The sequence below is a fragment of the Xiphophorus couchianus genome, chromosome 11 (genome assembly GCF_001444195.1).
Source record: "Xiphophorus couchianus chromosome 11, X_couchianus-1.0, whole genome shotgun sequence".
NCBI lineage: Eukaryota > Metazoa > Chordata > Actinopteri > Cyprinodontiformes > Poeciliidae > Xiphophorus > Xiphophorus couchianus.
In genome coordinates, this window is record NC_040238.1 from 3,765,625 (window position 1) to 3,834,320 (window position 68,696).

The 68,696-nt window shown below is 36.2% G+C and overlaps 1 protein-coding gene across 4 annotated transcripts; it reads right to left on the reverse strand.

The window, feature by feature from the left end:
• Positions 1-1,260: 1,260 nt before the first annotated feature.
• Positions 1,261-45,767, reverse strand: gabrg2 (gamma-aminobutyric acid type A receptor subunit gamma2). Of its 4 annotated transcripts, none has more exons than XM_028031738.1 (10): positions 45,254-45,767; positions 36,523-36,662; positions 31,845-31,912; positions 30,508-30,728; positions 27,539-27,621; positions 25,908-26,045; positions 11,969-12,121; positions 9,577-9,782; positions 8,373-8,396; positions 1,261-4,838 (listed from the first exon to the last, which is right to left on the reverse strand). In XM_028031738.1, the coding sequence occupies exons 1-10, from the start codon at positions 45,373-45,375 to the stop codon at positions 4,560-4,562; spliced, it is 1,434 nt and encodes a 477-aa protein (XP_027887539.1). In that variant the 5' UTR covers positions 45,376-45,767; the 3' UTR covers positions 1,261-4,559. The 4 variants fall into 4 exon arrangements, with proteins under 4 accessions (XP_027887539.1, XP_027887538.1, XP_027887541.1 ...); XM_028031737.1 differs by having other exon boundaries at positions 1,261-4,841; XM_028031740.1 differs by lacking the exon at positions 8,373-8,396.
• Positions 45,768-68,696: the final 22,929 nt, after the last annotated feature.

Below are 68,696 nucleotides of genomic sequence, written 5' to 3' on the forward strand. Positions count from 1 at the left end.
GACATCTTTGATTTACAGAGTAAAATGAAACAAATAGCCTGACTGGATTCCCTAGTGTTGTTTACAATGGAGAACACATGAAGTTTGGTCAATATGACCCTGACCCACAGCAAAGCTACCTTCACATGCCTCAGTTTGATATACCGTTAATGATCGCTTAGGGGTGAATTGTTCATCTATCTCTCCAAATCTTACTGAAGAGAGAAACTTCAGTAAAAAGTAAGAAATGTAAGCATGCTGTACAGAGACATAAATGGATTATATAGTGAAGACCTTTGATCTCGTTGTAAGGAAAATATTGTGTCTATTAAATGTTCAATACTGTGTGCTAAAGGAAAAAAGCAGCAGGATTTAATACACAGGAGAAATTTTAAACAAAATTGAATCAAAGTCCTCAAAACGTCCACTGTTTTTCTCAGAAGCAGTCAATACTGCTTCTGAGGGAAATACCACTTTTTAGGACAATCTGCTGGCTTTGCTGTTTGCAATAACACTAAATCTTATGTGTATTTTCTTTAATAAAACATTTAACTGTTAGTCCTGTGCATATTTTCTACTTCAGACCTGCACACATGCACTACATTATTCTCTTTTATTGCAAATTTCATGATCAATTGGTCAGACTTCTTCGTTAACATTTGAGAAATTTTTCATTTAAAAAATGTAGTTATTAATTTTTCTTTTAACATTTTATACAAAGTATAGCTGTATGTCACAGCTGTGTTTGTGGTTAAACTGGAAGTTGTACTAAAATATGATACAGTCAAGTCAGCCCATCTTTCCTTATGCAACACACATTTGTGAAAATAAAGTTATGCATTTTATCAACCCAACTTACTCATCCACAACTATCCTCATAGGAAACTTTGTTGTTCTTATCTAATTGCTTACCAGAAAGAAATACCTGCCTAAGATTGTGTTATTTAAATTCATTCTGCTGTAGGACAATGTGGCCAAATACACAATGATGGCCAGTAAGAACGATCTTCAGTGCAAGGAAGAGCAAAAAGTCCTGGAAGTGGAAGTTTCATATAGAGCCCGGAAGTGAACATAATCAAGTCTGTCTCAGATAACATGGAAAGGAAGAAGGATTTGAGTAAGTTGACACTCACTGAAGATCTGTAATTAAGTTTTCAACTACTTTAAGACAACCAATGAGCTGAATTTTCTCAAAACCTCTTTCCTAGAAAATTAATTATAGATAGATAGATAGATAGATAGATAGATAGATACATACATAAAAAAATGAGTAAGACCAACTGCACGCAGACAAATGCATTTTATTATAAAATTTTACAACTATGTGCTGTTTTCTCATGAAAATTTATATTTCTAGAACATTTGTAATATATTATCTAGACCCTGTCAGATTTGATCAGTGCCCCTTCAACACAATAATCAGATATAAACACAAAGCAACTAATATTGTATGGATGAGAATCGCATTGGATGCATTTTTCTGTTGGGTATCTTTTACAAAGCCCTGCATGTCCAGTGCTTTTTGTTTTTTTTTTCTGAAGTTTGAGAACATTGATAACACAAAATATCTACATGTGCTGCTCACATACTTTATGTTTTTCCCATTGGTCCCAAAATAAATAACACATGTTAAAACGCTTAGAGTGAATGATGATGTCTGTGGTGACAAAGTATTTATAAAAAGATGAAAGTAGTCCAGTCTTCCCAAACCCTTTTGACTGATCATTTATTCAACGAGCATGCTGGGGAATGTAAACTTGCCTCAGTACTTTGTGCACACCTTTGAACCTCTTCATTCACAGGATACCAAACAGAAGTATAATAAACATACTAGTAACAGGCTTCAACCTTTACCCTAATACTGAAAACCCAAAACATTTATCATCAGGCAGAAGCATTCCAATCTGACCTCTCACACTAATTAGATTTTAGAAATGTTGGTTTCATTTTACCTGTTGCTTTATCTTCTTAGCATTTGGATTTTGCATTATACCACAAATGACTTGAGGAACTATACTAGAATTGTTAGGGAACTTCAAAAACCACCTCGGTTTATAAAGAAGTCAGAGATATTTCAAAATAACTGAAGTTATGTATTCGGTAGACTTGTGTGTCAGTTTTGGCACTGCAATTACTGATTATTATTATCTATGATGCTAATGACAATCTCATGTCCTTAATGATGCATATGTCGACACTGGAAAATGGTTCAGACTGCTAAGAGAAACACAGTGGAATAATCATTTTAGACATATGGGGGAATATAATATAATCTGGATACTGGTATACACGCAATTGCATTGACTTCTTACGGAAAGAAGTCAACACCACAGCAAACAACTGAATGAATGTTGTTTAAAAATGTGAAAAAATAATTATAGGTGAAAAGCAAATGTTCTTCTTCTTTTAGCTTTGGAACGCTTGCATTTTTTGTCATCTAAATAAAATCTACAATGCAGAAGCAGCACGAAATATAATTTTGCAAGTCACTCAACAAATAGAACATTTTGACAGGCCTTTCTGAGAGTAGTGTACATAGATCACAACATAGAAAACACAAGATAAATAGGCTCAAGTTCTATTGACACATTGAACAATAATGTATCTTTGATATAGATGACAGCATTCTCTTTCTTTTAAGGGGACATATGAGCATAAAATGCAATTTAATAAATTCAAAATAATACCATCAGCAATTATATAAATAAATAGCCCCATTGCACAACCCTAGCCACCCTTCCCCCATCATGTATGTTGCATGGTCAGTCCAGCATAAACAATAAATATAGTATAGTGTTGATTGATAGTGTAGCAATGTTACAATTACAAAATATATACCCTTTTAGAAAATGCCAAAGGCTTGACAAGTGTTTTTTCCATTTATAATTTATGTACATAGACCATGTTATTTACACCCATTCTGTGTGATTTTACAAATCATTCTGCAACACTGTCAATTGCATACTGGGGTCTAACAAAACTGAACAGTATCGGGTTCTTGTTCAAGTGCGTTACATGTCGTCATCCACAACATTTGCTGTTGTCATGCATTTAATCCAACCTTAATAGAAATAAAGACCTAGAAATAAAGGCCTTTACTAACACCCCAAAAATATTTTTTATGACTATATGAAGGGACTTACTGTACATTCTCAACGTAATTATTAGCAGAGACAGGAGACGCCAGATAACAGTTTTTACACATCTGTTTTCAGATAAAGCAGCCTTGGGATAATTATGAGTTTCTTTTTAGAGATAATAAATGGAACTGCAGATATTTCTAAATACCTTAAAGCTGCCTGGACTCACAGTTGCACTGACGGGTAGATAAGCTTTGAATCCTTAATTTCAAAGCAAAAACGAACCTCTGATTGTGCAGCTATCATTCTGATAACGCAAAAGGCAAAATAATTATTAGCTTTTTCAGCCCAGTTTCTTTTGAATAGCCTAAGTATAGAAGCAGATTATCATTATGTTAATGAGTGCTTTTGAGGGCAAATAAATGTGGACATGAAGGGTCAAAGTTATTGATCCTGCAGGCTAATTCCTGAAGGGGAAAACAATTAATTGAGATATTTTTGCTTAAATACTGTGCTCATCTTCCCACTTATTTGCAAAGATAATACCTTAACATAAAAACATCTTAAGTACCTTTTATAAGATTTAATTTTCTAGATTTTATAAGAAAAGAAATGCTTATTAAATGAGTCGAAATTGTTTTTTTTGATTCTTTTGTTGTCACCATAGCCAACAGTAGAAGACCATAAAGATATGGTGGGTTTTTTTGGCCTGAAAGGTGCATGCAATAGAGGCAAACCACTATGTAATAATAAAATATATACAGCATCTGTACAGCTGAACATTGTCCATATAAAGCGTTATTGTACTCTGACCGCACATGAAACATTTACTGAAGTTGCTCATTGTTAAACATAGCTCTTTTAAAGTGCCTCAGATTTTATACTTCTGTTAATAAAAAAATAAAACGTAAAAACAAAATGTAAAGGATGTGAATGTGATCATTTCAGCATAAAAGAACCAAAAGTTGTAGTCAATACATAATTAGCTCCAGAAATTGTTTTTACATTTACTTGAAAGTTGAATTTTTTTCTGCACTGTTGTTTTTTTTTACATCCAGTATCTTATAACTTATTTGAGATTGTTTCACTTGATTAAAATTCATCAGTGATATATTTTCATTAGTATTTCATTCATTCAGTAAAACGCTGAACAGACTTAATGTCAAATTAATTCTAAATAACTCTGTATTTTAAGACTATATTTCAGAAGAATTGTTTCCAGCTGAAGTAAAAAAAAAAAAAGATGGTAATCCTTTACAGAATCGATAATTTTGCAACACAACTACAGTAAAACCATTTAACACCAATAAAATGCAGTGCTACAATATGTGCAATGTTTATTAGGGTTATCTGAAAAAACTAGCACAAATTTAAAGGGACTTAAATAACAAAAATGTGAAATTTCAGGGTATTTCAGTGGGTCTCTTTCTTGTAAAATGTCACTTGCTGGCGCTGAGCATACAGAAAATGGTAATGGACTGGCTGGGATTGCTCCCATGCCTAAAGATATAGATAGGAAACCCAATAGACCAGATTGAAGAGAGCAAACGCAGTGGGAAAGAAGATGCGTGCGTATGAGTCTATCTTGGCAATGCGAATGTGCAGCCTTCCATGCCGCCAGGCTCCAGAGCGGCAGTCTTCGAAACAGCAGAAGAAACTGGTGCAGTCTTTTCCATCGAGACACTCATAGCCATATTCCTCGTCTCGCTCCTGCATGTGTGTGGCGTTGTTCATCTGGATGGCTGTTGCCGAGCGTGGACGGATGTCCACCGTTGGTGTCTGCTTTAAATAAGACAAACCAACGGTTAGCCACAAAAGTCATGTCATAAAATCTCTTCTGAAGGCTAATATTTATAACTAGAGCTTTATTTTCGGGTCAAAAATGGGCAAATGTAATTTGCAGCGTCAGCTTGCCAGGGGACCTTCCTCAATGCAAAAAAATGCAAGGACTCTTAACTTACAAGTGGATTAGTCCACACCTGAGTGAACACCTGTGGAATCAGGTGTTTATAGATACATTATCTTGGACTACAGTTGCCACTAAAAATAGCTTATATTAATTAGCACTGTGTGCTTTTCAGTGACGTTGTTGTAAGATATGGATATGTTCTTTGCCTCTGGGGTTTCTTGGTTCTGTACTTTTTTCTCTCTTGCTGCAGGTGTAGAAGCAGACTCAGTGTTTTCTGTTATTCTCTCTATCCTCTCCTCTCTTAAATTTTTACTTCACCTCCATTCCTTTTCACGAGGACAAGAAAAAGCAAGAAGTTGTGTGTTTTCTCTTTCCCTTCCATCTTTCTATCCAATGCATTAGAAACAAACCCAAATCCATTTCTAATGATAGTTATTAGGGGTGCACCCATTTATTGGCATCAATTTCTTTAATTTTGGCAAATGCTCCACTGGTGAAAGTAAATTTGCTGGGCTTCTTCTTGATACTCAACCAATTCTGCTTGCTACAATGTCAGACAATACAAGTAAAGAAAAAAAAACCCATCTAGAACTATAAACACCTGGAGTAGTTTTAGTTTGTGAAGATTTCAGATGAAGTTATTTTACACCTGTGATGCAAATCCACCTTTGGGTAGAATGAAGCTGAGAGGCCGTGGTGACTGTTGTTGTTCTGATAGTTAGGATACATTTTTTATAGAATTTCTGACTGATCATTATATCCAATAAACCACCTTTGTTCTGTTGTAATCACAATGACAAATGTAACTGACGTCATGAACCAATAACTGTTTGTTGTCTCATGAGCTGACCTTTTTAAGTTAACATTAGTTGTAAGAATTGCTGTCCAGGACCCTTTACCACAAACTAGCAGGGGATTTGCTTGGGAGATCCAGTTTAACCAACCTGAATATATATATATATGATGTGTGGTGTTACGGAAGTTGGCTTTCAACTATCTAAGTAAATCCAGAGCTACTGACTCTTAATATGTTCAGTTTCATGTAAAACAGGAGAAGATTATATAGGAGCACCAATCACAATGAATAGGCAGGAAAAAGCTGATGGATGGGCAAGATAATGACAATATCGCAGCCAGTTTCATAAAACACGAATGCATTTGACATCTTTTCTGAAAATCTACCAGTTTTAGACATTGCAACTGTCATCTGTTAGACATGAGAAAAAGTCCAAAAATATCTGTTTATAAGCAACAATTCACACTGTTTAAAAATATGCTTTGCTAAATGATCTACAAAGAAACAAAACTATTTATTCCAGCAGGTGAGATACTGACATGTCAATCTCGATGTTAATTTTTAGTTTTAGTTCTTTCCCTGGTTCAATACACCTGGATCAAATGATGGTTTATAAGCAGAACCTTTCCCGAACTTTGATATACTAAAGAGATAGTTGGACCATTTGAATGAACTGTTGGAGCAGACTCAAAAAAAAACTGGTCTCCGCTTCATACTTTGCACATATACAGTACATAGCTAAGTAACTTCCATTTTACTGTCAGTCCTGCACTTTATATTTTATATTCATATTTATATTCATATTTTATACTGTATTTTATTTTATTCTGGAGTAACCTCACAACATTGGAACCTCAAAACACTGTCCTGAGCCGTATGCAACGAAATTTCGTTCTGTATACACCCTGTGCATGCAAAATGACAATAAAGTCAGTCTAAGTCTATCTAAAACTGTCAGGACGCCAGCCTCTGAGGGCTGGACCTGGACATCTACACCTAAGTTCTCACCACCTGAAGTCTGAGCTTGCAAAAAGCAGTTGGATAAGTTTCACAATCCAACATGCATAACTGTTAATGCATCCTACAAGACTGCTCCAACAGTTTGCAGAAACTACAGATATTCTGTTTGATTTCTAATGTTGTACTGCAGTTTTAGTTCAGTGCAATGTTTGAATTCTCTTTATAAAATAGAAGTCGATAAGCCTTGAGAAGACTTTGTGCTTTTTTAATGTAGATAATACAAAGTATGTCTTATTAATTTGAATTTAAAAACAGAAAGACTTGAAACTCATTCTTCATTTACTTTGTAAATAATTACCCAGTCAATTATGATCTTTACACAAACATGGCTGCAAGGCTAGAAATGAAACAAAATTAAAACCGGGCAATGCAGGTTTATATGAAACTATTAGCTGTAGGCATGCATCCTCCAAATCTTAATGTTGATACCTTGACACTTCTCATTATGCCCAACATTAGATCACAAACTGGCTCTCCCTTTGAAAACTATACATAACCACAAACATAAGCAAAAAAAGTAAGAAACAAACAGAACATGGGTTAGTTGAGGCATATTTTTCCATATTAAAAAACCATAAAGTGTTAAGTTAATAAAAGGAGTAGCAGTGGCAGGTTATGACTGAGTTTTCAAAGGGGGTTGCATAAGGAAACAGTTGTGGAAGCTCAAGCAGGAGGAACAGTAACACTGTCCTGCTGCATGATCCGGTTAAGCTGGGGTAGGCTGATTTGGTGTTTGCAAAATGAAAAAAGTAAACAGAACCAGCATAGTGGCACCGGCAGCTTTAACTGGCTGAAAGTCAACAACCCGTTTGAGATAAAAAAATTATGAACAACCTCAGAAGAAGAATTTTGAATTCCTACCTTTAAGATAATAAGACTAATATTTGTTTTGATCCTGCAGCAAATTCAGACAAGCTTTTGCATTTTAAATTATCCCCCTGTATTGTCGCTGATGTAGAGACAAACGCAAAACAGTAGAATTAGCATATTTTCACTTATTTTATGTCATTTCTTTTGTAGCTTGCAAACACTTCTCTAAAATTACTTCCAAATCAAAGTAAAATTTGCACAGGGCATGGGTTGTCTGTTTCAGTCTGTTAAGGCTCTGCTGACTCTTTAGGAAGCGTCAGGTTAAGAAGCTCAATGAGCACACTGAAAGATTAACTGACAGAAAAAGGAAAAGAGAAAATAGGAAGCTCTTGGTTCGGCTGCTTGTTCGCTGTGGTAACAACAACAAAGAGTGTAACAGGACAGAGGGAGCCAGAATGAGTCCTTACTGGGCTCTTGACTAAAAACATTTTTGACCACAGGATATGTGAGATGCTTATTAGGGTTTCATGAAAAAAATAACTGCATAAGTATGTCTACCTGGCTGCCTCCGCACTGTGCACTGCTTAGCGCCCCTTTCATTGTAATCTTCAGTACCCATTTAGTAATTGAAGAGGTGAACAGTTAGTTAAAATGCAGGTTTATAAGTGGTAATAGGAAGAGGCGGATCTGCTGTTGCGCAGAGAGAAAAGCAGTGAGGTGCTGGGGGCCAAAGAGGCGAAATGCAGCAGACACATGCAGTCAGACACAGGCAATATACCTTGGAGGAAAAGAGCCGGAGGAGCTTTTGTCCAGACGGGAGAAACAAAGCAAAATAAAACAAAGGAATGTATATACACACAATTTTTTGTAAACAGAGAGATATAAAACAGTAACCAGAAAAATAAGGGGGCACACAAAGATATCGTATTAAGAAACAGAAGTAAGGTCCATTTTTGGTCTTATGGAATGGCACATACGTACACTGTATAGAGACACAAGCAATAGTGGGAGGATTATTCCTGTGCATTTCACATTTTTCTTACATCGTCATCACGTCAGGAGAAAAAGAACCAAAGGTAAGTCTGAATAGATTTAGTGCATTTCATAAAAAACAACATTCATACTGTAGATGTACCGAAATGGGCAGCGGTTTATAAAGCTTGACCTTCTAATACTGAATCTAGTTTTATTTCAATTTTTCTATGTTTGAAACTAGGATTAATAGTATCTAATATATTTCTCCAGCCTTCTGTATCTGAGTTGTCATTAAATATTTATATTAGGAACAGAACAGTCTATGTTTCAAAATAACCGCAGAACCCTGACTTACAGAGAAAATTATAAGTGAGTCAGTAAGACCTACACATTATGCATCATCCTTCCCTTTTCTTTTCCTGTCTCTAAAGATGTGGGACAATTTACACAGCTTTAAAATGCATTAAAAATGCATAAAATCGCTCTATCGCTCTTACCAATCTCTCTCTTTCTCGTCAGAAAATATCAGTACACTTACACAAGCACACTGCGTTTATTTTTCCAACTCTCAAAATCACTGCTTTGAATGAATCATTATCCCTACTTTTTGAACAGTAACGCTGCAGAGGAGAGCAAGACTTACATGTGAAATATTTGGAAAGAGCTCACAACCGTTATTTGGACTTCCCATTATCTCTTGAAGGATTTAGAGCTCAGATGAGGCCAAATCTTATGTCATGTGACCCTGGTCTAAAAACAACTGTAACAGATGTGTGATGGATTATGAAAAGGTTAGAGCTTCATCTCTAACCTACTGAATGCAGCCCTGGGTAAAACACATTCATTGGAAACTATGCAACATAAAGCCTCACAGTTTATTCAACTCTACTATGTAAGGAATTGATAAACCAATAAAAAGAGCAATGACCAACTCTAATGCAATATTACGAAGCTCAAATGATAATTTACAAACTTGCAGATTCTGTTAGCTTTTAGAAGGGGCTCACCGGGTTTTTCTTCTTCTTATCCTTTTTGGCGCTCGGCTTTCTGTTGCTGACAAAGTAGTGTAGTGTGCCATACTCTATGAGTGCAGCAAAGACGAAAATGAAGCAGACAGACACAAACAGGTCCATTGCAGTCACGTAAGACACTTTTGGAAGAGATTTCCTGGCAATGGTACTCAGTGTGGTCATAGTCAGCACAGTGGTGATGCCTGGTGAAGAAAGCAAGGAAAAATTATATTTTTGTAAACATGCACCAAACAAAATCTCCAAAATGCCATGACTCCAATGCCTTTTATTATTTTTACAATCACTTTTATTACATTAGTAAAAACTCTCATGACAAGATCACTTGTTATAGATTGGAAAACTTCAGTCTTCCAAGAAAATTATCTGAAAACAGCTTTTTGTATTTACTTGGTTCATTTATGTTGGGCTTTAAATTTTGCTTGATGCTATAAAACTCAAGCATGTCAAAAAGCAACAGAAGACTTCTGTTAAGGTGTAAATATTTTCCCTCCAACACTATCCATTTTAAGGGTCACATTTATATGTATTTCAACTTTTACGAACATGCAACCCTTTGCATTTAATCTTACATGAGGGTAGGAAAATATACATGTGACAGAAACTGTATGCGACAGTGGCAGAATAAATTAAACAGCCCCTTCAAACATCAATTACTTCATTCAATTGTCTTCTTTTTAACCAAAATGTTTGTGAGGCCAATTTTCTTTAAAAACAGGAAAACCTACTGCGTCAGCTGATAAAAAGAGTAAATATAGATGTTGTGTTAATATGAATGTTGTATTACATGTCCATTTTTTCACTACTTTTTAGTTGTGGTTAGGTATATGCTGATTGTTATGAAAAAAACAAAAGCTGCACAATGCAAACAAGAAATCACAATGTTATACAGTTCATGCCATTTGTTCTTAGTTGTCCTGTAAAGCATACATTTGAAAATAATTTAATATTTTAAACAATTTCATGGGCAAAGCAAGAACTTAATAACATATTGACTATTTTGTGCTGGAAAGGGTTTTATTGTACACATTTGAATTTACTATTTCTTCCTTTTAATCACTACATCTCATCTGCCACTCATCACTATTTTGACATAATGCATTCCTACATCAGCCATCTTGTAAAACTATTTTGAAACCTTTTTCATTTTCCTGTAAATACTGATGACATTCATAGAGGTTCTCCCATGACAAGCAAAATGTAAGTACACAGATACAACTGACTGCCTGACAGCAGTATTACAACTCACAACCACCAACAGGCAAGCAGAAGACTTCTTCTCTCCTTTAATTATTCCCTGTGTACAAGGGGACATGCTTGATATTTGCTGAAATTGATTTAAGTATAAATTTAATGGGAGCTTAGTGACGTTCGTCTGCAGTGATATTTTGTGTGAACTGATATATTTTTAGGCATTGAAGGATTAGGAATTATGTCATCAATGATAATCCACTTCCTAAATACACTGGCAGCATGAACCTCCTACATCATCTTTTAATAGACAGAATTACATTTGAATTGTGTTATTATTAGTTTATTAATATAACAACAATTCATTCATGTTGGAAAGGTGAAAGAAAAACTAGTTTAGAAAGATGTAAAGTAATCATGGGAACAAAGTAGATAAAAGTTTCTGCTTTAAATTCTAGAATTTTCTTTATAAAAACTCTTTACTTAAATCTTAAAAATCCCTAAGGAGCTAAAGGAATAGCTGACTAAGGGATGTGTTTGCAAGTGAATCACAAAGTAGCATCTGAAGATGTCAAGGGCAAGCTCAAAGCTGACAAATTTCCTTCAATTTCTCACTTTTGCCCTCTTTTTTCATCCTGTGTCCCCTTTTTGCATTCTGTGAAGAAGACGCCTGTATTATTGTGCTGAAGTAGCATCTCCACATCTTCCTGCCTGTATTGCATAATTAATGCCTCATTAAGGCATGGATGCAAACATATGTCTGAGGATGGGCTCATCTTCTCAGGATACACAAGATTTTTAAGCAGCTGCCCCGTCTCACAGGGGAAAAGAAGGAGGGGAAGGATGTTGAAATAAAAAAGAAGGCAACAAGGAAAAGAGAGCTGCAGTAACAAGGAGGCTTAAGCTTACTGCTATAATATAAGGGGGGGTTTAAGCACTGCATGTGGCTCTTGATGTGTTTCACAGCAGGGAGTAATTAAAACCAAGGTGGTATTGCAACTTACATCTGCATTGTGTCTGTGATGGAGTTAGGTGAACTGATCAGAAAAGAAAGTATGAAATTAAAATTATAGTGGAGTTTAAGGTTTCATAGAATGACAGGCGCAGAGAAAATTACATGTTATGTAAGCATAAATTTAGCAGGTATTGTAGTCACTAGGCATTAGTCTTTCTTAAATACCCAATGAAGTCCTTGCAGGAACTGCATCTTTGTTGATCCAGAAAGAGACCCAGGAGAGGACAACAATTAGTGTGCATGGAATGTAGGTCTGGATGGTGAAGTAGCCCATCCTCCTGCTCAGGTCAAAAAAGACAGTCAGCACTACGTAGTCTCCTGAAAAAGAGACAGAAAAGAAAATACAAGACGCTCGGTGTCATTTGAGGGATGGATCATTATAATTTGTAACATAATTTATGTATGTAGTTCCAGTGAGAAGTATGGACTCATCACTGATATGAGTAGAACCATCATAGTAAGGATCTATTAAACTACAAGAGACACTAGTGTATTACACAAAGTGGATGACAACATAGACAGCTTCACCTCCATATTCTTTCTGCACCTCAAAATAACAGCAAATAGGACAATTATACCAATTACACATGTAAGTATTGAAATAGACAAGTCAGATGAACATAGAGATTTTTATAATGGTCTCAATCTCAAAATTATTGAGAATGTGCGAATTATGCATGAAAGCAAGTCAGTGCCAGGGAACCAACCAAATGACTTTAGGTTTCTATGTACATGTTTGAGCCTGTATGTATGACATTGCTCCTGTATGGTTCGGAGAAAATACACAATAAATATACATTTTTGCACCCCATTCTAGTTTTAAAACATATCAAGGTTGATTGTCCTATAGCAAATCAAAAAAGGATAATGGTTCAAATAAATGATTAAAGCCTCAAATTAATGACAGTCATGCTGATAATGATTAGAGGAAGTCATTCTGAACAAATGTTTGCCATTCTGAACAAATAGTAACTTCATTTTTCAAAACGTTACTGTTTGAAAGAAATGAAACTGACAAAAATGATATATATTAAAAATGTGCCTGAAAACAACCTAATATAAGAGGAAGAAAAAGAAACAGTTCAAGAAAAAAATTATTACTGTATGCTATCAATTTACAGAAATGGGCAAGGTAATCATTTCTAGTACTTAGTTAAACAAGAGCCTCTTAAAGAAACATTTGGGGTGATATGTTATGGGCATTAAAAGGCTGTCAAAACATAAACAGATTTCACAAACTGTTAAGTGTTCAGTTAATTATGTTGTGCAACCAAAATTCCTTACTGCTTGTTAGCTTGAGGCAACTTCAGACCTAAAATGAAAGCGAGTGATTCAGTGAACTGGAGCTGAACTTGCACAGATGCACACTCAAACCTTAGTTTCCTGCCAGGAGTTAGCCAGAACATGACCACCAGCAGCCAGCAGAGGATGAGCTGTCCAGGCGTTGGCTGGCCAACCCAAGCAGATGTCGGGTGTGCAGAGATTGAGGTTAACTGGGCCGAGAAAGACCTGACCCTGACAATAAGGATCAACTGCCTTGTGTGTTGAAAATGCATGCTAAGCATGAATGTTACGTGCACAGTAAACAAGTACCTGTATGAGTTTCTCACAATATGACAGTCTGGTCCAGCAGCCCACTATTTTGTGTTATTTTAATGTGGGCCATTAAAATAACTTGAAAACATTGAAGCACTGTCAAAAAGTTGAGCCAATTTGGTATACACTGATACTAGTAACCATTCACTGATACCAGTAACCATCCACTGATACCAGTAACCATCCTATGTAAAGTCCACAGGTGAACTGCAACATTCACCACACATGAAATCAAATGCATTTTTTAGACCTTCCTATGAGAGACACACAAGTTTCCACTTCATTGTTTCCTAGCTTGACAGTACAACATCGCTTGCCAATAGTTACCGTCTCCTTTATCTGTTTACCAGAAAACCTGTCTGTTTCTGTGAACTTAATGACAGTTTGCTTCTGGCCTCGAGCTCATTCAAATGTCTACTAATTGATTAACATCAGACAATTAACAGTGTCAGAAACCTCCGTTGGCTTCCCTCCACGGTCTGTAACCTTCGGGCACAAGCACACTGTTTCTCTGGTAAGTATCTGTGTGCCCGTGTGAGAGTGTGCGTGCATTTAGGCACCCATAAGAACGTGAACAAAATGTTCGCAGCTGGGGAATGAGCAGCTGGCTTATAATTTTTCTCATGGGAAAGGACAAACTGCATGAAAAAATAGACAACATCTGTCTTTTTGTGTGGGTAAGAAGAGGCACCGAAGGAGATGAGACTGTCAGTACTTGTTTTCTCTTTAACCGTGTGAAAGTACATTCACATTTTCTGTACAAGGACCAGAGTGGGGTGATGCTTCCCTCATGCAACCCTTTCATTCAGCGTTGATAGTATCATTAAATAAACCACAAGCAATAACCTCAGCAACCGGAATTATTGCTATTCATATCACCATGTGTGCTTTCTGCTGATGGAGGCAGGTGAATGAGATATTACAGTGCACTGCCTTGGTGTGTAGGAGTAAAGACGACACATGAAGGCTTCTCTCAGGGGTCCAGCAGCCCACTATTTTGTGTTTATTAACATATCATTAACCAGCCTCCTAAACCAAGACCCCATGACAGCTGAGAAACTGCAGGTGAATACATTTTTTCGGCTTGGTCAGCAGCATAATGGCTGATTCACAAATCCTCAGACTCTTAATGATAATGGACTTTCCACCACAGGGATGAGGTCAGTTAGTGGAAGACTTTCCTGCTATACCTTTCACTTCCTCTGCCTCAGTTTCAGTGTGGTCTATGAAAACTTCCAAGATGACACCTTCAAGGGATTTCTTTTCAACAAACTGGCTCCATATTTTCAGGGTACTGAATCAGTTTGGGACCGTCTCTCACCAGAAGCACATAGTTTTTGTTGTGTTTGGAGGGAGAGAATTTACAATGTAGACATTTGGAGACCAGATTCTTTTGTGCTCCAAATAAACAGTCCCAACACAATTACTAACAAAGCAAAATCATTACATTATTTTTAGCTATTTTATATTGATATGACATTTGCACAGCAAAATGTAAAACAGAAACATGTATTGGGTAATATATGAATGTTAGTTGATCTCATCAAAGTTAGACATTTAATACAAAATATGGATTAAAATGTTTATGTTGTATATACTGCAGAATTTAGGAATCTACAAGCAATGGTTTTTATCCTTGTCTGCTTTATTGGAACATGTGAACAAAATGTTATTTGTGAACTGAGGAGGGGAAGATGCTCTTATGCAAAACAGAACATTTTAAAATTTAGATCATGTTTTCAGAGGCAACATATCCAGACTAGTTAGTTGGTGAATATAACACTTATTTTGTCACAAGGTAAAAAGGTAGAGGAAGAATATTCCACTAGATGTGATCAAAGAATCACAGAAGAAGAATCCTTTTCTACCCAACAACTTCAGGGTCACCCGGAGATGCTGCTTATTTCCTGGGATTGAAATGGCATGAGGTGTGAATGCACCTTCAACGTATGCATAGTCCATGCCAGTGCAACACAGACACACACCAGTGCAAACAACACACCTTCGGGCAGTGTAGTGGCCAATTACCCTCCATGTTTTAGTCTGGATCATTCACCTGAACTTTATTCATGTGAATGATGTTTAATGGTAATCCATGATCAGGGCAAATCTAGCAAGACTTTAATTGAAATTCTTTCATTGCATAAAACATATCAACAAATACACCTTTCAGAAAGACATAATCTAGCAGAATCACAAAAAAGTTGACCAAAGACATGAAGAAATTAGCAGTTTAAAAAATAAGAGGAATCTCGCAGTTTTCTGTATAATCGTTTACTTCATCTTCCACGTCATATACACCTTTTGTATCATCAGTGATGCATAAAAGCCATATCACTTACATGGAAACTGAAGCTACTTTAAATCTATATCTTAATAAGAACACTGTTAACGCTCATCTGTCAAAGGTTACATAGTACTCCAGTAGGCAGTAACAAAATAAAGGACGGCTGATGCCTCAGTACTGGATGTCATGTTTAATATACCACAGTTCGATGGCTCAGAGGTAAAGATGTCCCATTTTGTTAAGTTTCTGTTGTCTTGACTTGTGTATCCTTGAATCTCCTTCCCACCTCCTCTGGTTACATCACAGGTGGGAGAGGCGAGGAGAAGCATGAACATAAACAACTATAAGGCAGGATAAACAAGACAAAAAGGCAGAACCCCGAAATAAAATAATAGCTATAAACAAAGAAAATCATAAACTCCTTAAATTCAACTTCATTATTTTATATTTTGTCTTGAAGTTTGCTTTTCTTGTTTGTTTTTGTTTGAATGCTCGAGGCATAACTGTGCAGCCATTTGTTCCACCATAAAATAAAAATAGAAAAGTCATAAATAATGTTACCTTCTGACTGCCATTCCCATAAACGCAGAAGTGCAAATCATTCAATGTAAATTCTGATATATTTTGTTTAGTAACAAACCACAAATCTCCAGGAAGGGAAGCAATCTTCTTCTATGATTAAATTACGATGTAGTTTCCACAATTTTCCTTTGGAAGTTGTGAATTAAAATGCTGTGTTAAGAACAACCATTCAGACAAAAACTCCAATCATTCTTTGTAAAACAGCATGCTCTGAAGTAATTTTTTTTATTAAGATGACAAATTTTCTCTGTCAAAGTAATTTGCTGTGAGTTGATGTAATATACAGAAAGCAATAAAAGCTTGGCAGACATGATCATTAATCAGAAAAGAGTGTTGCTTCTCTGTTGAATTTGGGTAAAGACAATACACACACACAAAACAGAGACAAAAAGGAAGGACTAAAAAGAATAAAACTATTTTAACACCTGCCTTGTCGTCACCAATCAGCCAAAACTTTGTGACTACTTGCCTCATAGTGTGTTAGTCACCTTTTGCTGCCAAAACAGACCTGACCCATCATGAAATGGACTAAATTCAACCACTGAATGTGCTTTCATGCTATGTAGATAGCATGTTTAGGTAAAACTTCCAACTTCACATTGATACTAAGAAAAACACTCAATACTCGATACCGCAGCAATATATTTCACAAGAATTATAGTTTTTGAAAAGCTCTGAACCAAGGGGTCCTCAGTATTCCAGTCCAGTTCCTTTTCTCCTGTGCCCAGGTGAGACACATCTGATGTTCTCTTTGGTTCAGCAGTGGCTGTCTGGTCTAGTCCATGTCTAGTATTCATCTCTAGATTGGATTTGTTTGACAATCTCCTCAAGACAGCAGTCCTCCCAGTTGCTGGTGCAACTTTTCCTACCACACTCCTTCCTTCCACTCAATTTTCTGTTAATAAGCTTGGATTCAGAACTCTATGAACAACCAGCTCCTTCAGCAATGACCTTTTGTAGCTTACCCTCCTTGTGAAGGCTGTCATTGACTGTCTTCTGGACATCTGTCAAGTCAGCAGTCTTCTCAATGATTGTGTAACCTGCTGACCCAGAGTGAGAAGCCGTTTAAAAGCTCAGGAAACCTTTTCAGGTGTTTTGAGTTAATTAGCTGATTAGGCTTTCACAGTATTCAAATTTTCTGAGACAGTGCATTTGGAGCTTTCATAATTTTGATCATTTTGTAAGCCATAACGATCAAAATTACAAGAAAAGGCTTGATAAATATCTACCTTATATATGAGTTTCACTTCCTGCGACAACAGGCAAGAAATGTTTCACTTTTACAAAATGTTTCAATATTTTCAAAATACCTGCTTAAAGGTTATTACCATATTTTTCAGACTATAAGCCGCTACTTTTTTCCCTCGCTTTGAACATTGTGGCTTACAGCCCGGTGTGGCTTTTCTGTGGATTTTTCTTCAACCACCAGGGGGCTCTTTAGCAGGAAGTGAATCATTGGAAGTCAAAATTGGAAATCAAAGAAGAAAGCGCTAATTTTCATTTAGTACAAGCACACGCTAGCAGCAGGCATGACGGGGAAATTTCTTCAAACTCATACCCCTCATCATGGGAACCACACGAAGAAAAGCTGCCACTTTTAAATTGAAGACTATCAATCTGGTAGTACAGGAGGGAAATGGAGCCACTGCACGTAAACTCGGCGTGACCAAATCCATGGTTCGGCATTAGAGACGGAGGGCTGCGTCTTTAATAAATCCAGCAGATGTATTAAGGAACCAGCCCTCTACTGCGTCCTTGTGAAAACCAAGAGCGGCGGAGATACCAGCGGCTTATAGCCCGGCGCGGCTTATATGTGTACGTTTCCAGGTTGTTGTTTTTTTTAAATAATTTGTATGTACGGCTTATAGTGAGGTGCACTCTATAGTCCAGGAAATAAGGTATTTTCACAAGGTACTTTTAATCTGGCAAACGAGCCTTACTGAATTGCATATTTTAATTTATTGAATGTGACTATATGTAAATCTTTATTTGTTTGAATGTGAAAATGCAGAGAGCTACAGAGAAAATATAATTTTAATAGAGTTGACGGGGCAAAAATACCTCTCAGACTAAAGTATCATTGGGCTGGCAGCAAGTCTGGAAACTGCTGTGGATATGCATGGGCAGGCGAGACCTGAGGCACATGCTGGGCATCCATTGAAGGGAGACAAGTAAGACACATTGCAGAGCAGCTGACAGGCTGTCTCACTGAGCCCCTCTCCTGTCCGGGGTCGTGTATATGAGAGGTGACAGTGCCTGTTATTGCACGTATATGTGTGTGCATGCGTACATATTTGTGTTGGTTACAAATAAAGGGAGATTTGCTAATGACTGGTTGCCAGGATCAACAATGCATACACAGAATGCAAGTCACCACTTTTCGCGACATGGCCACGGGCTTCATGTGAGTGATTAACCAGTCACTGAAGCTTTGTATTGTCCCTCCACAGGGCTGCTGGCAGCTATTCCTACCGCACAGTGGTGAGCAAGATAAAGTCACAGAAAAAAAAGAAGAATAGCATTGTCACTGTGAGCAACTGCAGCAACACAGCCACATGATTGAATGGCAAAAAAGAGTATATAGACTTTGACTGCTTAGTAGTGAGTGCCATGTTTACCATGAAGGGGACAGATGATTATCCTGCTTTCATACCCGATGACGGTGCTGAAATTATGAAGAGCAAGGCTGTTAATAGGTTTTATGACAGTAAAAAGCTATCCAAGCTACTGCTTAGAGCAGATTTTCTGACCCAAATGTGAGTCTGCCAAGGTTTTTCTGTTAGTTACACAAGAAGGATTTGTTTAAATATAAAAAGAGAAATGACAGAGGCAATATTAAAGGTATTACGATTTTTAGCATGATGATCCTATTTTTTGTTTTTTGTCTTAGGGGATGCATGTTGCTAGTTATTATCACTCAATATTATTCAATTAACACATTTCTAAGACATCTGCCCCCATATACTTTGTCTAAAAAATGAGATAATTACATTTATGCCCACATTAAGCATTCAAATTAATTTCTGCCCCCCAGATTTCAAGGCAAAATAATGTTAAGGAAAACACCTCTCAGTCTTAGTTTATTTTTGTTCCAGTTCCCAATTTTTTTATTCACACACAAGAAGACATGTGATTCACACCTATTACATAAACGTTTGGTCTTAAAATTAAACTACATTGTTTTCTTCTAATGTTTGATACATTGTCTCATTTTTATTCTGTTCTAATCCTTTGGTCAGGTGACAGGATTATAATCCTCACTGTTCGGCAGGAGGGGGACACTGACAGCACTTACATCTGCCAATGTAGAAGTTTTGAAATGGATGCATGAATTTTAAATCATAAATAAACAAAAAGGATTTATGGGATGAAATTGGAAAAAAAAGTTACCGGTTATGAAATCAACCCCAACTAGTTTGAAAATGGGATAATTTATGAGCACATTGTTCTCTTTCTGTCTGATATGATCTCACCATTCACTTCATCTCTCAGTGGGCATCACTATTAGCACCTCTATTAAATATATGCACAGATAAATTATTGCTAATTTGAAGCCCCTCTGACTTCCATCCAAAAACATTTTACACAAGTTACACAATTAATTTGACTTTTCTACTTGATACTAGGACATGAATGTAAACATCTGAATTTGAAGAAAGACCTACAAAATATTGTATTACTTTAAGCAAATACAAATAATTTCAGTAGTCCTAACTGAACTAAAACAGTGCAAAAGCTGCATGCTCAAAATGACTTAACGTAATGTAAAGAGTGGATTTTACATTTAGAAAGTCACAGTGGCAGGAAAAGAATAAAAGGCCTATGAAGCTTAAAAACATGATATAAAATGTAAGACATTTCATCAGAAAAGAGTTTGTGCTGTATGTGTAACCACCTTATGTCTTGTACCTTCAGGGTGATGAAATCAGAGGCTAACTCTTGGCACCCAGAGCTGACCTTTCTGCAGTTTATGCAGAAAGATTTTTTTCCATGTGTTTTTAAATTCTTTAATTCATTAACCTCCTGTCCGTTTGCATGATTTCCTGTCTTACTTTACAGCATTTCAGTTAGAAAACAATAACTATGGCAGTGTTACTACTTCACACTTTGCTGATTTTTCCCAATGATGCAAATTGTATGACTTTTATGTTGTTTTCCATGCATTCAGTTGTCCTAGTTATCACTTCAATGTATATGTTGCAAAATCATTTGTGATGAACCAAGATTTATTGTCATCAAAGAAGAATTTTTGGTTACATCTGACAAACCATATTCTACTGATTTTGTTGCGTTTCCAACGTCTAACATGCAGCATTTTTCAAAATAAATTTCTTGTATTTTGCACCCAAAAGTCCTAATTTATATGCAGAGAGTAGCTGATGAGATGGAAAACAAGTGCTTTGTTTATCCAAAGCACTCTCTTCATCTAGGACGTCTTCCCTGGTTTCAGGTGTTAATTACTGGCATATTAGGCTGCAGCAAAAAAGGACAGGAAAAAGAGAGCAAAACAAAGAGAGATAGAGAAGCTGTGGATGGGGGAGGGAGTGTAAAAAGTAGGACAGGAATATACTAGGCTGAAAATAAAATCCTGAACAGGGGGAGCATGGGAGGGGTGGTTTCACAGAGCAAAACCCTTTGTATATTTACTAGTTTGGGATAAAAAAAGGAATGAGAATATGAATCCTGTAAGTGTACCGGGATTTTTTGGGAATGCATGTGTACTAAAAAAGAGACAGGGAAGAGTATAAATTGGTATTTTATAAGACAAGGGGGAGATTTGTGCTGAGTCAGATTGTTTTCAGACCACTCCTGTCCATCACAAATCACCCAGAAGCAAAAAGGGAACTCACAGAGATGGAAAGAGAGGATAAAGGCATGGAGATATTAGAAAAAAATATGCATTACAGCAAAACAGCTGTAATACAGCTTATGGATTGTTTCTGTGCCTCTTAACCTTTAGAAAGCTAAACCTCTACAATAAAGTCCACAGTATCAGACCTTCTTTTAATGTAGCAAAATTACTATTTTCATATTCAAGAAATCACCATGAATAATTTGAGGAATCCACTGTGTATCATTTCAGGAAAAGGAAAGAGAAAGGAAGAACTAATACTGCAGAGATGTATTGTAAGTTGCTCAATTACATAAACATTCATCTGTAGAATCAATTTAGCAGGCAGATATTAACTTCACTTTAACAAGACAAGGCAGAAACAGTGAGACTTTCTGTCTGTTGTGGATAAATAATCAAGAAGCACTGATGTAACTCGTCGTCATAAACGTGACAGAAATGTAAAAAGTTCAGCCATCATTCATATTGTAAACATACACTAATTACGTTTATTTCTACAAGTTGTTTGATCAAATATTCTCCTTTGTAAATTTTTCTGAATTGCTCTGAGGGTTTTGTATTGAAATGATTTCAGACAGTGTGCTGGAATTTGTACTGGTTATTTGATAAGGGATTCAATGTCTCAGTAACAATAAAAGGCCATTGTCATTTCAGTTTATTGCTTTTTCTCTCGCTTCATCTTTTCATGATTAAAGCAGGCAAACAGCGATAAATACTCCTGTCTCAACGGCATCATTTACTTTGAGAAATGTAATCACATTCTCCCATTAATTTTCATTGGATTTCTGTTATTGAACTTGTGTCATAGCATAGTTATTATCATACAGTTACTGAAGCATTTTAAAATATCCTTCACACAGTAATGTTAAGACAATAATGCCTCATTTTTTCCATCTAAGTTTCCTTCATACATGCCAAAAAAACATTTATGATAATTTTGTCTTACTGGTACTTTTGCCAGAAAGACAAAATGTTCATTTTGCTTTGCCAACGCTGTAAATCTACTATAATTGGTGACCACTTATTTATAATCGTTATAATTTTTATTATAAATATTATATGTACATTAAAACATGCAAGAAGCTAGCTTTAGATGAATGAAAGTGAGTTTAAAAAAAACTGCACCAGGATGACCAACTTTTGCATCACTTAGTTTAATCATGAAAGGATTTGAACAGTTCTCCTGAATGATGCATTTACATCACCCCCAAAAGTGCTGTGAATGGGCTTCTTCCACATTCGTTGTAAAAATGAGTAAGTAGAACATCATGAAGACGGGCAGGAGGAAAATGATTTTCTCTCATGTCCTTTTGATATTATGGTTTGATAAGGAACCACAGAAGGGCTTAGATATCAGCAAGTAGATTTGCTGCTTTTCCTGTCCTTTTAACAGAGAGCAGATGTACCTCATGTGCATCAATAAGTTGTAGGATTATGTCTGTGAGTATTTTCAACAGCAAGAGGGCTTTGGTCTGTGCCTTCATCCATGAATTATTGCATGTTTTAATGTCCATTTGCTTGCCTGCACATTTCAACATGTGCTTTTCATTGGATATGAGGCTCGTTTACTTATCGGAAGCTATTCTTAGAGTGACCTTTCAAAAGCCATGCCACGCAGCCCTGTTGTCTGTGTGCAGCCGCCTGTATGATTCAGTTTGAGAGCAGAAAGCCCAGGGACACATCAGTGGCCTTCTTGCGATTAAGGAGCTTCTCAGTCTCCACATGATTTGTTGATGGGGCAAATCTGGAGGCACTTTGACTGTCTGCTCTGCATGAAAAGTCAAAAACACAACCATGCACACCCATGCTTATAACGTATTTATATAAATGCACATGGCAGGAGCTTAAAGGATTATCCTAACAATATGATAAATCACGCCTTTGTTTCATCTATGCATCCTCAGGGGGAATTGTAGGGCCCAGAAAAGATTCTCCATCTGCATAATGATGGTTTCACACAACTAGGCAACTTTGGTAGATAAAAGAATTGGTTTCCAGCCTGTAAAAGGTGAATTTGGTTTCTGAGTCCTTTTAGTCTGAAAAAGTAACAAAAACAAACACAGCACTTTTAGCAGCTTTTTAACTAAATTAACAGATGCCATTTTCCTGCAAGTCATTTTTTACCTTTATCCTTTTCAACATTCCATTCTTTTTTGCACATCTATTATACTCAAAATTTTATATTGTAGAAATACGAGTAGGAGAGATTTTGTTGTAAAAATTGAATACAAGTGGAGACAAAAGGATTTTGATGGCCATTTGTGCTTTTTTAAAGAATATAATATTTGTTCGCTAGGCTTGTAATTAGGAATTCCAGCTTAATTTAATTTAGGAGAACAAAACCAAATTTGACCAAGAATTTACAGAAAACCAAAGAGAGCACTATAAATAGCAAGCCTTAAATTATTTCTCCAAATCAAGTCCTATTGCCTAAAAAATGCTGTTGTTCTGTCAAAATTATTTTACTGGGTTTTTTATTAAACATGGTAAATAAATAAATACATAGTTTTAGTGATATTTTTCCAAAAGACTAGACAAATCTAGAGTGGCCATTGAAAATATATAATTCTGAAACTAAATATGTGTGTACAGCAAAGATATTTAAAAAGTAATAAAATCATCATTAGTACTAGCAATTTAAATAATAATAATAATAATAAAAATCAGAATAATTTATTATGTGTTTGTCACATTTTAAATAACAATCCAGCTCCTGACGTTGCACTCCATTACGTGTTGGTTATTTCTGATGACACAATAATTATAATGCTGACTGCTGTTTGAGACAGATGTTGTGTTCACAAATCTTGAAGCAGGTCAGTTCCCAAACTGACTAGAAAATGAGACAAGAGGTCTCTCAGCCACAGTCAAGGTTCTCTGCTCCGACAAGAGAGCAGATGGCAGTTTGTGAAAATAACAAACCAGATCAAAAGGAGAGAAACTGAGGACTGCAATTTCTCAACACATGCTTATCACTTGTAGATTCCTCTTTAATGATCCCACATGAAACATGCTAGAGAACTGTGAAACAGAAAAAGTGCAGGACATTGTAATTTTTAACCACTTACTTGCACACAGCGTATGTGAAGCCAGACAAAATTCACAGTGACATTTTTGTTTTTGCCTGTGTGCCTTAAGGTAACACTGTAATGACAGTGATTTGTGTTTTTTAGTTTCTGTTGTACCATTTAGTGGTACAGGGGGAACTGTTTTTAAAATGTAGTGTATTTCCAATCAATGACACCACCAAGCAATACAGTCGGCCTGTTATCTGTCTTAGTTTTCAAATATTTGTTGCCATGTCTAATTCCCGTTGCCAGCGCTTAAAATGTCTAAATGCACTTTAGACATTTTAAGCACTCAAAGAAAATGTGGTTCAATGATGAAGAAATAAGTTAAGACCTAAACAAATGTTGTTTTTTTCACTTTTTCTATGGAATCTATGTGGGATCATCAATCAAAAAGCTAAAATATTTATAATGGTGAATTAGATTTAGAAAAAAAAGCATACTGTGGATTTAAAAACAAAAAACTTTTTTGATGCATTTCTGTCACAATAAGCAATAAATCAATAAATGGCATGATAAATTAAAAATGAGCTCGATGATTTCAATTCTTGTGATAGTTTTTGAAGGGTCATTTTGTTTTTACAAGTAATTCATAATCCATTTTATTTATGGTTTCAGTTGTGTGTGGTTTTTAGTTGTGTTTTATGTGAGACATTTAAGATGCCTTCCAGTTCCAGAGGGGAGTATTCTGTACAAAATTAAAGTTCATTAGTCTTTGAGACGGCAAACTTGCATTATTATACATGAATGTCATGACCTGAAAATGTTCTCAAAATAACAATATTAATCACAATAATATTTGGGATGTTTTATCATCCCGAAAAATGTGTTATTGTGCCAGACCTAACTTTCCCACACTAAATTAAAACAAGCACAAACCTGCACTGAATTTTTAAATACTGATTACAATGAAAACAGTCTTAAAAATGTAACAATGTTATTAAAAATGTTTTGCAAAAATTCCCAACAATCAAACCCCATTAAATCATCTCCTTGTTTGTGTCATTCATCTCAGGGAGGGACGTAGAAGAAACTCCACTCTGCAGGAACGTTCAATGCTTCAAACTATACAAACTTTCTTTTTAAGCAAAATGTCATTGCTAATAAAAGCAGAACACTGTACCCTGTTAATAATCTTTTTAAAAATGAGCACACCACAAAAATCAGTGAAGGATGCAAAATCATTATCCAGTACATTACTTTGCAACATCTCAAGTTGGTAAATATCAACATATTGCAATAATCATGCTAGCCTAGTTTTTTCCCATTCTTTGTCTAGGGACGTCAGCCTACATCCTTCACATCTGATGATATTATCTACTTCAGTCATTGATTACAAAACCCACTCCAGTTACACAGTGACTCTGCTCCACAATATGATTTTTTTTTCATTTTAATTCATAGCTGCATCCATTCTACTGTTTAAACAGACAATGGGATAAGGTCAACTGACTGTAGAAAGAAATGTGGCAGGAAAAACAAGACAGTTGGACGTAAAAGTGGCAACAAATGTCTCTTTTTCAGGCACGACTGTAAACCTACTGCTACCTTCACTGACAGGCAGAGCTGGGAGAGCATTGATCCCCCTGCTGCCAGGGGGGTATGAACACTTTTGAAATTCACTAACCAATCTGATGCTACGAAAGAGCATATGTATCAATCTTGTTCTTTTGTAATAAAGTACGCAGATGCTCTTTTATCAAGAGTTGGGTTATATACCTGAAACTGTCCTGACGGTTTCAGTGGTGTTTCTCAGGCCAACGAAGGAGAATTGGTAAAGCCTCCATGAGCGAATGTCCCCAACCTCCACGGAGCTCCTTTTCCACCTGTATGTAATTTCCTCCTTGGGGTAGCCATCTGAAGAGGACAGGACATTTGCACAGTCAGGGAGCTTTTTAAACTTACACAGAGCATTGTTTTTCCAAAGCTAACTATCAACAGTTTATCTACTTTTTCCAGATAAGAAAAAAAAAATTGCATCACTATTCAGTTTGATCAGTTTAATTTTACTCATTTCAACCTGAGACAATGATTGTCTAACTGAGGGATGTACTTCATGTTGAGAAGACATTTGCTCCATTTCTGAGGAAAAAGTGTATTTTCCTTGAAAATACTGAGCTGACTTAGAAGTAAAAATTGCATCATTGATCTCAGGCCATGGGTGAGTGGGCTTTCAGTAATTTCATTCTACACTGCACACTCTGCAGACGCTCTAATGAAAATAGTAATCTTACTTGTCTAAAACAGATTCACTTAACTGAGCAATTGGATTATCATAATCAAGTCTTGTGAGTATCGAATTTCTGTGTGGTTTGGAAAAACAAACTGACCAAAAAAAGCTTTAGCTTTTCTCAATGTTCTCCAGCGGATCAGTGTAACATCTCTGCAGACGGTCAAAGTCTAGAGATGAGCTGTGGTTTGAATTATGCAGGTGAACTCCTTTAGAGCAAGCCTAAGTGCTCTCAGACATCCAATAATGTTGGTCTTCAAGGTAACACATCATCGCAGACCAAGAAAGCAGTCTGCTGTTTTGCTTCTAATGCATTTGGGAGATATTATACGTTCAGTCTCCTTCTGGGAAGTTGAAACAAGGAGGAAACAAAGGCTCAATGACAGTAGTTTAACTTCATTTCAATTCACTACAGGTGAATATACTGAAATGTATTTTCTTTTCATTTGAAACAAAATTTCTGCCAAATAGCCTGATAATATTTGACTAGTCTTAACCATTGCAAAAAAGCATGTAATGACTAAGCTTTGCTGCTTTTTGACATGTGATGCGGAAATTTTCCCCGTGAAAACAAGCACGCTTCTCTGCTTGCAACATCTGAGACCGAGCATCTGTGGTGTATGTCAAACAACTTTCAAAGCAATGGAAAAAATCCATAGCTCTCATTAAATTTAAATGAATTCACATGCTGCAGTTTTAGCCTTGCTAACCTCTTCAGCTTCTCTTTCTTCACCTCTATTCTTAAAGATAGAGATATTCAATCAGGATTCTTCCTGGAGAAAATCCCATAGTATCTCACAGTAAAGGTTTAGCACTCTCATTACTCTCAGCACTCTCAGTACCCTGAATACAATGGGATGTTAAGTATTTTGAGCTCTTGTTACTTTTTGACAAGATTCCAAGGTTAACAAAGTCTCAAGAAATATTCACAAGTGCATAAAAGCCAATCAACAGTGATGTTGGTAGATGATAAGAAAAACATTATTCTGACCATTTTAAGAATTTGAACAAATATTGTGCTAATTTGCAAGGAAATATTTCACTACAGTCTATGACTATGCACATAAGAAAACAGGAAAGTAAAGGAAGCTGTAAAGTATCAGTGTATTAGCAAACTTACAGCTTGAAAACTCCAGGGGACAGGAGTGCTCATCCATTGGGAAGTTATTTAACTTAAGCTGGCACTCAGCATCAATGGTTAACCTGCAGAAACAAAACATTTGCATTCACCATTCCTAAAAATATACTAGAAAGACTGAACTTAATGTTTAAATACTTAATAAACACATAGTCAATTAATTTAACAACAAAATGCCCTTTTTCCTAATGATGCTACGTATTAGAAAGTAGGATTTTGCTAAATTAAATTAGACAGAAAACATTTTTCTCTTTTCTTTCATCCTTGAGGAAATTTAACAGCAAAGTCATTAAACTTCTGCTTAATGGGAGAATGACCTTAAATTGCTTCACCCATCCATGCATTTGCTATTGTCATGTATCATTGTGCTTGGAATCACAGCAGCCATCCTAATTAACCAGTGCTTAAGTTCTGAGTTCCCTAACAAATTAATGAGGTGGAGGACTAGTGTTCTGCTCAGAAGAACATCCATCATAGCTTGATTGAGCCCAGAAGACTTTGCTTTCTCTCTTTTATCACAGGTAAAGCATTTTTGTGCAAGTGTCTGCAAAAGTGACAATATAACAAGGTAATATCTGTCACTCTATTAATGTATGATACAAATTCATTTATTTTTTTTACTTTGAAACATAATATTCTCAAATATACTTGGATATACTGATAACTAAAATAAATTAATATGCTGTTGCCTTGCAGCAAGAAGGCCCTGGGTTCGATTCCCAGCCCGGGGTCTTTCTGCATGGAGTTTGCATGTTGTCCCTGTGCATGCGTGGGTTCTCTCTGGGCACTCTGGCTTCCTCCCACAGTCCAAAAACATGACTGTCAGGTTAATTGGTCTCTCTAAATTCTCCTTAGGTGTGAGTGTGTGTGTACATGGTTGTGTGTCCTGTTTGTCTCTGTGTTGCCCTGCGACAGACTGGTGAACTGTCCAGGGTGACCCCGACTCTCGCCCAGAACGTTAGCTGGAGATAGACAGCAGCACCCCTCCCAACCCCACTGAGAGAGAAGGGTGTACAGAAAATGGATGGATGGATGGAATTTAAAAAGGGAGTAAATTATATTTTGCCATAGAGGTGGGATGGTTTGAATAGTTTTTTTCCTCTTATAGCTAAAGTTGATTATTTAGAGATCTGAAACACAATATGTGACACAAATAAACAAACAGAAGCACTGCTGTATCCAGCTGCTTACTTTTCTCTCTTCAAATAAGTTACCCCTGGCCTGGTGCTTTGTTTAGTGGTGATACCTTCCTGGAGGGGGGCATTGGCAGGGTTATTGTTGCCAATAACTTCATGTTATTGTTTTGTAGACGATACACTTGGCTCTGTCTCTCGTTTAGCAGTCTCTCTCCAAGACACAGCAATTGAGGGAACTATTGCTGTGACTAACTCTGTTATGTACTCTGTTTTTCATAGCATAGATCTGGCTCAGACCTTATGTAATTAGATATGTTCCTCTCCTGGATGAAGTCACTGAAAGAGCTACTGCTGCCATTAACTTTTTAATTTTTGGTTAGCAGATGGCACTGCAGATGGCAACTCACACTGAACCAGGTTCTGCTGCAGGTTTTTTCCTTTAAAAATGAGAGTTCTCTTCTCAACTAAAGCTAAATATATGCTCACTATGAGGACTTACTGTAAAATTAATTACTAATAATCAACTATCCAATATCACCATAGCTACTTTTTTGTAAAGTAAATTGACTCAACTTCCTTTGACAACCTTTCACCAAATGAAACATACTGAACATGTTTGCACTGCTTTGAAAAAGTGATCAAATTGGAATGAATGTGATCATAAATGTTTATAATTTTGGAAGGCTTTTTTGGTCTCGAAACAATATTTTATGTGTATTGCCACATAAAATATGTATATAAATAAACAAACTACAACTGAATTGATCTGAATTATTTTATCACAGGTATTGAGATGTGGACAATTACATCCCTGCAATAACTTGTAAATAGTGGAACCAAGTGTAAAATTTTCTCATTTCTCAAATAAGTAATTAATTTACCTTTTTTGAGTGAGGCATTGTTTTTATCTGGAGAATTGCACCCAAATATTCTAGTACAATGTTTCATTGTTTTTTTTTTCTTTTAAATATATTTGTTTTTTCACAATTATGCTGGCAATATATGCATATATATTTATATGTGTATTTGCATTTCAACTTATTCCTCTACTTGAAATACAAGGCACAAAATGTGTCTTTAGCATTTGCTCTTTTAACTTTAAGTTTTCTAAATATATGTTACTGTTTTGATGGATTACAAACTGCACTGCTCCATTCATACAATGCATCATAAATCTAAACTTGTGACTATATAATTCATTAATGAGTGGACATTGTGAATGCAGCCATAGCAAAAAATTCACAGGAAAATAATTGAGGCTGCTATGTGTGACCAGTTTATTAAGAAAAACTGACAGGAGTCCTGCTGAGCAGATTATAACTACAACAATCTCTAATTCGTATGAGCAAAAGCTCTTCTGGACTTTAATAGGCTCTGGCATCATTGTTGATTTACACAGACTAAGGACTTAAAGTTGGGAACCAATCTTGCAGAACTGTTTGAACAACAGACCTTTGCAGTCACAGAGAAATTATTTCAGCCCCTGGTGTCACATGATTTACAACAAACTACATTACAAGCAGACAATAGCAGTGTGCTTGTGTAGAATTGGTTTTGAAATTATTGAAGAAACAAAATGACACTCTTTCCTAGGATGTTTAATTGATTGTGTATTTTCTTGTCATACAATTAGGATTTATAAATAATAAAAGTAAAAGAAAACATAAGAAATACTGATGGGTGTTTTCTGAAACATTAGTTGCAATTAGATGAGTTGAAAGTTATTCACTTTCAACTCTTCCAATCTTTATTGGGATAAATTGTTAGTCTGTGATGAATCTATAAAAGTTTTACGTGTCAACACGGTTGCCTTGCCTGAGTGTGTAGAGTATTCTTCCGTCATTCCAGATCCTGAGCATACGATTGGGTGTGGTGATCCAGTGGGCATCAGCTTTCTTTGAATTCCGAAAGAAAGTGTCTGGGATCCAGATCTTCCCAACCATGTTGCTGTTGAGACGAAGAACCTTCATCGTGCTGTTGAACTTTAGCCTCCTGTCGTACCAGGTCTGAGCAAAAAATATGTCGATGGTGTATTCCTGACATAAACAAAAAAATACGTTTAAGCTCCATTCATCAATTACATTTGCTACAAGCTATTTTATGTATCTGCGCACGTTCTCCGGGCCATCCACATTCAGACAGCAAGAGTGCTGGAGTAAGTAAAAAGAAACAATAAACAAAAAAAGAGACTAGATGAGCCCAGAGGTTCAGAGGGAAGTAGAAAAGGAGTGGAAAAAAAGAGATTTGTGTGTAAGAGGACATTGGACTTTCTAACAAAGATTTCTAAAAAATAAAGTCAAAGTCCATGCTAAAAGGTTCTAACAGTTACTTGAAAATACTAACCAGACAAAATTCTTCTTTTCTTTCACAAAGCACAGACAGACAGCTGAAAACAGTAATGACAGAAAGTCTGAATAATGTTTTAAGGATAATAATGTAGTTTTCTTTTTTTTGTTTAAACTGTTGGAAATATCCAAGAGCAGTAAAGCTCTGCCAAACTCCCACAGCCATACAATCTGAATTCCTGATACTCTTCAAACCTCTTTCTCTTCAATAGTTCAGCCAGTCCCTCCTCCCTTTGATCCGTAGATCAAAATTAATAAATCAAAATTGACCGCTACAGATACATACGCCCACACCATCCATCTTCTCTCCTCTTCAGAAAAAATGACATGCCGCATTTGTCATGTCATTGTGGGAACGTACTTTCCCAATAGCATGCATTACATGTGAATGTTAAGCCATCAGTCAACCTTTCATGTGAGTATAGTGTTCTCTTCTCTCTCTCACACACACACACACACACACCATGCATTCAATGTGCTTGTATTGTGACTCCCAAATGCAAAATCAAACACTGATTTTCTAACTGATCATGTCAATGTATGGGTGGGTCTTGAAGCTAACACTGAGTTAAATGAAACACCATCAACATCATAAACTACGGACAGAAATCAATTAATTTTGACCCAAAAGAAAATATTTTAGAGCTAGATCTTGTTAAGGATGAACTGGCAGAACAACAGTCGCATGCTTTACACCTGCGCTAACACAACACCTATGACAGGCTTCTTTATGAATGATAAATAAAGGTTCTGGGACACTTTTCATCTGATGGTGACCAATTTGGATACTATTCCTTTCCCACTTACCATATTGATGGCATTGACTGGGCCGATGCTGTTGACAAACATGTCAGTGTGGATCACTGTTGGCTTGACTGCAGAGGAGAATAGAAAACTAGAGTTCAGGATTTGGCTGCCATTAAAAAAGTTACACAAGTACCTTGAACGCATGTGCAACAGTTATTCCATCAGTGATATGTCATAAGCATTTCAAATCATATGAGATATATATTTATTCTTTATATATATATATATATGCTCTTTATATACAGTAGTACCACCAAGGAAGGATGGGCAGTGCCCACCACTTTAAATCTGCCTAAATCTGGCCAGACAGATAGTTTTATATGCAGATTTTGTTTCTTTTAAAGAGAAATTTAAGAACGTACAGGCTCTATTGACTTGTAACATTAGTAATTTGTGTCCTTCCTAACATCTACATTTTAAATATTCCACCTCTCCACCAGGATTTCCAAAGCCTTTGAATTAGCCTGGGTCAGAGGCTGCTGGCCATAGTATATGGATCATGACTGAAAGGACAAGATTCTGGATGACTGACCTGAGCTTGAAGACTTTTATCAGCCAAGAGGATCAGTTTATTTTCTAAAATAACATTCTTTTAAATACTGCTATGAATTTACATCATGAATTGAGAATTAGTTTTGATCAGATTTGATTTCTGTCCAAATAACTTCAGGTTTCATCCAAACAGCATTCTCCAGAGACATTAAATCACAATGGACTTCAAAAGAGAAACACAGTCAGCAACTATTCTTAATTTACAGCACTCCATGGAATAGAGGTAAAATTTCTCTGACTAAATATGGCTCGTTAGTATAGTTGCTGGCTCAGACACCAGTAGAGTTGGCTAATTATTTCCCATGTGGGAATGTGTAAGTTGTAGCAACTGAGAGAAAAAGATCATAGCATGTTTTGAAGATGACAGTAAAGACAGTGGCTGCCAGCTGCCCACTGGTGCCCACAATCACCAGTTTCGTTCGTTCGTTCGTTTGTACATACACACATACATACGTACATACATATATACTGTACATACTGTATGTGTGTATATATATATATATATATATATATATATATATATATATATATATATATGATTACTGGCAGGGCATAGCTGTTCATCGCACGGATTTTGTTCTTGCCATTGAGCTGGCTTCTCAGGACTTGCCTTATTCGTTGGAGGTATTTAGCTGTGGCTCCTTTCCTTGTGACCTCATCGAGGTTGCCATTTGCCTGTGGTATACCTAGGTACTTGTAACTGTCCTCTATGTCTGCTATTGTTCCTTCTGGGAGTGAGACCCCTTCTGTGCGGATGACCTTCCCCCTCTTTGTGATCAGCCGACCACACTTCTCTAGTCCGAATGGGTTCCATTCGGGTTCCGAATGGAACCCGATTTGGGAGGGTTCCATCCCAAATCCAGCACCCTGAGACTGTACACGAGCCGCAAGGAAGGAGGCAGTGGACTAGTGAGTGTGAGAACCACAATCCAGGACGAAACAACTAAGATCCATAAATACATCAGGGACAAAGCCTCAACAGACAATGTGCTCAGTGAATATCTCAGACAACAGGGAACGGAGGTTGAGGTGCCAGAGATTCCATCATGGGAGGACAAGCCCCTACATGGGATGTACCACCAGCAAATAACTCAAGTGGCTGATATCAGTAAATCCTACCAATGGCTGGAAAAAGCTGGACTCAAGGACAGCACAGAGGCCCTCATCCTGGCCGCCCAGGAACAGGCCCTAAACACCAGAGCAATAGAGGCCCAGATCTACCACACCAGACAAGACCCAAGGTGTAGGTTGTGCAAGGAGGCCCCTGAGACAGTCCAGCACATAACAGCAGGGTGCAAGATACTGGCAGGGAAAGCGTACATGGAACGACATAACCAAGTTGCAGGCATAGTGTACAGAAACATCTGTGCAGAATATGGACTGTAAACCCCGAGATCAAAGTGGGAAACACCCCCAAAGGTGACGGAGAACGCCAGAGCTAAGATCCTGTGGGACTTCCAGATCCAGACAGACAAAATGGTAATGGCGAACCAACCAGACATTGTCGTAGTGGATAAACAACAGAGGAAAGCCGTTGTGGTAGATGTAGCAATACCAAGCGACTGCAACATCAGGAAAAAGGAGCACGAGAAACTAGAGAAATACCAGGGCCTCAGGGAGGAACTGGAGAGGGCCTGGAAGGTGAAGACCACAGTGGTGCCTGTGGTCATCGGGGCCCTCGGGACAGTCACCCCCAAACTGGACCAATGGCTACAACAGATCCCAGGAACAACATCAGACATCTCAGTCCAGAAATGTGCAGTCCTTGGCACAGCCAAGATACTGCGCAGAACCCTCAAGCTCCCAGGCCTCTGGTAGAGGACCCGAGCTCAGAGGATAAGAACCACCCGCGGTGGGTGAGAAGGGAATTTTTTTTTTATATATATATATATATATATAAAACACATTAAGCAGATGAATGTACAGTATGCAATGTTTTCTCCAAAATTGAATCATTGCATCTAAATAATGAGCAATTCATCTGCTGCAACTTGAACACTATGTTTCACAACTTCCTCCTGGTTTGCATAGACCTGAATTGCACACCAGCTTGTGCGTTATCAAATGTCTCTTGCTGCAGATTCTAATATCATGAAGTTTTGAACTTTTGTCTCAGACAGACGACTTCTCCTGCTGTTTTAATGTTCATCTTGAGGTTAAATCTGCCCTCTGCTACCACACTGGAGACTGGAATTACAAACACCACTTCAGCAAAAGTTTTGAAATCAGGGAACATTTATCTAACTGAAGTGATCAGAAGTACCTGTACTCTGTGTGTAAAATTAAAAATGTCTGTATGTCTGCACCAAGTTGTCAAGTCTTTCAAAATCATAAACAAGCTTGTGGTAGAAAGCACAGAACATATGCAGGTAAGACATAATTAGAGAATTAAAGGTTTCATAGAGCTAGAAAAGGCTGGAAATTATTTCAGTAGAAATGCATAATTTACAGAAAACAAAACAGAGTAGACTGACAGGGCTTTATCATTACAGGATGGTGTGTGACAGCTTCTGTCTTTAGCCAGATTTCCCAGGAATGCTGCCTCATGAATCAAGCATTCAGGGATACTGAGCATCTCCCAGTGCTGCTCTCACAGATGGATGTGATAGGCACATGCAGACAAGCAAGTCCTCCTCAGCTGTCTGTCAAAGTGAAGAGAGAGAGCAACTTGTCTGCGGTCTTACAGGACCATGATGAACAGCTTCCTTCACCATAACACACGCATAAACACAAACACTGGTAAATGTTTTTATAAATAGCCAGGCTATCTGTCACAGCTCAACACACAGTGGCATTGACCACTGAGCATGTGGTAATTATGAATTAGTTCATGTGAATTTGGAATGTTGTTTCATTTCTGGAGCTTGAACAAACAGAAGACACCTACAGTGCTTGACCTTAACTGATGAGCAACTTGTCTGCGGGCTTACAGGACCATGATGAACTGATTCTTTGTTCATCATGGTTCTGAATTTTAACTTGAGAATAGTTACAATTCAAGAACTTCAAGTTTTCAAAACAAACTTGATTTGGAAGCTGTTTGATTTGTTAGGCCACTATATTACTAAAACAAACTGATTGGACAGAATCTCACAGCATTTGTTGAAGTGCTGGAGATCATCATTCCAGATGTCACAATAGGCACATAAGCTCTCAACCAACCAGCCCTGCCTTAGCCTTGGGGTCACAGGCCCAAAAGGAAGGCACACAGTCACATGTGGATTATTTTTCTTCCAACCTCCTGGGCAGGAAAGAGGACTTTCTAAAATCTTCAAAGGATGAGCTAGAAAGTTTAAGATCAGTTGTGTGCTTAGTCAAAACTTAGATGTGTCAATCCCTTTGTTGTCCAACCAATCCAGAAGTCGACTAAAGCCAATACGGTGAACGTCGATGGGTGGTTTCCCTTCGGTCTTTAAAAACCCAACGATACCGCTCAGTCTGCCAGAGCGGGGCAGCTGTGCACCAGTTTACCTGCTGGACCAGAATGAGTGATTCCAATTAATTGTTTTGCTTTTTGCCAGACCCCCAAGCATTGTCCCACACATGTCTGGGCTTGTTAATTAGATAAAATTCTTTAGCCATTTTTCTTTTATATGTTGGTTAATGCTTCTCACTGAAGAGTTGCTGAATGTATGCTGTGTGATTGTTGTCACACATTTGAAGGATTCACTGGTCTCTCTTAGCCTTGAAGGTATATTTTTTATTTTGGAAGTCTGTTCATGTTTTTCTCAGTTAGCACATAATTATTGACACAATCTTTCAACTGCAAAATTGCTCTTTTGTTAATAAATTTTCAGACAAGTATGTCTGTGATCATTCTGTCTCTGTGTGAGGAGTGTTTACTGCTCAGTAACACTGAATTCATTCTTTCATGGGTGACTGGCATCTTTGGCTAATAATGTAATAGCCTGGTGGTACCCCAATTCAACTAAAGAAACTCTAACTTTATTAATAACTTCATTAATAATACATTTACTTATCAACATTCATAATCACATAAACAAAATATTGATTCAATTTATGACTTCTAAAAGATTTATTCTTTTTTTCTGCTCATGCTTGATTACAGACTGATAATTTCATTAACTGTGAAAATAAGAGAGAGAAAAAAAAAATCACTCCATACCTCCAATGTCAGGTCTGAGCTTGTTATCGTAGCCATCTAGTAGGCTGTTTAGGATGTGTGTTACATCACTCTCATACACTTTGGGAGTCAGCACCCACGTCTTGTTAGACACCTCATCATCATCATCATTCTGGAGGGAGCTGCAGGGAAGAGAGAAGGAAAAATACACCTTACTGGTGAATGCTTTAAAAAGGCAAACAAGCATATATCTTTCCTGCCAACAGCCATCGCCATCTTCAATAACTCTTTGAAGAATATAAATTAATGAGTTACAACAACGTTTAATTTCCTTTTGGGATTAATAAAGTATTTGTTGTTTTCAGCCAAAGTGTGATAAAAAAAAGCAACTCAGAGACAAAATGAAAATCATTGAAATCCCTTTGCTGTTTTTATTTTATCCCATGAAACTAAGTATATAAAATGCTGCAGTCATGTTCTGCAGGTTTCCTTATAATGTCTGTTGTCTCGATCCTTTAAAACAAGACAGAAACTTAGGAGCACAAAGCGATCACAGTGACACAATTCTCCTAAACATGAATGTTCTTCATTTTATATCTGTCTTTAGCATATGCTGCACATTGTACGTTATGCCTTTGCTATACTTACATATACTTATACCATTTGTTCTTAAAGTGAAAAGTAACAAAACAACTTTTATGGAAGACTGATTAAATGTTAACATTGGGTCACAAATTCATCGTATATAACTAGCCATTATCTTTGTATGGAAGTGACCTGATGGAGAATCTGTTTTCATCCAAGCAGATGGTCAAAATCATCCACTGAACTATGACATATTTTAGCATCTCAAGGGACAGAGGCATTTTTAGAGCTTCTTTTTTGGCTTAACTTTAAATAGCACCAAGCTATCTGATCAGCTTAAGTAACCCCCTCTTTACACCTCTAAGATCAGGTTGTGATTTTATAAGGAAGGACAGCTGTCAAAAAAAATTATAAAAAAAATATAACATCAACATGTTGACTTTTTTGTGCAAAATTTGCTGTTATTTTAAAAGCCATTACATAATATTGTGCTGTGTTAAAAAGAAAAAGAGGCTGCTGTGATGAAGAACATAAAATATTTCAATTGCAGTTAGTTGTGTCTACTTACTTCTACTCTAAGTCAAAGAAATCTTGCAAGTTTTACATCAGAATTAAAAAAAAATGTTTAGCCAGCTTGTCTCTTGTTAAATCAACTTAATGAACTTTAATTTCTGAGTTAAAATAAAAAAACCTCTAGTTGACGTTACTTAGAGAGCGGTAGGTAAATTTCTATCTTCAGGTCAAACCAGCTGAAGATAGGTGGTCAAACCTGACCTATCATTATTATGCAATAATGATATGACCTTATATCATATCATTAATGAGTCATCAACAAGGCTTAGCAAAAAGATAAACTTAAACTTTAACAAATTAATTAATTAATACAACTTTTCTACCTCCCACAACAACTCCCAGAGCGGATTTTAATATGCAGCCAAAACTTTTGGCAAGGACAAAAATGTTCTATTTTGCAGCTCTAATATTTTTAGATACTTTTACATGTCTCCATGGTATGCAAAAAAATATTTAACAGATTTTAAAAAGGTTCAAAGGCTATTATAAGCAAATACGCATACTATATGTGAAAAACTTATTTTAAATCTTCTTCATATATTTAGTAATTTCTTACAGCATGCTAGATAATCCATGTACTGCTATGGCATTAAGTTAATTACATTGCTTTTGTTTATTAACCTGTTGTTAAGAATAGATAACATTTTCTTTACAGTGTTAAGATTTCCTGACTCAAGTAACTAAATATTATTCTTTTGATCTATATTCTTCTACACTGTGAAAGAGTGGCTCATCAACACACAAATCACAAAAATACAACAATCTGTGCCCAGAATGTTGGAAGAATTCTCTCCAAAAGAACATGTCTGATAACTCCTTATTCATGGCAGTGTTCTTAGACAGAACAGTGAGCATCACACTCTTTTAGATAAGAAGCAACCCTACACATGTATCATGAGGCTTTAGTATTCGCAAGACTCAGGGTTGATGGTAGCATTCACATTTTTCTCTCTGAATTATTGATTTTCCAGGTGTCGCAACAGTAAGATGAAGGATTTATCAGATAAAAGGAAGTGCACCAATCTTTTGTTGTCCAGCGGGAGCTTTCCTCATTTGCTCTATTGGTGTTTATGTCTCACCACAATGCTGCATATCAGACGCTGAGAATCATCTCACTGACCTGATAGCCAATGACAAGAAAAAAAACACCCAGACTCTCTCATCTCTGTTATTGGGAATTTCCGCAGAGCAAATATTTTAAATGAATTCCAAAATAAAGACAACATATTATCTGTCACACAAAAGATATAAGCACACTAAGAACCTGATCACTGCCACATAGAGCAACAATAAACTACAGTTAACTCTGTATCTGAGGAAAACAAGCACAACAAAGAAGCTTACAGCAGTGGGGCAGCAGTTTGGAGGAGCCAGCCTAACTTCGATAAGTACAGGAGCCCAACCCCCCACACTGGGATGACTGGTGTGATGACTGGTGTGAGATCACGTTGGACTAAAACACCCCCTACACTCAATCTCATCACTATCCTCCACAGCAACATTTTCTACTGGAGATCACTACCGGTTTTTAGATGCCACTTTTTCTCTGGTCCTCACAGATGGACACAGTTCAGAGGAATTCCCAGCAGAAACAGTACCTCATCTACCTTCCACAAAAGCTGCTGGTTATCCTTTACACTGCCATTATTCAGACTGTCTTGTTCACATTAATGAGTGTGAAGTTTGGGACTGCCACAAAATTTAAAATCCAATAAATGTCTTTACATCAGATCACTCTGATCCCTCAGAATATAGTTTAAGATGTCAACACAAAACTGCAAAGTTTAAAAAGCACATTTGTGTCATCTTACATAATTTTGCATTTGTTTTTTTGTAAATTTGTTCACCATTCACTGTCAGTCCCAGAGTTTGAATGAAAGCATTTATAACATACAACTGGCAATAAAATATATATTTCAATTAAAAAAAATAATGATAGCGTTTCAAGACAACAGTGTTAAGAAACTTGTTTGTGAATATCTCAGGTGCATCAGGGCCCCCAAAATGTTGGAAGTGTACAAGTGCTGAAAGTGCTGATCTAATCGAAGAAAAGCAACGAAAGACCACAGAAATTAACAAAAACCCAAAACCAACTCAAAGAACCCAAGATCCAATCAATTCTACTGTACAATGAGAAGGTGATGTGTTCATCTTAAGTGTAATGCAGAAAATAACCCTTGAAAGCCCTGGGGTTCAAAGAACTTGCCCACCATCCCAACATATCAGGGAGATATTGCATAGAAGGAAACCCTTACAAAATAATTTATACTTAAAGAACTAAAAGAGACACCAGTATAAAATAATAAAAGTTTAGAAATGGTGAAGGTTTTCACAGAAAAGCACAGAGACAGATGGCTTTCTTATGTTCTCAGGTAATAAATGAGGGATTGTGTGTCATCCAACAGTCTTCCTTAGACTACATTAAATGCCATTAAGAGCCATCAACTTCCACTGTAACATGAGTACCTAAAACATTAAGTCTTGATTGACTTATTTAGGTGAGCATAAACAGCCAGACAGAGGAGACAGACAGGGTTGCAAGAGGGAAAAATATCTACAGTTTTTCAAAGTAGCTGGATTTTTTAATATTCATGTTGAATTGCATCTCTTTATGGAAATATTCCAAACATAACCGGATCAAAGGACGAGCCATGTGTTCTCCACTGCCGACAGAAATGAGGGTCTGCCTACTAATTTGATACCTGAAGTTACACAGAGAGAAAAAGAGCACTGAGCTACATGAGCGCAAGTTTGAGCTGCATGTGTGTATTTGTGTTTATACATATGAATATGTAAGCCAGTGATTTCGTTTGCAGAGATAAAAATGAGAACAATGTCGTTGGATCATGGCAACAAACGGCTCTATGACGACCACTTCACATTCTGGTTGTCTGTATTATTTTAAATATAAAGAAACTAAATCTAACAAAAATGCACAACATTCACCAGTTCTGGGTTCACTTTTTCAGGAACAATATAACAAACCGGGTTTGTTATATTGCTAAACTTGCTAAACTTTCTTTTAGCAAGTTTAAACACACTTGGAAGGAAAGACAACACAAATATTGTATTAGCCAATCAAATTGTAGCAACACACTGCATTTTGGCATTTAGACTGGGTAGAAAAGACATACTAGTGATCAAACCATGCATTAGAATCACAAAACAAAGAGCTTTATGATATCTTGAATATTAGCTTGTAGCTCTGGGTGTGAGATGATAATTTCTCTGGGACAAAGATGGATTCTCCTGATAATTTTAGGAACTTTCATGTTGAACCATCACTCAAGTTTACAGATAATGACCTAAAGAAGAGGAATAAAAGAAATCCAGTGAGTGGCAGTCGTTTGGTAATAGCGGCTCAAACTGCTACTTGTTACAACCAAGGTATGCAAAATATCCATGTTGAACAAAGCAGAAAACTTCACTTAGTGTCACTCCCGACGGTTAAGAGTAAGAAGATTAGGTTATGATTTTCACAAACTTATCAAGCTTCTACAATAACAAATTGGTAAAAGTTGGCATGGTTCTAGGAGTCTTGATTTGGACTGGTATATTCATGGTGGGATCAGAATCTGGAGTAAATAACATGAAAACATAGCTCTTTCCTGTCTTGTTTCAATAGTTTGGGCTGCTTCTGTAAAGTGTAAAGTTCTTGACACACTTCAGGCCACTTAGTAGTGACTGAATGTTGTTTAAATGCCACAGTCTACCTGGGTATCCAAACTGATGATGTAAATCCCTTTAAAACCACAGTGTACCAATCTTCTATAAGCTATCGTCTCATCCACTATCCATGTTAGTGGATCTTATTACAAAGCTCAAATAATCTCAGATTGGTTTCTTGATCACAGCAATGAGTTCACTGTACTCCAATAGCTTCTACAGTCACAAGATTCCACCCCAGAAAGACTTTTGAGATGCGGTTTAACAAAACACATGGATCAATGACGTGCAGCCAGCAACTGTACAATGATATACTGACAAAATGGACAAAACATTTCCAGAAAATGTGCTTAACGATTGTTCAATGTCTGATTAATTAGTTCCTGGTGATTAAAAGGTGTGTCTACTTAAATGTCCAGAGTGTGTAACTTTGTAACTCTTCTCTATATCAGATATTATTTTTAAAGTTACCATATTTTTTAAAAAAACAAACCAAACATTGACATGGAACTTTTCTGCATCAGTGATTAAATATGTGTGACTTTAGATTAATCTCTCCCACACCTGTCCTCCATTTTACTTCAGACAACATGGCTACATGATACAGTTTACCAAGCCTAAGCTGCCTTTTAGGGCGACCTGACACAAATCTGACTTTTCCACTGACAGGTTAGGGAGCTCAACAGCAACACCGAGGCAACATTCACACATCTAAAATTGGTATTGGCCGGTAAAAGCTAAAGCAAACTTAAACCAAACAAACACTAATTCTGGTCATCTCTATATTTTAATTTTTAGCTTAGACACTATGCTGCCTCTTGTTCAATAATGAAAAATAAATGAAATGCTGACATACTGCAGCTGTAACAGCAAGGGATGCACTAATATGATACTTATTAATTTGATCTATTTTTTATGAATTTCCAGAGAAACATAAACATTCAGACATACAACAAAATAGATAAAAAATGCAAAATTGCTCTATAAAAAGGTATTTAGTAGTCAGTCAGGCCATGAAGTAAATTGTAACAATTTGGTCAGAATTTTAAAAGTCTGTCACAATCATTTGTAGTTCATCTTTATGAACGTAAAAATATGTCCTAAGTGCAAAAAAAACTCCCTATGTTTATTTGATTTGGACTGATATATTTGTGGTGGGATCAGAATCTTCCCTCGGTCTCCCAAAGCAACTACATTTAACCTGCTGCAGGGCTTCATGTCAGGAAAATGAAAATGGACCGACTAGGTGAATCGTCTGTGGAAAGGTTGCCAGAAGAAAACTTCTTGTCTCTGAAAAGCAGTGAAATTTCCTATAGATAACTGACCTACATCTGGAATTATGCCAAAACAAGGCAACTTGGGGGACTCTGGTTTATCAGGCACATAGTAAATGGAGGCTCCAGTCCACAATGCATCTGTTTCGGGTTTGATTCCCAACCCTGGGCCACTCACTGCATGTTATCTCTTTTTATCTCTTGGGCACTCTTCTTGTCATGCTCTGAATAAACAAAAGCCACAAGTGCTGTAAAATATTCAAAACAAAACAAAAGAACATCAAGGAAACAAGCTTTGACAAATTTGACCAAGTTTGTGATATGTAGCCATAAGGCACAGCTTGGGCAAAACTCTGCTCAGCATATCAGCACAGATACCTCATACCAACTGCCAAGCAGGGTAGTGAATGGATGACAGTTGACACTTGTTTTGTTGCCACAGAACATAAAAACTTGCAACAGCTGAGTCAAACCAGAAACACTTTGCTGTACCTAAAAATTCTACAGTGTAATGTGAGCCAGTCTGCTTCACAGTTGAAGTTTGAAAATGAAAATAAGACAGCAGTGTAAAGCTTCAGGACTAACTTCCTTCTAAGGTCATATGAACATTTTAACAACCACGCTTGTGCAATTAATTGTGCACATATCTTAAAAATGTATAAATGGCTAAAGTGAGAGTTTTTTTCATAGTGAATAAACATACTCAAATTACACTTCTCCTTAAGTAAAACTATTGATTGTAGAAGGCACTGTATATATGAACTGCAAACAATTGTCTGTGTGAAAAACCTCCTGATAATTCAATCACTCTGTTTCTCTGAAATATAATACAAAAAAATATTATTACTCTGCAACTTTATCGCCTAAAATAGCTTTAAATAAATATATTAAAAACATAAACAACATTTGGATATTTTGTTGTAACACCTTTTCAAACTTGCCAATTACTGCTAGCAGGACAACATTAGCTTAGAAAAAAGCAAATCATATAAGTAACCTTTACCCAAACATAAATCAAAGGTGGAGGTAAACAACAATTCTCATATGTAATTTCCAATTATATGATTGGAAATTACATATAATTGGAACTACGTCACAATTTCCTTCTTCCAACTATGAATGACTTGAAGCATCACACAGGAAAATAAAAATTTGGTCACTTCTTCAAGGATGCGTTCCCATGACATCAATGTTTTCATGACCCATAAATCATAATCTGTTGCTGATAAATGAAACAATGTCCAAACACATTTCCTGCATTTTGTTTGTTGGTTCTCTTAACCAGCATTGCGTAGCAGCTTTGATCTATATCTGGACTTGCACTGAGGTCCATGTATCATAATGCAGTCTGACATCAATGCACATAGCAGATGTTGGTGAGTCACAAAGTGGCATAGATCACACTGAAAGCATGCAGACCTTGGGAAATGTCTTATGTAAGAGCTTTCCTACATGAATCATAATTAACTTTATGAAAAAAGGGTAGGAAACAAACAAAACTGCTAATTAAATCATCTGCAGGACCTCCATTGTCAAAATGAAATATGTTTGATATAATGTGCGACTTTTATTTAAAAATATCTTTCCCCATATGACTATTTTAGGTAAACTGGAAAAACCTTTGGTATGATTTGAATTAACTATTGGTGTTTGAACTCTTCATGCACAATGTCTAAATTTCATTTAAAAAAACCTCAGATGTAAATGTGAAGAGTGTAGTGTTTACCCTGATGCATTATGAACACTAATTATGCACACAATTAGAAATAAACAGGCCTGACAAAGGAAAGGTTGGACAAGGAGCCCTGAGGTTGTGATTAACGTGATGGAGACTGATTTATCTGCCTCCATTTTTCACTCTTCAAGCAGCACAGGAGGAAAAGATGGGAGGAGAAAAATATCAGCTGTTTTTTTCTCTCTCTCTGCACATGGGAAAGAACTAACTGGCACACAGCTTTTATTTTATAAAAAGAAAAATCACCCACACTTGAAGTACAGATAAAATTAGCACTAAAAATGTTGAGGATCACTCTTAGTGTGTTTGTGCCTTTCTCTTATGTTCTCTGTGTGGTTGTCTGCCATTTTGATTTTTTTTTATTTCAGATAAAAAATATAAAAGCTCTCAATAATGCTCAAGTTCTTAAATTAAGCTGACAGTTGTCCAATATTTCACCTGAGGCTTATCTGACACATGGGTTTATAAAGGAAGCTTTGACTCCTGAAATAGACCTGATCCTTGAAGAGAGCTTATGTAGCTTTAGCTTCCCCCAACTTAGCCTCCACTGTGCTATTTCTAACCGGAGACATACTGAGAGAGAATCTGCAGGAGACATTTCACCACAAGATTAAACAGTAACAAATCTTACACTCAGTATCATTATGTGGATGTTCCATACGTTGTTTTCAGTAAATAAAAATATTTCAATCTTTGTGTTGATGAGGTTATTAAAGCTCGTTTCGTTTCAAGCCACAGGTATATGAAAGTAAACATTAAAATACCCACCGGGTTTATACCCTATCAAAATTTTCATCGCTTAGAAATCCGTAAATAGTAGGGTGGTATTAAATGGGAGGAGGCATGCATTGCTGTGTGCAGATGGAACTAGAAATATGCAGATTCACAGAGCCGACATAGATTCACGAGTTGAAAGGAAATGTGCATTTTAATAGCTTACCTTTGAGATAGACTAAAGACAATAAACGCCCAGAGTAACCGCTTCAGTGGGAGGGAAGGCTTCGCCATTGCTACTGAGCATCTAGAGGTTGCCTTCGGTGAAGCCGTCATCAGCGTCTTCATTTCCTCTTTTCTGCAGATGGACGTCTCCGTCTATTTACTGTGTTTCCTCTTAGCGATACATTACGTAGGCTGACAGTAGCGGCTCTGCGATTCTAAACCCAAGACGGACGAAACGACGCGACTCGAAGTGCGAGCAGGCAGAACTAAATCGACGCGAGTCTGCAAGCCCGACTCGGTGCAGCTCGTCTGCTTTTTTGCGTGTCTGTGTCCCGTACGACAGCCTAGAAGGGGCCTACGGACCCACCACAGAGGACGAAGCCTCGAGTAATAAAACACTCAGCGAGCACTGGAGAAAAGCTTGGAACCTCAGAATGAATGCAGATTAACGCCGGGGTCAGAAAGGAACTGATGCACGTTGCTGCAGCACAGATCAACACATGCGCGGTCTCAGAAAGCGGAAGTATATATATATATATATATATATATATATATATATATAAACTTAGGTGTACTGATTGTAATCGTGCCTCAGCACCATGGACAGCTCCACAGACAGGCAGTTGGGTTTTATTTACTAATCTGTTCTGTTCTGGTGCCGCCGTGAAATGTACCTATGAGAGCTTTCTGTATTGATTAAATAACAGCATTCACAGTTTTGTATTTCTGGAAATTTCTGTTTACTTTTCCCAGATGCGTAATTGTGAGGTCAGACACTAGTGTTGGACGAGAAGGCCTGCTTTAAAATCTCTGCTCTAATTTCTCCCACTGGTGTTCTTTCAGGGCTAGATCTGGACTCTCTGCACACCAGTCAAGTTCTTCCACACCAGACTTGCTCATCCATGTCTTTGTGATTCATGTTAGAATAAGAAGGGAACCACCAGCAAAGTGTTCACATGAACATGGGAGTATAAAATATTATCCAATCCTTTGCTATGCTGAAGCAGCAGTAGCTCTACTAACTTCAGTTTACAAATAGGATTTACACTGAGTGAGTAAGAGGCTGCAAAAATGTTTTATGCTATATGCTTTTTTTGCAGTCTTTTTTTAAAGCGTTTCAAGGAGTACAGTATTTTAAGTACAGTTGAAATGATCAGATCATTTCAACTGTACTTAACATATTTTCTTTAAGTAAATTGTATTCAGTTGTGTGACGGCTCTGCGGTGTTGCTGTATAGTGCGGGCTGCTTTTCCATTAGGTCCTTGATTGTGGGAGGTGCCTCCCAGACCTGGATGGTATATAAGGAGTGCCGTTCCATCAATCGGTGTGTGTGGCTGGCTGACAACAGTAGCAGACGAGATCCGGACTCAGAGGCGGCGCTGGCACAGCTGACACCTTGTGTTTTTTAATAAATGCCTCGCAAGAGGTTAAAAACCGTTGGGTTTGCCGTGTCCTCCCTACTTTTTGTTGCGGCCATCCGAGCCGGGCCGTAACAAGTTGCCAGAGAAAAAGAAATTGTGTTGATTGGGACATGGTTAGATCATGGATGGATATATAATGAGCTTAGAAGTGCAACTAAACAAAACTGAATAACTGACTGTTAATGGCATAAAATGTAATAAAATTTAAACAAACAGCGAAATTTAAATGAAAGCCCATTAAATGTGTTCGAGGTTTTGATATTCATAATCACATAGATTACTTTACAGCCAATTAGGACATTGTGTCTGCAAATGATAGTTTGATGACTTTTCTGTTTAGAAGATTCACTATGATCTCATCCTTACTGACACCCATTTTCTCTCCACACAAAGTCATATGTGTGAGTTGGGCAGCCATGATATCTTGTGTCATCTTTAGATAATAGCTGGGGGAAGTACAGTCTTCTTTAATGCAATGCTGAATGCACAGATACCCAGTTCCACTATCATTCCAGCTTTACAACCCACACATATGGCATTACAGCCTTACTCTGTTAGCATCAAGCTGTGGGAGCAGAATGATCTCCTGTATTCGCTATTGGATGTGAAGAACAGTCTGGCATTCTGTCCAAAGTGATGTAATGTCAGGAGAAAACACACAGTACATTCCAAGACATTCATAATGTGAACCTATCATTGAACCATCAGAACATAAGTAAATGTGAAAATAACTTTTTAATTATGCAAAATATCCTGGATGAAGTGATGTTTTATTTATTGAACCTGGCAAACACACATCAGATTTTTCTTAAAGCTTTTGGATGTGAACATGAGAAAGCACTCTCTATGGTGTGATATTCCTCAAAAATAAAACTGATATCTAAAATAGAGCCTGACCTGAAAGTGCCATGTCTATTTTGCTGTAAGTCAACTTTCAAAAGCCTTTTTATACAGCCAGTTGGTTTGCAGTGCAATTGATCAAAGTTCCATAAGAAAGGATTCCATAAGTACTTGAGTGTCCAGCTGTCATTTGGTGCTCTCTGATGATAATGAGACGCCCATGAAGGGGGACATAAAGCATTTCCTTCTTCACTGATGTATTGATGTAGTTCAGGTTCAGATACATTTGATCTATTTATTTAAAAAAGATTTATTACAAACACAATCATAGTAACCCAATAACCACAAACTATGGTTAGAATAGGTATTTTGTCTTTGCTTTTAGTTACTCTCAGCAAAATAAGTGATTTTTGGTCAAATTGAAGCCGTTTTCATCTTCTATGCACCACAAATCTGAAATAAACTCCCAGATGATTGCAAAACAGCAGAAACACCAAGAGCCTTTAAATCTAGACTAAAAACCCACCTGTTTAGAATTCCTTAAGAATCCTAATCAATGAAACATTAATCAACAATTGTGTAACGACGGCACTTGACAAAATATAGATTTAATTGTTGACTGTGTTCTGTGACTTTGTATTTTTGTGTTTTTATGAACACACTGTGAAATGCCTTGTTGCTGAAAAGTGCAATACAAATAACATTTGATTGATTGATTGATTGATTGATTGATTGTCTTTTTGCTGAGTAGCCTAAAACTTTACTGCTAATATCAACAATAAAACTATTCGTGGCCTGAGTACTTTTTATTGTATAGGAAATCATGTCTAACATAAACTATTCATAGTTTATGTTAGACATAAACTATGTCTAACATAGTTTATGTCTAACATAAACTATGTCTCACTAAAGACATGCTGACTTTAGTGATTCTTTGTTTCTGAAGAAATGGAAGCTGCTTTTTTACATTTCTTGATTATATATAGATGATCTAAATAGCCAAGAAAACAAAAAAGAACATCAAAATGGAATTGGTTAAATGAAAGAAACGGCTTCGCAAATGTTCTTGGCTCTTGTAGCCATAGTAGAAAATATTTTACCTGCATGCTAAGAAAACAAAATGTTTTCTGAAAATACCTGAAAAAGGTAAGCACTTCAAAAATGTTAGCACTAAAGCTAGTGGGTGTGAATAACATGATGGGGTTAAGCCAACTCAGAATAACATTCACATTTTTGCAGGGGGAGGGGTTTTGTTGTAAATGTTTGTGGTGTACTAATCCCCAAATTGAAACTATTTCTTACATTAAATATTAAAGAAAAGAAAAATAAAGAAATAGCACATCATCTTGGCAAATCCCTCAAAACTCCAAAACTAAAGATTGCTTTGAGATTTCTGGTAGCCTCTGATAGAGACAAATGAATATCTATCTATCTATCTATCTATCTATCTATCTATCTATCTATCTATCTATCTATCTATCTATCTATCTATCTATCTATCTATCTATCTATCTATCTATCTATATATATATATATATATATATATATATATATATATATACTGTATATGCCCTAAAGTCAGTCAAAACTGAAACCTTCTTGTTATAACTTCAAAGAGAAAAAGTTGCATCCTGGGTGAAATAATTAGGTTGTTCATACCATACAGACGTCTTTGTAAAGACACTCAAGAAAATGGTTTTGATTTATTACCACATAGACTGGAGACCTTTCAGCTGCAGATTCAGCAGTCAAGTTCATGTTTGATGATTAGGTGAGACCATCTGTCTGAAAGTTATAAATAGCAGTGGGTGGGATGTGCAGTGAATGCAAGAAAACACACAAAACGGTTTGTTAGATATTAGACCTGACAGTTGGGTTTGAATTCTTTGAAGATGTAATTTTTTGTCATAGCAGGAAATACAAATGTTAAAGGCTTGTAACATTCTCGCAATGTATTGTAAATGTAACTTTTTCTTGTTTAGACACATTAAAAAAACTCAAAGAATTTTTTGGGAAGTTGCTAAGTCTTCACAAGGTAATCATAACTAAGAAATACCTACAGTTTTATATTTTGACTTGGTCTAACTTTTCAGACTTTATTTTATCTTAATACAATTGAAACTAGATATTAACATAAACCAAATAAGAAGACACATGCACATTTTCTCACTGTCTGAAGTTAAATCTGGCCAAACTTCTCTTTTTAGATCAGCTAGAATTACCTAAATTATTTCTATTTGCCAAATTCCTCCAAACTCCAAAACTCAAAGAACATTCATAAGTTTACATACATTTGGTCAGAATCAGGGATAACTATTTTCATCATTAAACCTTTTCATCTGTATTTTCATTCTAGTAGCCATCTTTTGTGTTTAGGCTCAACCAGTCATTCAGATTATTCAGAAACCCCTTTTGCCTTGAAACTCATTCACATGCTACCTAAAAAGTTTCCACACATTTTCCTGGACTGTGGGTTTGTGAGGCGCCTGCCAGTAACTCACCTCTCTGCTGTGATTATGAAAAAATGTAACTGGCTGATTTCATGGCCTCTTTATTTGGAAAGCTTGATGTTAGGCAGGTTTTATCTCCTCTCCCGAAGGTAGATCACAGCAAATTTCAGCTTTGCGCTCTTGTATTATTTCCAAAGCTTTTATGGTTCCTTTAGGGTTACAGATTTGTCAAAACAAAAAATATAAACGAATCCAAAGTCATCATAGCAGATGCTACAGATTGCAAAAGAAAGGCCCAAAAGGGAAAACTGTTGGGGTTTACAGGCAGATTAATGAAAGGATAGAGCAAAAATTTAATCTGTGAGATGTTTTTTTTTTATATATATTTCTATTTGACTCCTGAGAGCTGGTGTATTCTCAGGGGCCTCAAGTTGAGACAAATGCACTTTGTGGTGATACAAAAATATGCATCTGCTTAGAGATGTACTTAGAGAGTATTTTTTTTACCTTACCATCAAAAATATATTTTTACCATTACAGAGCAGTTGCACTCATGAATAACTGTTTCCTCATCAGAAAGATAACATCCTACAAGTTCTGTATCATCCATTTATTGCCTCAAAGCATAACAATGCAAAAAATATAAAATAAAATAAAATAGCTTTACTTTCTTAGTGCTCAGCCATCTTCTTTACTTTGATGTTCTCAACTTCAAGGTGGACTTTCAGTCTCCATTTACACAATTTGCCACAGAGATTGAATCAGAACCCTACTTTGTTATCTTAGCAACAAATATTTTTGCAGTTTATCAGTTTAGTTTGGTGATTGGTGCTATTTTGTCATGCCATGTTTGTTTATAAAAACACCTTCTTGGTTTGATTATTGATAACAGATAAAGCCCAAATGTTTCCCCTGAGCATATCATATAGATGATAATTCTGGATAAACAGACAATCCAAATGAAATGTTTCAGAAACATCAAAAACTGTTAACATTTTTCTACTTTTAATGCATGCAAAATACCAAACCACAGTAAGATAGATTGGTCACCATATACCTTACATTCTGTGCTTAAAATCTATAGAAACTAATTAGGAAAGCTATAAAAGGTTTGATTCTCAAGCAAATATGTTTGTGTGCCTTATTTTAATTACATTAGAAGGGTTTCTGTCCAACTGAAAAACAGCAAAAATTACAGTATTTTATCAAAATAACATTTTACGTGAGAAATATAACCTTTAAAGCCAGTAATATAATTAACCAATACTAATAATGCATGATTACTGGCAATAAATGTGACAATTTGTTGGTTACATTAATGAGTCTAAGCTTAAAAATACATCACATATTCAAAAGGACAATAAATACATAGATTTTAGTGTGATTTAGCATCTCTGTGTGAAATTTATAAATACCAGACTTGTCTTGCTTGATCAAGCGTTTTGTCTTTGCTTACCTCAATAATTTTCTGTAATGATTTAGATTTAAATTTATTGCATAGGAGAGGGTTTTATCCAATGCTCATTACTTTTTCCTGTGTCTCTGCTGGGAACCTTACATAACATCTGTTCAACCCAAGGCCGGAGTACTCCATCTCGTTGTGCACATCAGGCACATTGGCCATTCGCAGCAGTGCTAGGCAATTTACTGAGTGCTGTGCTCATAATGAAGCCTTCACTTTTTTTCCCACTGAAAAGAAACGTTATATTTAAATGCCACACATCATTAACTGTGTTGAATATTAGTGTCTCTAAATTTAACAAAAGAAAATAAATGTATATTGTTCAACGGAATTAAAATATATTAAAAAATTTTAGGGTTTTGGGGGTAAACATACCAGTAATTACATTACTGGTATGTTTACATACACCATATATATATATATATATATATATATATATATATATATATATATATATATATATATATATATATGAGAAAAACATATTTACAAAATTTACAAAAAAACTATTGTCAGAGAAGCAAAAGCGATGAATAATTTTTAAATATTTTTTCATAATAAATCTAGCATATGTGAAATGTACTAATATTTTAGAGTATAATAATAATACAATATTTGAGTACAAAATTATAGTTAAAACAATAATTTTAACTATTATTAGTTAAAATAATAATTTTAAATAATGCAACTAGACTGTGCATAGTTGATAGACTATGCACAGTCTATCAACTGACAGGAAAAAAATTAAACAAAGTGCATATGCTCTGAGCAAAAGATTGATACATATATCTGAAATATTGCCTCAAGCACACTGTCAGGCTTCACACAGTTCACCCATCTTTGACTAATGGAGCCTCTCTAGGGCATATCGCTTGATAATGTCAAAGTTTAGCTGTCATTTTATTTCTAGTAACTTTTACAGATTCAGTATTTTGCAGATTTAGAAAATTCATATTTAATTTAAGAATTATACTCCTGGACAAAACACAATATTTATACAACATAGTGATGCATATGTTTGTGTGAGGTTTTGGTTAGTAAAAGGCACCTCTAATACTAAATGTATGAACGAGAGAGAGAGTGAACATACTAAGACCTAGAGCTTTTGATGTTCTGCTCTAAAAGGTTAATGAGATTCTGTGTTCATTTATATCTTAAAGATTTTCAATTATCCAGTTTTCTCCTTTGATTGGCGTCATGTTAGGGTCAATTTGGACTTCACACATTGAAGGTCTGAGTAATTCATTAGGTGCTGCACACTCATTTTTCTTACTTGCAGATGACCAAATGAGGACTAATGCGGTCTGCTTGCAGTACCTCATAAATCCTGATTTGTATGACGTTGTTATAAATATTTTTAAATTATTTATCAGATCATATTACATTTTCTTCACATAAATTTGAAATCATGTTAAGTAGTCTTTCTTTATGTGATTGAACTCCCCATATTAAATAGTCGGTATAGAATTCAGATTTCAGTCTTTAATAGTTTATATTTTATCGTATCTCATGTCAAATTACTGGCTGAATGCACCAGATATGACTGGTGTTATTCCTAGGAAATCACATGTGAATACAAAAATATATTAAAGGTTTCTGCTTTTCCTTGTTAAACTTTCCTTATTATTGAATCTACATTTATTCTTTAAACACTTGGAGTTTCTGGTCTAGTTTGAAAAATGTTCAAACTTTTACAAAGCTACAAATTACAAATATAAAGTTTAAAATGACACATTAAAACATTTAAAATGACATTATTAAGTTCTGCAGTACTGCTTATTTGTTTTTTGTTGCAACTGAATGTAACAAATTAAGACCAATTTAAGGTAACTGTGTTACAGAAAATAACAGATTTATCTGAATGTATCTGAAAGTGCTATGCAATTGACAAATACAGATTCATTATTTAATCTACTATTAAATTATTTAATCCATTATTGAATGTAATAAAAAAAAGGAGTAAAGTCCAAGTGTACAAAATTGTGTGTGTGTGAGGCAGGGGGATGAGTAATCCAGTAATTTGTTAATTTAGAGGAAGGTTTAGAGCTATTTAGTATATTTGAACATGTTGACTGTCTGCTTCAACTGGACTTGATTATCTGCATTTTTAAGCCTAATAAAAACATAAATAAATATAGATATAGATAATCCATAACACCCCAATCACTTAACCTTATATTTGAGTCCAATCACTTTATCTTAATATACATATGCAAAGCATCTCTTGGCATGGATTTTAAATGGGTATTTATGTTTTAAGGTAAAAAAAAGTTTTTTCCATGACCTTGAGTGTGACGAAATCTAAACCAACTTCTATATAAAATGTAACAATTTAGAATCGGTGGGCATTTAAAATACACAGTAAAGTCAATCTGAAAATATGACTGAGATAATCTTGCAGAAAATTTAAGTTGTTTTTTATAAGAGTGATGTAAAGCTTTGGCTGATTGCATTTTTCTTAATGGACCCCAACAATGAAAGATCCTGCTGACTTTGAGAAAGATTTTCTCAGTCGCTTCCCTTGTAGTGATATTGAGACAAAAAAGTCACATTTATTTTACAGTTGCCATAAAAATGTGTGAACTTCACTGCGGAAATGTAGACGTTCAATAAATCATGGCTAAATGTTGTCATGTCACTATAACCATCACTGCCAAATGTGCTGCTGTTTGTGTTGTTCCTGCTTTGTTATACTTCATTTTATCACAGAATAAAACCGGTAACTCCCTCTTCTTAGCTGATATTAAATCATCAGAACCCATCATCTGATTCATACTTCATCCTAAGCCTTTCGCATTAACCAATCCCCCCACTCAGACAGATGGGGCAGGGTAAATGAGCATTCTGGGGCTTGGAAGTAGGATGTAGTTTTTCTACTGTGAGAACAATTATCTAGATGCTTGATATGATTTAGAGCTGTGAGGCTGCTGCATCCTGTGAGCCATTATAGATTTATCTAAGTAACTTCTTAATGTCTTTTTTGGATAGCATTCAAAACCTCTACAGATTTTTATCTTGCTTTTTGTCTTCACACTTTTCACTATAATAACTGTCGGCCATCCTCTATGCACAAAAATAGTGTCAGAAATCATTTGTAATGTTCAAAACTACAATGTATAGGTGGGATATTTTAACAAAATTAAAAATCATGGATGCAACTGACAATGTTAAAAGGAATATGGTGTCACTTAGCGACATTTATTAGAGATCTAACCATACACATTTATACTTATAAGGAGATTATTTTACATACACAAACTCTTTGTTTTTACAAAGTTTTAAATATAACTGAGGGCATTTACTATTGATGAGAAAAAGCTTACTTTTGTGGTTCACTTAAAAAAAAAATACAAACATGTTTTCCATGGCTTTTTTGTGAAAATATAGATGTCAGTCTTTCAGTAAATGTTTTTACTTTTACATTGGACATATTTCTCAGCTGGACACAAACATTGGTTTCTTTTCTGTTATCTTCACTTCATCAATGGAAGGTCTGAGATTCTTCTTCACTTTTCTAACCTCTGAGCCACAGCCTTGTTATGAGCTGGAGCTAACCAGAACATCATTAGCATTCAGGTCAAGCCAGAAAAAAACCCCTCTGCCAGTGTAAACATTTCACATTTGCTCAACAGTTTTATTTCTTTTACTGGCCATAACTGTTTAAATAGATTGTTCATGCTTGCGAATTGTTTCTTCCGTTTGCACAGCAGGTGGAGTTTTGTATTTAAATATAATAGCCAAGATCTGAAACAGAAGTGCATGAAGCTCAAAACAAATGAATTGTAGTCACATATTTCAAACATTTTGATAGTTATTTCAAGATGATTGACCCCTACGATAAAAACAATGACTCCACCTGTAAGAATAGCTTTAGCTTTTATTTTCCCTTCTGGCCTTGGCAGGTTTATTTCTCGTAGAGTTGGTATGTTATGTTGGAAGAATCAGATGATAACTGAGACTGGACAAATTTGAATCCGCTACTACTCTTTTTTTGTTAATCAAATAATGGTGTCTGTATTTGTCAATTGCAGCTGCAGCATTGCATAACACTTACAGATACATACATCTGTTATTTTTATGCAACACTGTTACCTTAAAACATGCACTTAGTTTAAAAACTGCACAAGAAAATGGAGAATTGAAGGAGAAGGGGAATTTTGGAAATTCTAGGGTCATGTGGATCAGGTTTGTGTTTGCTTTTCTTCCACCTTTCGTCCTATTTTTCATGTGATGCTGGTCTCCGTCTATTGTAAGAGTTCTGCTGCAACTCAGCAGCTACCAATCAGCTCTGAAGTAGGAAAAGACCAATGAGACTCTGCAGAGACCAAATTGTCTCTCTACATTGGGACTTATTTACCTGGAGCTTGCCTTGTGCTTCCATCAGTGTGTTCACAATGTTTAGGATACTACTTGGATAATTCATGTGATTTTACTGCTGGTCTTTGTCTTCTTCAAAAATGTTTTGGTAAACCAGTTGTTACCACAATCATGCCTTCTAAAAACCTGAGTCCTGTGTAATTTTACTTAGATATCACAGCTGTGTCAATAGGGCCAAAGTCTGTGGTTTCTCCTAAGAAAGAAAGAAATTCATATACACGATGTTATGATTTGGCTTTGACACCTAATTTGGAACAGAGAATGGAGCAGAAGGCTAGAGGGTTGTGTAGCAATGTGGGTAGGAGGATTCTTCAGTGATCAAGAAAGAATGATTTGTTTTGTTTTAAGAAAAATAAATCAACATCATACATCATATTGAAAAATAGTTCACTGCCAAGGCTCACAGTGGGTCAACTGTATATATGGAGCCTATATACATATATACAGAAATGGTAGTTTCTTTTAGAAAGTACCATTTCTAAAAGAAAAAGGTTTTTATTTTATTTACACAGTATCTTTTAATTCAGTTTTTTAACCTAATACATTTGTCATAACTGCTGAAAACAAAATCAGTAAAAAAAAAAAATTGTTTAAAAAATATCAAATCATACTGAGGAGTAAAATACAAATACAGAGGCTCTTGGGGACTGAAGCTATTGCTGCCTTTAGAAACTGTTGGAACAATTTGAGTTGTTAATTTATGACTTTTTGCAATATGTGAAATGAAAAACACACAAAACCAGGTCACACAAGTACTGAGCAAAACTCCAACTCAAACTGGTTGCAATTAGAAATAGTTGAACCAAGGGAAGGATTTATTTATACAATAAAGAATCAATAGAACAAAATTAGAGGGACAATTCTTATTGTAGATTTTTTGCATAATAGTGTAATGATATTATAATAAAGCAACATTATTTTTTTTAACCTCAAAATGAAATTGAAATATGTTTTATGGCCTGAAATTGAGTTGAAGGATAATTTAGCTTTTGAGAACTTTGTAATGATGTTGTAATAAACTTATTGTTTATCACATAAGAGACCTCAGGTACAGGAGGAAGGAGTTCATTATTTTCACACCATCTGTACATCCTAGCACAATGACAACAAGGCACATGCTTTTCTGCTTGTTCATGTCACAAAATAAATAAATGCAAGACGCATAAATAGGCCTGAAGGAATTTGACATTTGCTGAAAAATACTAAGGTCTTATTATCATGGCAAAGCAACTGTACCGCTAAATTACAGCTCTATTTTAAAAGCAAACAAGCTAAATTAATACTAAATTAATACTAAAGCAAAGAATACAAGAATAACAAATCCATACATGTGAGAGGAATGAATGGAAGTGGATTCGGTAGGATAGTGATAAGGTTCAAAATCCATTACTAACTGTCCTCTAGAGTCCCTCTTTAAATTAAGCAATTTGTTTATAATTCCTATTTACTCATGTAAACATGATATACTAATATTAAGAATTTGGTTGTGTGTGTGAGAGAAAACGGTGAATCTAAACCCAAGATTTCCATATAACCATCTCTGATCTTCTGTGAACATGAACATCTGCGTCCTTCACTTTTGTCAAAATCTTTAAAATGTCATCTTCTCCCAAGTGAGGGGAGACATTTCATGGTTTATAACAGCTTCCTTTCTGCCTTGTTCCTTATGTACCTTTCCTCCAACAGCGCCAGACTTGCAGACACACACAAGAGAAGACACACAGTGAAAATGCAACACAGATTTTAAAAAGGGAACAACAGCTTCCCCCTTCCTTCATGTGACTATCATTGGGATACTGGAGCTTTGTCAACGCTGGATGAGTGATTACTTCTCAGATACACACACAACTGCATACAGCTCAATGTGATGCTTAACAAGATACTTTAGTTAAGACAATTGTGTAACACGAAGGCGCTCAGCTACCAAATATTGCAATACTTCCCCCTGCTGGATCTACTGCAGTGAGATGAGCAGATGAATAATTGGGGCTTTCTGTATCTCTCTGTCACAGTCATTCACTCCTTCATTCTCTTAACATGTGATGCTCTGTCTATCTGTCTGTCTGTCCATCTGTCTGTCTGTCCATCTGTCAATTTCAAATGCCAGACAAACTCTGGAATATTTTGGGGGACGAAAGACTTGAAGGACAAATTATGCCTGGGGTGGGAGCTAAATGTTAGCAATTATCTACCACATTAGTATTAGTATTGTGTGAGTTAGACATATAGTTTATAAATATAGTTGCACAATTAGCAGCAAATTATGTCCAAATCTTAAGGACATATAGAAACACACAGCATGCTGTGGAGCATGTGGCATTTGCTTCCAGAAAATAGAAACCTGTAAATTAAAAAACAAAAACTGAGAGAGACAAAAAGAGAGTGGCTGATCTTTAACGACCACCGTGAGTTTATGTTGTGGAAAAGGTGGATGTGTTTCTACATAGCTTATCGCCATCATCATATTTTGAATGTCTGAACAGTTTCAAAGGATGCAGTTATTCAGCTGCCATCATTTGTAAAAAATGAATGTAATGATCTGCATTCACACTGCAAAAAAGGCACAAACGACTGAAATAATCCAGTCTTACTAAACTAATTACATTACTTTAAATACCAAATATTTACAAGATAAATGAATGTAATTATGTAGTGCTTTTTCAGTCATACTGACCAGTGAAGGTGCTTTACTCAACCAGTTGCTCTCACTAAACCGCACACAGTCATATATTGACACACAGATTGGTAAGCAACATGGGATTACAGATTAATACGTGACAGAGGGACGCTGAAATCAAACCCACAACCTTCTGACAAAAAGATGACGCTGCCCACTGAGCCACAAAGCCCCCATGATTGACATGATTTTACCTTTTACCATCAAAAGTGTGCTATAAGAAAAAAACTAGTAAAATTTTTGATATACAGTTTTTCATTAACATATTCTTTATATATATTTTAACATTTCTTGGTGTCTTTGGTGATTTGGCTAATTTTGAATTGTCTTATTTTATTAGTTGTGCTCATCCTTTTAATGCTGTATAAAAGGCATTTTCTTTGTTTCTCAATTTTAGGCTGTAGCCAAAAGGATGAGGAATGATAAAGAGTACGTACACTATACAAATTAGGAAAAAAAAATCAGTTATCATATTTTACTTTTTAAAATCCATTAGAAAAAGGGGGGGGGGGGGGGGGGAATGTGCCACTTTGCATTTCATGGGTTTGTTTTGGGGGTTTTGCATGGCTCTTTTGTCCCTAAAGTTGATTAGAAAACTTTGTGCACCATTGAAACAACAGTTCAGCTTGATTCTTTACGTTTTAAAGAATCTGGACTACTGCACTCAAAACTAGGTGGCAGTTCAAAAAGACATTCTTATTACTGTTTATATACAAGGTATAGATTTGAGACGTAAACTTGGTCATATCAAGACACAGATGCTGAGAGGGACTACAGGCAGAATCTGACAGACTGCCAGCCAAGTAGCAAAGTAGGTGGCAGGTTGCATAGCAGTGTGAGCATTGGCATTGTTACAGAGACAAAACAAGACTTCCACTGAAGGAAAAAAATGGTAGTACACAATTCTTTTAGCTGGGAATTTTCTAAAGAACCTAAAGGATATTGGGCTCGTTTAATCATAGTAAACATATTTTACAAGGTCCAAAATAAATAAAATGAGATGCTAATTTAAAGATTTAATCCAGATCGTTTTTTTCTTTTGTTTTTTTTTAGATATTTAGTGAAAATATCAACTACAACATGATCCTTCTTCATAAATGTTGTACTGGATATCTTCAAAAGAAGTCAGCGTCAATTGTGAGCTAAAGCATGTTAGTAAAGTCTTGACTGCAGCCTGTTCATTCTTCACTTCTTAAGTCACCAGGAATTCTCATCAGCCATTAAAGATTGCTGTAGGGCGTATCCTCTTAGAGCGTTTGTTGGCTTGTGGGTATCAATTAATATTAATTTTCAGAGTGTAAGGCTGCTGCAGAGAAGCTTGGGGCTAACGATTGTTAGAAGGAGACTTGTGGAGTTTAAAAGAGCCCCTTTTCTCTTTTATCTTTCCCACTGTGAGTAAGCCAAGGCCATAACAAGACAATTAAAGTCTTAAAAAATCTGCAAAAATGCACACATTGGTAATCCTGCTTATTTTGATACATGCAGAAAGAGACATAACTTCCAGATGGATAAGAATCTATTTGACTTTACTATTTAATAATTTATATTAATTCACGTGATAGGTATTTTCCTTTCGAACCTAAATAAAAGAAAGAACCACAGACAACGTATATGAATTTTATGTAGAGCTTTTGCAAAAGGAGAACACTCTATCGAACCTCTCCTCCGATCAGTTCTACAGGGCGTTCTGACCTGCCCTTACAAAAACTCCTGTTTTTATTGTCAAAGGAGAACAGGCAAGGGGCAGTCAAGAAAACAACAGAGGTCGTAAAGCTTCTAACCCAAACATCTAACAACCCAGGTCCAGATGTGATATCTGATCAAAGGTCTGAGCCCGGTTCAAATCTCGGTCAATACTGTCAAGAAAACAAAATACGACTGCTCACAGGTGGTTACTAAATTAGGAGGTGTTCTTGCAAACGGGTTTAAGGTCTGAGAAACTTAGTGTTATCTATTTCTCGTAAAGTTGAACAGACAGTAGTGACCTCCAGGTCATTTAAAGAAGAGAACACTTTAAACAGAAAATCACAAAGATCTATAGACTTAATGTGAACTAGAGTAAGAAAATAAAATGATAATACCAAAAAATCTCTAACATCATGGATAGATGTTTTAGCATGCTATGGATGCTTTGGGTAATGATGTGAGATGTACTGTAAGGTCAAATAGTTCTGCAGTTTGATTTAAGTTGGAGTAGTCTGCAGAGGTTCATGCTTTCCATGTTGAGACCACAAATCTAAAAAAATGATGCTTTTACCAAGTTCAGATGATTGTTGGTTTGCACATTATCCATGTGTAAATACGACAGAAATTAAGTTTGACATTTAAGATTTGTGCATCAGACCTACAATAATAATAATAAAAAAACATTTATCTGAAACATACATTCAATTATTGCTTCTGATTGTACTTTACTGGTCAACTACGATGCTATTCAGTCGTTCTCTATTGATTTAAGCTTTTGCAATTGTAACAGTCCTGCCTCAAAAGGAACTTTTGAGCTTTTGCGTTTCAAGTCAGTTAAGGTTATATCTGGAAGATGGTCAGTTTTGCAGAGTAATCCATTGTGGAAAACAGGCCAAATGTCTTTCTACAAATTCAAATGCAGTAATGTGGATGGATGAAATTGGTACGTAGAACCAGAAAAGAAAAAAGAAAAAGTTATGGTTGGTGATTGAATTTGATACGTGTGCCCTTTGAGTGGATATTTATCTTGCAGAGTGGATGGTTTGAAAGGGGCATGCCAGGGTAACAAGATACGATTGAATGCCAATGTTTGGCTGAACAGAAGTGAGGCCTTGTGAGCTGGAGACCTTGTTATAGATAAGCTTGCTTTCTGCTGGTTCTAACAAGGGCCATCTAGAAGACTTTGTAAAGAGAAGGACAATTTGGAAATGGAAGCAGATGGAGAAAAGTAGGGAGAGGAAAAGTAGGGAGAGGAAGGGTAAAAGAAATAACAAAAACTTGTGTGCAAAGAATGAAAACGCACGGTTCCATCAGAGTTGCTGAAGAGTAAAACAGCTCAGATCAAATAAGGCATGAAACAAAGTAAACGCTTAGTAAGGTGGGGCTCACACTGACGATGTGTGACTTTGCACTTTTATTTAAGGGTGTAAAAGGGTGATGTACTGTATATAGTCTAGGCCCTAGGACATGGCATATGAGTCCATGTATCCACATAATAGAGTGCCATATATCTAGAGCTGTTTTCAAGCCTCATAACTATTGTTTGGTGAATTTATTTATGCACAGTAAGCTTTCTGGGTATCACAGATGAGTTTAACCTTCATCAAGGAAATATCCTACATGTCTGCTTAAGCTCCTGGAAGACAGGCGACAGGAAATGTGTTAAAAAACACAACACTCTCAAAAAAAAATATATCAAATGACAAGAAATCCTACATAGAACACCAAGAACAAAATACTGTAAAACGTAATTTATTCAGACTGATGCTGACTAAAGATCTCACTATGAGCTGTACAAAAAAACCCCAAAACAACTTATATATATATATATATATATATATATATATATACTGTATATACTGTGTATATATACACTCACATATATACAGGGAGTAGTGATAGTACAAAAGGAACCTATTTGATGATGATCAATTGATGCTGTGCAAATGTGAGAAACAGAAATCAAAAAGATGAGGGAAACTAAATGGTTAACTAAATACAAAATAAAACAGAACATAAAACAACTTAAAAATGAATCATGATTCCAACCAAGAGTAGAAAATAAACAGTTCAATCAGAAGCAACAGGAAATGTGAGATAAATACAACAGAGACCTCAAGAAAAGACAGATTTCAAAATAAAACAATAAGATTTACAGAGTAGTACAAGTGAAGCTAAGCTATGTGTTCTGTACAAACGCATTTAAATTACTTAAAGAGCAGAAAACATGCATGAGAAATTTCCAAGCAAGGAACTTAATATGGAAACATAAGAAGGATAAATCCAAAGATAAGACACAAACTTCAAACTTTTCAGGTCAAGTCTGATTGTTGTGACTACTCTTGCATCATAATAAGGTCCAAAAAGCAAAAATGCCAGAGTAGTTTCTCAGGAGGAGGTTTTCGACTCACTCAAAATAAAAAGCACTTGCAGAGAAACCAGAAAAGTTTTCTGGTTTCAAAGGAGTATGTTCTTTACTTATGAAAACAACAGAAATATTCTCTGAGTTGACTTCATACAAAAATAAAGGGTTGCATATTCATGCTTTTACTTTGAAATAGGTTTTCTATTTCAAAAGCTTTTTGTGCAGTCTCATCCTTCTGACAAATATATATTTGTAAATGTTTTAAAACTAGCTGTCTTTTCTTTTCATTTTACCAATATGAACTACTTTGTGTTGATGTTTCAAATTAAAATACTAGGGTATAGTATTGTATGAACTGTGGTAAACCTGGAGGTTATTTAATGCCAGTACAGTGATTTGTAAAAATATATATATATTAGACTGTTAGGCAATGGTGAAAGAAAAATTCACCTATAAATCACTGATACATTTAAAATAGATTTAGCTGAATAAGTCCCTCAATCAAAAGTCAGAAAACAGATTAATTCCACATTCAATCCCTCACTTCCAATTTAAAACAGGCTGCACAAGGTGAATTAAGCTAAATAAATTTCCACTCTGTTGTCTGGTATTAAATATAGCCACGAATTTCAATAAGCTTGAAACCTTTCTTAATTTAAGTGTGCTTGACTGGGAAATGGAAAGCACATAAATGTAGTTCAATGATGAGAAAACAGGCACTTTTAATTATATTATGTAACTGGCATTGTGTAAAACAAATCCAACAAACAAATTAAATGCATTTCCCTCAAAATGGAAACCAATTTTGTAGGTGACAAAGCTGCTTTTATCTTAATAAAAGTCTAGCAAACGTACTCAGATGTGTAAGAACAGGAGGTGTTATTGTTTTGGCTAATGTCTCTGAAGACTGAATTTGAAAAGTATAAGTTTGGGAATCATTTAAGAAATCTTAGTTTCCACATGAATGTGTGTAAAGGTGATCTCAAGACTTTTTATTCCTACTGACATTTCCAAGTCAGCATAGATCTATGTGGGTTGTATCAGGGCATCCAATGTAAATTCTTGTAAAACAAAAGTTCTGGAAGATAAAGAGGCTTTCTTCGCCAGTTTAGTCAGTCCCTGAAGTAACGACCAAAGAAGAGCAGAACAGCAAAACAGTTTAGAAAACTGTAAAAGCTAGAGAAATAGAAGATTAAGGTTGAGATTTTACAAGATCTATGACTACAGTGTGATAGAGAAGTCTGATGTGGAGACAAGAAAGTTGGAGACATATTGCAGGCAAGAAATATGGTCAAATGGAAGCTCAGCCAAAAGAACTGGATATGGACTATGATGAAGTCTTTGTCCCTTTGTAAATGTCTTCTGTTTTGCTTTTTGTTTGTGTTGTGGATAAAAAGATATTTGCCAAGCACTGCTAGGTAAAAATCACTCAGTCAGGGCTCATGATGTGTGTTTGTTTAAGTGGATCCATATACAGAAAGGCTGAGGCTGTGAGTTGATTTGAAGAAAAAATAATGAACAAAAACTTACAAAAGAAACTCATGGGAGTAAGTACTTGGTACAGGAAGCCAGAGGAGAACAAAAAACTTCAGGACCAAACAAAAGCACAAGGAGAATGACCGGAAAACAGGATCTAACACGGTCCAATTGGGTTTGACAAGATGAACCAGCAAGGAGTATGAGGAGGAGAAGGGTTTAAATACTGTGAGAGTGAATGCTGGAACAAAAGACCTGGGCTGATTAGCAAACGAGTTGCAGGTGTGAGAGGAGAGCAGACAGCAGGCTGAGGAGAGAGAGAGGAAATGGTGGGGGATAATACACAGGGGACTAGGAAATAAATCTAATACTGAAAAATAACTAAACCTAAGAAACATAACTAAAGTAGAGACAAGAAATAAACTAGATTCACTAAGAAGGACTGGACTAAAGTAAAGCAGAAACAAAACTGTAAGGAAGGTGATAATTTAGAGAAAAAGAAAGCATAATATAAAGACTATACATTATTATCTTTAGTGAATATACAAATAGGTCCATATTTTAAAAAACTTTAATGAAAATACAAGTCAGTAAAAAGGAAAATAGAAATCACAAAAGCGGCAGCAGTTCCACATTCTAACTTTAAACCTGACTGAGCTTCGTGCCGTATCCATTGGTAACAAGATGATATTTATAGAATTGTGTAATCTTCATATAAATCTGTACATAAGGTTATGCAAAAGTTGGAGTCACAAACACCAACAAATAACAGGCTTGCACTACTCCATCTTAGCAACATCCTGATTCCATTATTACACGCTGCTTTGAGTTTCTGCATACTGCTTTGCTTGTACAGCCTCCACAGGTAAGTAAAAATAGACACTTTCACCACACACATCCTGAACCTGGTACAAGCATGTTGGCTTCTGCATACATTAAACAACGTTGTCTGCAAATGTCTGGGTCATCAGTCAGTCATCAGTTATATAATGTCCTTGGTATTTATCAGAAGCAGACACTTCAAGAACAGCACCAGATGAAGAGAAGTCAGGAAGCACCAGCTTCTCATCCTGCTTTTTTTAAAAATGTATTTATAATTATGCCAAATTTTAGTGCATTGTACATAATGCCATACTCCTGACAATATTGTGAGCAGGTCCTCAATAATTTTTGAAGACCAGCAAAAATAATCAGATCATCAGCATACATGAGGTGGTTAATTATGATCCCACCAACATCACACCCTGTGGGTACAACACAGTTTTGCACCCACTAAAAACATGTATAGTTTAAAAAAGAGGAGACAGAATGCTTCCCTATCCAACCCCCGTTCTTTATTTTAAAGGGAGCTGGCATACTGTGTAAACAAGCAAGATGGAAGAAAGGGAAGCACACATCTAAAAATAAACTGAGAAAAGATAAAACTTAGGAATGAGCAGGGCTGCTAAAACAGGCTGCCTGTTCCTGTGACTCTGGAAGTAGAAAATAAAGATATTTATTTAACTTGCTCTCAAATGATCTAATGTTGTCAATACAGCATTAAGATGGAAAGACATTCATGTCGTCCTCACAATGAAGCTACAACTAACATAGTTAGTTCATGTTGTTCTGATCAATTAACCACCTGTAATCACCAAACATCACAGGTTAATTATTAGCCACATCCTTTCACAGTAAAAATGTGCAGCAACTGCAGTCTGTTTAGAAAACTGTAAAAACTGTAAAACTGGCTTCTTTTCACTGTTTATTACCTGAAATAGAATATAGAATAGGATAGAATAGAATAGAATTACTTTATTCATCCCAGCAGGGAAATTATTTCGCAGTTACAGCAGCATAGAGACAAGACACACAACAACCACCACTGAGTAGCAATTGTAGACAAAATAAAATAAGAATAAAAATGTCGCTAAGAGTCGAGTCACAGACAAGGAGTGCAAGTCTTCAGGGTACAAGTCTACATCAAGTTGTAAGGTTTTTTTAATCTTTGCCACTTTACTTCAAGTCAGAGTTTGAAAATTAAATTGCCATCTCTGTATTTATATAAGAAATTTTTAAAATATGTAGACAAAAACAGGCAGTGATACCATTTTGGAGGACAAGATGTAGAGCAATTAGACATTCTGCACACTTGCATTTTGTTACTTTCTTCAATTAGTTGTACAAGTTAAGAGTGAGATTAATCACAGATTCTTGCTGCTGGCCAAGCAATCCATGGAGTCTTCTACAATGTAATCGGAAAAGAGACAGGAGGAAATCGGTGGAAGTGAGCTGCTGAAAAAAAGAGACAGAAGAATGAGCAAGTAAGGAAAGGACTAATAGAAATCTTGGGAGATGTGAGTCACTGATATGGTTTCTGCTTAGAATTTATGCCTTGAAGAAAAGACGTGACTCAATAAACCTTGGGTGTGAGTGAGAAAAGAGTGAGTGAATTTGAAATCTTGTTGATCTGAAGAATCTAATACACTAATTTGGACATTTGAAATTCTTAATATACTGTAATTGAATAAAAGAAAAATGTAGGTATCAATAGTGTTTTTAGAATTATTTTACCAAAAAGTGTATTGTGTAATGTGTCCACATCATTTACGACTTTGTTGGATTTATGTTTGACATACAATAATTTTAAAACAATCTAATGGTCCCACCTCTAACCCTTGACTCCAAACATTCCCTTAAAGCTTGTTGTAAAACATATAGCTTTAAGGGCATGCTCCTATGTTTGTGATGTTTTTTTATTTACTGTATTATATTGCCACATATTGGGCTCATATAATTGCAATAACATGTTTAGTTGAATATGTGGATACAGAACATTCCAGACATTACACTGTGCTATTAGGATAATTGAAAAAGACAAACAAAATAATTTTTTTAGAATGCCATTTTTTTGTGTGTTATTTTTCATCTATAATGTCATTTAGTTTGGCATGTTAGGTTGGGGAAACTGTTGCAAACTTTAAAACCTTGCATTAATTAGTAGCATATTCATCAGAGCTTGTTCTGTACCCATATAATGTTCTTACAGAATACAAGGTTGTTGTAACCTAGTTTAATGTAGTAGAGAAAGAAAACAATAATTCAATCTGGAGAGACTCAGACGGAAAAAAACAGCGATTAAAAAGGTTTATTGACATGCATGAATTTAAAGTTCTTTGGCGCTCGGGCCCCGGCTGAGGACATTGAGCTGTGAATTGCGATAAGCTCGGATGAGAATTCCCAATGTAGGTTAGGAATGTCATCACCCAGGACCCGACACTGGTGGTGGAGGTCGGTGAAGGATGCAAGCCTGAAGAGTGGAGGTGGAGAAGGGATGGAGGAGGGTTGAGCGCAGCTGGAAAGCGGAAGATGCCATGGATGGAGGTCCTTATCAACTGGGCTTTGGTCGGTGATTGGACGTGACGTGGGTTGGTCCAGCGTTGATAGGTCGGCGGCGATGAGTGGGACGAACCGATTGGATGATGCAGGTGGGGCTAAAGAGTCTTCCAGTTTGAATTTGCGCCTAGGCATCATTTCATGATGTAATTTTTTTTAATAAAAAAAAAAAGATATAAAGATAGCCTCTCGCTCGGAACGTTAGCTGGAGAGAGGCACCAGCAGCCCTTCTGACCCCACTAGGGACAAGGGTGTAAGAAAATGGATGGATGGATGGATGGATGGATGGATGGATGGATGGATGGATAGTCCACTTGTCCTCATGTTTTGGCAAAAGAGAGGTTAGGCTCCAGTTTGTCAGTGTTCCTGCAGAAGTGATAGATGTTTGACAAATGCATGGATCGGCCTTTTTATTGAAGCTGGGACAGGTGTGTCCAAAGTCAGTCCTCCAGGTCCAGCATTCTGCATGTTTTAGTTCTCTACCTGGTTCAACACACCCAGATCAAATGACGGCTTGTTAGCAGGCCTCTGCAGAACAATAACATGATGAAGAGGAAATAAAACATGCAGGATGCTGGCCTTGAGGACTGACTTTGGAGACCCCTGAACCAGGAGATAAAGAAAATCACTTCTTAGCTGTGTAGCTGTCAAAAGTTATTCAACCAATGTTTTGGTGTCTCTAATCCCAGATCAGAAAGAAAAAGTTTATATGTATAAAAGCATTAAAGGTTGAAATACAATTTTCATGACACACCCTCTTCCCCAATGTCTGTCCGCTGCCCCTTTCTATACCTTTTGACAAACATGCCAACACATGCACACACATGCAATAAAGATATGAAAACCTGGTACACACACACACGCCCACACAGATGGGAGATCTTACAAAGACAAAATCCACTGACAGAGGTTAAAGAGGAGAAGAACTAAAAGACTGTTAAAGGCAACTCTCTCTCTGCTTCTGCCAGGCAGAGGCAGCTGTATTACATAACACTCGGAGGGTTTGGTAGCTCACATGCTTTTAAGGAAGAAGCACACGTTCCAGTGCACCTCAATTCTCATGCAAGGTAGATGAAGACAAGAATCAGGCGAAGGCTCATAAGCCAGAGCAGTGAAAGCAGAAGCTGAACAATTACCAAGGAAATAAAATTCTGTTGTGCAAAATGGCTTATTTTTCTTATTTATACAGTCATTTAGAATGTCTTTAACACATTTTACTCCATTTAACAGTTTTGTGAATCATGTTAAAAGTAATTTATTTATCTTAAAACTATTAAAGCTTAAAATGTGATAATTACACTATTGAACTACAGG

What these genes read in the sequence shown, in the direction of transcription:
- gabrg2 (XM_028031737.1), bottom strand. Translation starts at nt 45,375, where the DNA reads ATGAAGACGCTGATGACGGCTTCACCGAAGGCAACCTCTAGATGCTCA. An exon ending in TCCTGCAAGGACTTCATTGG is followed by an intron (nt 9,783 to 11,968) that starts GTATTTAAGAAA and finishes TTTCTTCACCAG; the next exon opens with GCATCACCACTGTGCTGACT. An exon ending in ATAAGAAGAAGAAAAACCCG is followed by an intron (nt 8,397 to 9,576) that starts GTGAGCCCCTTC and finishes TCTGGACAAAAG; the next exon opens with CTCCTCCGGCTCTTTTCCTC.